The following is a 72,089-nucleotide window of genomic DNA, read 5'->3' as shown; positions in this document are numbered from 1 at the left end:
AGACACAAATATTTCAATGTTATAAAGCAACAAAACAAACAATCATGCAAATTTCTTCTTATTAGATGAATGTAGTGCCAAGGGTTCTCAAATTTTTTGAAAATGCACAAAACAAAAATCCTCACCACATTCCACTATTTTAGATCTTCATTAAAGTGCCCAATGTCACTAAATTAGCACTTTCTTATGGGCCAAAAAACAAGTTAGACCACCTACATTTAATATTTTGGCCACCTCTATCTAAGCTCTCTTAGTTTTTGGACATACTTGTAAACCATGAAACACATCTTCCTTAGACTTCTTAAAAAAGCTACACAATGGAAAAGTTCTTACTCTTGAGCTTTATTTTGGTGGAAAATTTACACCTTAACACCCTCCACAAGAAAAGCTTGAGTTGAGTTGACGGTGTGGCCATCCACATGTTCTTAATGGATAGGTGCTATATAACTAGGGATAGTGAATTTTGTAATCATCTCTACTTGTAGAGCCCAACGTAAATTACTAATCATAAAATCAGCTCGAGACTTGAGTTTGAGCAACAACTTTCCTCTTAATGTGGCCTAGAACATTACAACATATAGACCCAATAGCGACGTTTGAAGTGACGTAATTACTCATGGAAAAATTTACCCTTGTCATCGCTATTTGCGTCGCTAATATCGATTCGTCACTATTAGCGTCTCTATTAGCATCACTATTTCCATCACTATGAGTGTTGCAAACCTAATTTGCAACACTCATAGGGACAATAATAGCAACGGAAATAGCGACGCTAAGTTAGGTTTGTGATGCTAAGGTTTGTGACACTCATAGCGACGCTAATAGTGATGGTTGTAGAGTAAATTTTTGACGTAAATAACGATGGTTACAGATGGGAAAAAAATTTACGTGGCAAGGCATGCATCCCTACCACCCTTCTAGCTATATGCACCAAATATTCTTGCATAATTCATTTGCCAACGTCACCTACACCAAATGTCTAAAAATTGTGTATCAGATTTTAAAAAAAAGAGGAATCCTTTGATTGCAAAAGCTATATATAATCAATTTGAAAAGGTATTGTACAAGGAGCTTTTTCATCACTTGCTTAGGCCCCTGAGAAGAAAAAGAGCTTGTGATTGGAAAATATAGATATAATCAATTCAAAAAATTATTACTCAAGGAGATTTTTTATCACTTGTTAGGCCCAAGAAGAAGAGCTTCACTTCAAGCTTTCATTATAGTCAGGACCCTGAGGTATGAATAAGTCCCATTGATCTTCTGCTCACTCCAACTTATTCCAAACTTGTTCAAGTCTTTTTGGGGGAGGATTTGGACATTTGTAAGAGTTATACCATGGCGTTGGAGCCAGAAACACTTATATGGGGAGTGGTAGTGTCTCTAAGCTCTACTTCTTCCTTCTTGTTTTTACCTATGTCTAAGTCATCTTGTATCTCTTCTTTCTTGTCTTCACCCTCAATCTCAATGGATGGAGGTGTTTCAAGATCAAAAGAATCAAGCTCATCCTCCCCCTTCTCAAACTCCATTTCTTGAGCTTAGACTAGTTGATGTACTCCAAGTAGCTCCCTGAAACGAACGAATTTCTCTTTACTAAGTGATTTGGTAAATATATCTACTACCTGGTCTTCTGTCTTGTGTCCCTGTCTGTGGGTTCTCTCCTATTCGTGGGTTCCTTGAGTGGCTTATCTGAGTGAGTTCCTTGACTTATTAAATATAGTCCTCAATTTATCTCCACTCCGTGCGTGTGCTCTTCCTAGTGCACTTGTGCTCAATCAGGCTTTCATTTTTCCTTAAGTGCACTTCAAGTGTGGAACTCCAAGGTGAGTGTGGCAAACAACCTCTAAGCATCTTACGTACCCTCACTTCATTTTTGGCCTCATAGGCTTTGTTGATCAATTCTCTAGCAGTCTAGACGGGATTTAGGGCTTGTCAGTTACGTTGCCTTGCCATTTTTTGAGTCCAATCTGGGTTTTATGGCTCAGCGGGTTGCCTATAGGTCTCTAGGTTTCTAGGTATCACGACAGCCCACTCAAATTGCTAAGCGACTGCGCCTTATGATTTTGTCTATTCCATGCGCTAGAATTATATTTTGAGCGTTGGGAGGGCTTACGACAGTTTGCGCTACTGAGCTCTAGCTGGGTCAGGTCAAATTTCTCAAAAATTGAGGCAAATACACACTCGGCCCAAATGGTCTGAGTTGCAGAGTGGGTGACTTGGACGGGACGAATTGCATTGGTCTGAGTACAAAAAGTTTTTCGCAGGGCGAGGTCCGAATTGCACTGGTTTGACTTGGACGGGCTGAATTGCACTGGTCTGAGTACAAAAAGTTTTTCGCAGGGCGAGGTCCAAGTGAGTGACTCGGACGGGCCGAGTCAAATGTTGGGCCGAGGACCAAACTGGTGAATGGGGCCGAGTGGACTTCGGGCCAAGTGTCGAGTTGGTCAAAAGGTCGAGTGCCGCCACTCGGACAGGCCGAGTGGACAAAGGGTCGAGGGCTGATTAGGGTTTTCCTCCGGGTCGAGGTCTGAATGGTCGGGTCCAAGGGCCAAGTCTGGGACTTGGCCTAACAAAGGCCGCTCGGACGGGCCGAACGTGGCGCGACGAATGCCCCGTGATGACAATTTTGATCAAATCTCATGAGTCGAGAAATCATTCCAAGCACAAGTTTCTAGATCTTGGCTAAGGCACCAAGGGAAGTGATTGGTATACCTGGGGTGAGTTGTAGACTCTCCAATGACGAGATCGAATTGAATCTTTGAGGGCTCTCTCTCTCTCTCTCTCATTGCAATGGTTGCAAATGAGCTCTCCCTTGGTCTCTTGGCTCTTAAACCCCCTCCCGGGTAAGGCTCTGATGCTCCCAATCACTCACTTGCCGACATTAAGCATCCTAAGCAAGATTTTTGCCATTTTTGCATGATTTATGCCCTATTTTATCCTGTTTTGCAATAGTAAACCCTACCCTTCCCTGGTTCGATTTCCTAATCCTATCCTACACTAAATGCAACGAGAATCAAAAGCAACAAACTGAAATGATTTCTACTTGTTTTCCAATCATCAAACAAACAAACTAACCCAAAATACTTACTTGTTTCGAAGATCAAAACACCCAACCTTCCTACCTATCTCAAGCTCTGTTTCGGGGATGTATCCCTTACTTCGATGCTCGATATGGGGCACGCAAGCGCTCAAGCTTGAATCCGTTGGTCCCCACAACGGAACCAAAATGTGGGAGCTTTTGCTCAACTGCCAAGACCCGCGGACCACTTATTGTTTCAAGCGTTCCAAGCGAGCTCTAATGGCTATCTCTCAGATAGCCAACACGTCGTCGATCCTATGAGTGTAGTGAGCCTACCTTGGTGCCGATATGAGTTGCCTTCTCTCTTGCACACACCGGTAGCTCCATGATCCTAGATGCTAGCTCAAGCATTCTCAAGCCTCCTCCATCTCCAAGCTCCATCCAGCATAGCCGCACGTGCAAGAGAAGGGAAGAGAAGAGAAGAAGAGAAGAGGGGATGGTGAAGAGCTTCACCCTCTTGATCCCTCACTCTCACACACTCACTCTCTCACACTCTCACACTCCCTCTCTCAAGAGCACACACAAGTAAGAAGAGGAGAAGAAGAGAATAGGAGAAGAGCTCTTGTTAGCCACAGACCAAAGAATGAGCTTCCATTCACTTTTTGAACTTTATATATACAAACGCTAAAACCTCGTGGGAGCCCATCCCTTTTTACATGATCGGCCATTGTGGCAAGGTCCCTTTTTCTAATTCATTCTTCTTGCTTCATGCCCAAGCCTATACCCATCTATTCTTTTACAAGTGGCACAGGAGGGAGCCTGGCGCTCTTTTACAAGAGTTTTTGGAGTTTTTGAGGTGCCTTTTATTTAAAATTGTGCTTTTGGCCCCGGCTTATCTTTAGAGGCCGACTGCGTGTCTTTGCTCCTCTTCCATCTTCTTTTTGCTTTTTCATTCATTCTTTCGCCTTCTTGACTTGGGGTTAACAATGATCTCTCTATGTCTCTTTGGGGCCATAAAATTAGGATGCCCTTCATATGCATACAAGGAAACAACCTCCTTCATATGTATGCATGCAAACAAACAATCTCCACACCTTGATTTACTATTGCAAATGATAGAGTAGGGATTTAATAGTATACTTGAAATTTTGTGGCTTTCTTTGATACCATTTAGTCATCTCATTGGGCTTCGGATGCTTTACAACAAAAATAAGGCTTATACATAAGTAAATTGGGGGAATTTGAGTGTGAATAGAATTTAAAGATGAGGTAGCATAAGATGTTTGGGAGAGAGGAGAAGAATCATTAGAAAAATAGGTGCAATATTCTACAGGCTTGCAAATTTTGGATTCAAAATTGATTGTGAGGCTTTGATCAAAGCACACCAATGGACTCCTTTCAAGCTTAAGATTGCACAGTCTATCTACCCGAGTTATGGGATGCCTATCAAGTCATCTTGCTAGTTAACATGTTCACACTATAGATTGTTTGTATATTATATGTGTCATATTTTGTGTTTATTCTTGGTAGACTATTAGAGTGGAGAAGATGAAGAAGAATAAAGATTAGGGTTTTCAATTGACTATATTGTATGCATTCTCTGTGTGTTGTGTGTATTTTAAGAGCTCAACTTCCTCTCTTTCCCCCTATCTTTTCATGGTATTAGAGCCTTGTCCATGTGAGGAGCTATGGGCCACAAGCATAACACTCTAAAAGGAAGCCTTACTATGGAGCACAATTATGGAGATCTCTCTCATATGATCTTTGATTGATTAATTGTCTTCACAAATTATTTGTTTTGCAGTTAGAGGCTACTAGTGTGCCTAGCTAATGATGGTCAGAAAACTATAAACCTTGTCATTTGGCAAACAAGTTGCAAGTGCTCTATGTGGCAAACAATATTTCTAGACTATTAGACATTATAGGTATTACTCAACTTATGCTTATGTATTGAGACTTGTACATGGTGTTAGTTTACTTAAATGAGAAAATTATTGATAATAATAGTTTTTTGGATTTTACAATATGATTTTTGAGGGGTTTAGTCACCTTAACAATGACAAGCTTGGCAAGCATAACTTCCATGCTTGGAAGTTCAAATTGATCGATTGCCTAATGGTGATAAATGTTATTGAAACTACATTAAAGGAGATAATGCTTAGACTCTAGTTACCGAAGAAAAAGCTCAAAAAATTATGTATCGGCTTTCCATCAATGTTTCAAACAACATGATTAATATTATAGAAGCATGGAATAATCTAGTAAAGCTATTTGGTACAAATATCAAATTAAAAAGTTATAGTTAAATTCTAAGTTAAACAATGTTAAGTGCAACACTCTCTTTATTAATTATTATACATTGAAGATTAAGAGCATTGCTGAAGTTCTTATATCTATTAAAATATAGGTTGATGATGATGATATAGTGGTTGCATGTTTGGATGGTTTGGGCGAGGAATACAAGTAGTTTTGAACCTCTATCAACTGTAAGAGACACCAACCTTGATTTTGTAGATCTAATATCTAAATTGTTATTGGAAGAGAAAAACTTGTGTCTTTCTACATCCTCGTCATAGAGCAAGAACAATTCAGAATATATACTCTACTCTAAGACACATAGAAGGAGAGATCATAGTGGTAGAGGCCATGGTGGTCATAAAGGCCAACATAGTGACTCCTATGGGTAAAACCAAGGCTAATCTCATGACTCATAGAAGTAGTTACATATAGGTAGTAGAAGTCAATGGGGGGAGCCGTTGTCGTGCCGCTACGTTGTGTAAAAAAATCTAGAGTGTGGCTTCCTTTTAGATTTAGAGAGCCAATGCCATTTTAGACATTACTGTTAGTATGCATGGTTCAAAAATATTAGATTTTAGTAAACTTTTAATATTCTAGATATTATCTCTTGTAAAAAAATCTAAAAAACTATAGACAACTTCCAGATTAGGATGACATGTAAAAGAAAGCATGTAGCTTTCAGCTAATTTGAGAGTATTTTATGTAAAAAGAGAGATTAGTGAAATCGTGTGACATGCAATTGTTGTTTTCAAGTAGTGAACAACACTCCAAAAGTGGGAGATGAAGAAGGAGTGATCTAGCAGGATTCTAGCCAGGTGTCCTAGTATTTAAACCCCCTTTTGGAGCCATTGGAAGGATCAGATTGGCAATCTGAGCAGCATAGAGGAAGGTATTATTTTGTACACGTTTTTGTCTATTTGAGTTATATTTTCTCATAATGCTGAAAGAAACTGACATGCTTCATCTCTGTTAGTATTCTTCTATATTTTCTAATTCTTTTTGGAAGTATTCTTTTACATCTTCAATCTTTTTGAACCCCTTCTTTTCCGTCTACTCCTCTCCTTGAATCTACCTTCACCCTGTTGTCACTTATCTTTAAGAACTTGGCCTGAAACCTTCAATCCTTCTCTTATCTCTTCCATCTCTGGAGTCTAAGCTCTTGAACCCCCATACATTCTTCTCTTGCCAAACCCTTGTGGTGACCTTCAACCCTATGCGCTGTGACACCATAGAGACATGGTAGACAAAACCCAAGTTATGATAACAAAGGATATGATAATTGTGAAAAAAAAGATCATATTGCATATTATAACACAAATGAAAGAAGACAATATAACAAGTATGCATCTACACATAATCAGATTGATAATGAGAAGTTACTTGTTATGCAGCACATGGTGATTATAGTGAATGCAAATACATCAGTAGTAGTAGTGAGTGATGTTGTATGATATATGGAATCAAGTGTCTCTAGCCATATGACATTTACGGGGAATGATTTGTAGAAATAAAAACTCTTGAAATTTTTGGATTTGTGAAAACAAGTGAAATACAATGCATCTTATTGCTCATGTTGGGAGTATCCCATTATCTCTACAAAGGATGAAAAAGTTAAGTGTTTGATTAATATGCTATATGTACCTATCATTACATAGAATTTAGTTTCTATTGGGAAAATGAGTGAGTAGGGATTGCAAGTAAAGTTCAATCAGGATGGCTACTTTGTAGAAGATTTCAAGAATGGATGTATGTTGATTGCAATAGGCAAGCATATGGGAAGAACACTTATGTTAGATGTAAATGTACCCAAACTAAAGATTTCTTATATGTTTGCACGAGGTACAAGATTTGTGGTTGATATAGAAATTTGTCATAAATGTATTACCCATGTGAATGTACAATGATTGCAGAATATGAAGTAACATGAAATTTGATAGGTTTGCCTAAGTTCAAAGTAGCTAATATATTGAAAGTCTTAAAGCATGCCAAATTGAACAATAGACAAGGGATGTATTTTCTAACTATAAACATCTAAGTAGACATTTACTTGTTATATATTTTGATAAATACCCTATCAATGGGTGGATATAAGGATTATATGACCAAACAAGGAAAGTATGGGTGTATTTCATGAAAGAGAAAAGTGAGGTATTCATTCACTTTCAAGATTTTAAACATTTGATTGAGAAAAAAACAAATGTACACATTAACTACTTGAGATTAAATAGAGGGGGAGAGTAGCTTTCTAATGGATTTAGTAATTGTTTAAAATAGTATGGAATTCAGAGGTAATTTACATGTAGTTATACTATGCAATAAAATGGTATTGTTGAAAGAAAGAACATGCACATTGAAGAATTTGCAAGAGTCCTGATGGCTAAAGAGGACATGTCTAATTATTATTGGGTTAAACTTGCCACTATGGATATGTATAGTATGAATGATGAGACTCCCACTACTACAGTGCATGATGTGACACCAAATAAAAAGTTTGCTCGTGGTAAGAAACCAAAGTTGTTGCATGGTAAAGGATTTGGATTGCATATGTACAGGTTCTTGAGGAGCTAATTAAAAAGTTGGATCCAAATGCTAAAAAGTATATATTTGTTGACTATTCCCTTGTGCAAAAGAGTTAATGTATTTTAATCACATTAGATACAAGGTAGGGTGATAGAGTTGTAGTACTTAATGAGAAGCAATTGGTATAGTTTTGAAGCATAGATTGTTGAAGATGAAAGAAAAACTGGTAACTAACCACATATTAGGGAATTTGGGAATTTCATTGAGTTTAGGAATTTCCAATATGATTAATATTTAGCCACATGGTCAAATATTATCCCCTTGTATGAAGGTGAATTTTTTTCTAGATACTATATATGTAATCCTCTCAAGTTCCAGTCTCAAATATGGGGTTCAAGATTTAGCCACATGGTCAAATATTTACTCCTTATTTGAAAGTGAAACTTGGGAGATTCCCAAATTCTCTAATATGGTATTGAGCCTTGCAAAAAATGTGAATCCATAGTCACAAACATTGAGTGGGCTTGAGGAGTTTTCTTTTAGTAGGTCCAAGGATGATGTAAAGGGACCATAGAGTGCTCCGCAAGTGTGCATGTCAATGTAAGATATCCTATGCATAGGCTAACATATGTTGCTTACCATTATGTATATATGGCATATGTTATAAAATCATTTTGGACCCACTTGTTTTGATGAAGCTATAGGTCATATACATTTAGAGAAAGCTATTGATGAAGAAATGGATTTGTTGGATGTAAAGTAGAATTGGAATTTGGTGCTATTTTCTAAGGGAAAAAAACCATCTACTACAAGTGGATTTGCAAAATAAAACATAGTACAAATGGAAGATAAGTAGGTATAAAGCTTGGGTAACTTACTTATGAATATATGTGTGCATCACGTGGGTTCAAAAAAAGATATTTTATACCTTTTTAACTTACAAAGGGTGTAATATAAAGGGGTTATTTACAAATTGAATAAAAAAATGTTACGCTTTATTTAGGAAAAATTCATAGATAAGGATATTTATAAATAGGCCTTGAACACACATGATGTAGAGAATATACATATAGTAACTTTCCTAAGATATAAAGCAAGATTGATTGCCATAGATTATGTATAGACTTATGAAATTGATTATGACGAGACATTTACTCTAGTGAAAAATATTGTAGATTGTCACAGTTGGTCATTGTATTGGCTACAACAAAAGGTTGGATCTTGTATCAAACGGATATAAATAGTACATTCTTATATAGTGAGTTACAAGAAGAAGTCTATATGGAGAAGCCACATGGTTATGAGAGATGGTTCATCCTAATGAGGTGAACAATCCAGGTAAAAGTCTTGTATGGGCTAAAAGAGAGCTAAATCATGCATTGAGAGCATGGCATGATAATATAACATAGTATATTGTCTTTACTAGTTTTAAATTTTAAAATACAAATCACTCACTTAATGGGCATCATAGTGATAGGGATATTATTATGATTACCTTGTATGTGGATGATTGGATTAATGTGCAAGACATGGACCATATGAAGAGCCTTCTCAAGTAGAAATTTGATAATGAAAAGTTTGAGAGAGTTGATGTACTTTCTTGGCACTAAGGTGATTAGGATATCTAAGGGGACATGGCTTTCACAAGGGCTGGGTATGTTGATAAAGTATGACATGCTTGCTCGGGAAAGTTACTATGAGTATATCTTCTACATCACGTGCGTTTAAGGCCTATTTATAAATATCCTTATTTGTGAATTTTTCTTAAATAAAACATAACCCTTTTCTATTCAATCTATAAATAATCTATTTATATTACACCCTTATGTAAAAAATGTATTCAAATGGTATTTTAAAAATACCTTATTTTGAACCCATGTGATGCACACTTATATTCATGAGTAACTTACCCGAGCATGCTTGAATATAAGCTAATGCCAGTACCATTTGATCAAAATGTGAAGCTAAGTATTGATGTGGATGAGATATTAGAGGATCCTATAATTCATTACTATCACTAGGCTAGATTGTGACTAGATAGGTGATTTGGAGAGTTAGTTTATGTAGGTGTCTTGTAAGTCTCATTTATATAGTATGAGACATACCTTACAATATCTTAAGGCTACATTGGATTATGTTATCTTTTATAAGGTTGATTTGATGGTACAATTATTCAATTACATTGATGCGAAACGGAAAGATAGTGTGCTTGATAAGAAGTCCATTAGTGGCTATATGTTATTCTTTTGGACTGGAGCTATGACTTGGAGTACTAAGAAACAACCCAGTGTTGCTCTATCAAGTACATAAGCAAATACTATAGAGGTGTTGCTATAGCAACATGCGAGGTAGCTTGGTTGCAAAAGATAATCTATGATTTGGGTGTACAAATAGACATGAGATTTGTCATCTGCTCTCACACATGAGGAATATACAATTAGCAAGAAACCTAAGTTTTCATGCATATATAAAACACATTGAGGCTCATAATCATTTGATCAAAGATCAGGTCTTGGAAGATGACATTCACCTCATATAAAGGAGCACAATTGAGAAGACTTTGCCTTTACCCTAAGAACCTGTGACTTAAACAAGAATGTGCCTTTATAGGAGTATAAGAAAGTGACGAAACTATCCAATGCCCATTAATACTCTATAGGTGCAAAGTTCTCAAAAGGTAAACTCTTCATAATAAGATTTGCAAGGTTATTATCTATATGGATCTTGACAAGCTTGATGTGCTTGTCCTCAAGCACCTCCCTGATGAAGTGATACTCCATCTCAAAGTGCTTTGTCTTTACATGAAAGATAGGGTTTCTTACTAGCTATATGATACTCTGACTATAACGATTCAATGTAGGTACCCATTTTATAATATCCAAGTCTCCCACTAAACGAGTAAGCCATATAGCTTTCTTGTTGCAAGCCTTCAATAGTAAAACATACTCTACCTTAGCAATAGATAGTGTCATTCATGGTTGTAATCAAGGTACCTAAGAGGCTACACCACCTATGAAAGGGAAGACAAAACTTGTAGACCTCCTAGAGTTCACACTCACAAAATCAGCATCTACATATCCAAGAACAAATGCATCCTTTCTTCCAAAGCATACACACATAGATCCAGTGCCATTCAAGTATCTCATGATACTCTCTATTGCTTCCTAATACTTTTTGCTAGGGTTTGCCATTTATCTACTAATAACTCTCATTGCATAGGCAATGACTAGATGTGTAACAACCATGATGTACATGATCAAGCTACCAATTCCAAATGTATAAGAAGAATACTCACAACCTTCTCGCTCTCCATATTGAAATGCTCCAATACCTTCCCAATGTATTCCTTCTAAGCCAAATAGATATTTTATTTGTCTTGATCTTGCATAATATGCATACTAAGAATATGACTAGCATTCCCCATATCCTTCATGCCAAAGATTTTATGCAATCTTTTTCTTTAAAGCATCCATATCTAGGATTGATTTTCTAGAAATTGGCATATCATCCACATAAAGAATTAAGATCATAAAGCTATCATCCCCAACCTTAATCATATATAGGTAATGATCAATCTCACTTCTAATGTATTGTTGAGGCTGCATAAAGGCACCAAACTTAGGAGCCTATTTCAAACCATTTAAACTCTTATGTAAGAGAGTTGAGAGAGAAAAAAACACAAGAGAGTTATGTGGGTACAAAATGAATGGTGCCCTTATTCTTCATTATCTTCACTTATATATGATTGTATAGTGTGTACATATACAAGGAGTGCCTATAGGCTATATGCCATTGGTTTTTATATATCACAACACATACATACATACATACATACATATACACACACACACATTTTATATATATATATATATATATATATATATATATAAAATTGAAAGATCTACAAAACCTATTACTTATCTTACATTATAGCACATATACAATACACCTAGATAGAAAAAGTATAAAATATTATAAAAAGATAGATTTTTCTAAAATTCATGCCAAGTGAAGTGCATATAGTTTTTAAGCTAGCTCCAAGCAAAGAAGAAGACAAAGGGATATATATATATATATATATATATCTCTCTCTCTCTCTCTCTCTCTCTCTCTCTCATGTAGTGCATTGAAAGTAGAGGGGAACTTCACATTGTGTTATGATGCAAGTGAGTGTGATGGTATCACATGGTCCATACTTACCCATCTAGTCCTTCCATTTAAGGCTGGTAGAATCTCAAGCATTATTCTCTCTTTCCCAACATTTGACTAGCCTTAAGAGTCAGTGCATCACCTAGCCACTATCCTGGTTGGTCTATGGACTAAAGGTGAATTGCTATGGTTGCAACATGGTTGTGCTTCTAGAGATAAAGAAGGCCCTCATAGCCACAAGGGTTACTAGTAGTAGGCCTAATCTTGTTGAGTAGCTTCAACATATTCTATATGTGCATGGTTGTGAGTAATATCTTCAGGGCCAATAGTGCATCATGTTGCATGTGCTCTAGAGGAGGTCATCGATATAAAGGCCTACTCATTTCTTGGGCTTACACAATATTGATAATCCCATCATTGAGTACACTACCAAGGGGTGGTGGTGATTTGAGGGTGCTTAGGCCAAAGGTGACAAGCTTGGGAGCATTATAGCCATCTACGAGTGGGTTCTATAGCTTGAGGTCTTGGTGGTATACCTCTCTACCATTTCAAAAGTCTAGTGCATGCACCAACTTCTTGAAGTAGAGCTTGGCGTTGGCATCTTTTAGCCTCCCTTGCAGCCTTGCCACCATCTTTTGCTTTAGATTGCCTCTCCCTAAGTACTTCATCACTAGAAAAACTAAATAGTTGCTCACCAAGACCTCTACAATTATAGCACATTTGCATGGCCTTGCGCTTGCCTCATGGAGCATGTCTCATCCTCCAACATGCTTCTCGTCTCTTGCACTCTTAGTATTACACTCTCATCCACTACATTACTAGCTTTGGATGAATTTTTGTTATACAAACAATATTATGGATGCCAATCGGAGCTGGATGATGGCCACCGTCTTCCCGCTTTGCAGATTCTTGGCTAGCTTCAGCACTTCCACGTCCCATCGCACCGCGAGCAGCACACGGCCGCCGAATAGCAGATACTTGCCCCATATCACCATGTCCTTTTCCTACATTTGCTTTGCATTGTGGTCATGCACTATTATTAAATTGTCGCTGTCGTCATCTTCGAAGCTGTCAGCACCACCATCATCTTCAATGCTTCCATGTTGTGCCAGTTGTTCAATGAGGTGAATTACCGGTAGCTACAGGGAAAACCTCGGCAAGCTGTGGCCGGGGCGCTTGTCTCAGAGAGGGCGTGGAATCATCGGCCCTTGATAGCGAGGTCGTGGGCACCCGAGTGTAGCAATACAACAAGCGCGGCGTGGTGAGACCGTGAGACTAGTCCATCATTACCCCACCTTCGTAGAACCTATTTGGGAGTCAGAACGGCTACCAGTACCTGGGAACGGATGTGGACCATTCATGATGGGTGCATGCGCTCGGTGGAGGGCGACCAGGAGGAACAGTTGGCAGATGTATCTGGCATCTCTCTCTCTCTCTCTCTCTCTCTTTGAGGTGATTGAGCACTCAACTTTCAACTTCGGTCCCAATGCCCTCTTGTTGCAGCCAAAAGATCACATTGCATGGCTCCCTCTCTCTCAAACCACATTGATGCCAATATAATCTAGAAATTGAAAATGTACCATTGGGTGGGGCACTACAATGAATGAAGGGTATATGACAAAAGATTCACGCGGATCATGAATTTTTTTTTTTGTTGTTATCACATTACATGTTGGTAAAACCAAAGAAAAATACCAACACTTGTATCAGTTTAATTCGGATTTTTTTTTTTGTGTCGGTATAAGTTGAATCCAAAACTTGCTCTTCTATGCTCAATGCTCATTCCTTGACACCATTTCAACAAGCTAAGTGCACTAACTCATTCCTTGGCACCATTTCAACAAGCTAAGTGCACTAACTTCTTCACCCCCCCCCCGCCCCCCCCATTTCTTACTTCATTTGTTGGAATGTAAGTAGTGTCTTTCTTGCTTGCTTTGGTGAAATATTTGGGTGATTTTCTTTTAAATTTATGGTGGAGAGAGAGAGAGAGGTGAAGATGGAGAGAGAAGAGAGAAAGGATAGAGAGAGAAGAGAAAGAAGAGAGGAGAGGGAAACAATAGAGAGATGGGAGAAGAGAGGGGAGAAGAAAGAGATAGGGTAGAGAGAGAGGGGGTAGAGATAGAAGAGAGAAGAAATAGAAAGAGGAGAGAGATCGTAGAGATGAGAGAAGAGGCTAGAGAGAGAAGAGGAGAGAGAAAGAGGAGAGAAGAGAGGGAGGCTAGAGAGATAAAAGCAGAGAAAAAGAGGAGAGAAGAGAGAGGAGAGGGGGAGAAGAGAGAGAGGGGAGAAAGAGGAGACAAGAGAAAAAGAGGAGAGAGAAGACAAAAAAGAGGGTAGAGAGAAAAGAGAGGAGGGAGAAGAGAGAGAGGAGAGAGAAGGAAGAAAGAGACAGTAGAGAGAAGAGAAAGAGAGGATAGAAAGAGAAGAGAAGAGAGAGAAAGATTAGAGAGAAGGGAGAAGAAAAAGAAGAGAGAAGAAAGAGAATGATAGACAAGGGAGAAGAGAGAGAGAGAAAAGAGAGAAGAGAGTAAAAGAGAACAATAAGAAAGAAGAGAGAGAAAATGAGGAGAGAGTAAAAGAGAACAACAAGAGAGAAGAGAGAAAATGAGAAGAGAGAGGCTAGAGAGAGAAGAAAGAGAAAATGAGAAGAGAGAAGAAGAGAGAGGGTAGAGAGAGAAGAGAAAGGGAGAAGAGATGAGAGAGAGAGGGTAGATAGAAGAGAAAGACTAGAGAGAAGGAAGAAGAAGAGAGAGAGGAGAGGGAGAGAGAATAGGAAGAGATGAAGAGAAGAGAGAGAGGATATGAAATACAAGAGAGGGTATAGAGAGAAGAGAGAGGGTAGAGATAGAGAGAGAGACAAGGGAGAGAGAGCAGGGAGAGAGGAGAGAGAAGAGAGAAAGAAAGACTTGAGAGAAGAGACAAGATAGGAGAAAGAAAGAGGGTAGAGATAGAAAAAAGAAAAGAGAAGTGAGAGGAGAGAAAGAGTAGAGAGAGGACATAAAAAAGAGAGAAGAGAGGAGAGAGGAGAGAGAGGAAGGAAGAGAGAGAAAGGGTAAAGAGAAGGGAGAAGAGAGACAACAAAATAGAGAGAGAGGTCTTAATATGTATAGTGTTTAATATTCTCCATGTGCAGATGCAAGTCTAGCTCTTAACTTATTTCTAGATTGGAGTATTCATCCTTTGTGGAGGTATATCTTATCTTATATGATCTCAATTATAACTTGCTAGTTATGGACTCTCCTCTACACAATGTTTTCCATTTGGATTTACAAACATCTTTCACCTTATCCACAAGTAAAATAGAGTATTGAGGGACTTTTTTCTTCATACATTCATGAATTAAAGAACACTTGTCTCAAAAAAAGAGTGTGCACAAGCAAGTGCTTGAATCTATTGAAGTTTTCTATAACTTTGACAATTGGTAAAGTATTACACACATGATGATTGAGGTCCTTAAGAGAGTTGTAGAAATACTAAAATATTTTTGCATAAGAAATTAAATGTAACAAACCAAAGACTCATGCAAAATAAAAATAGTTATGTAGGATCTTCCTTTTTTATTGATCCAATCCATCTATATGATTAAATGATACTTGGGATCCAAAAGATGAGTGCATACAAATACATGACATTGTAGACAAAAATGAAAGGTTCTAGTATGAACCTCAAATATTTGAAACCTACCATGTTTGCACTGTGCACCCAAGAAGCGATATATATAGTATGATGTTTACTCAATTTAAGAGTAGTTAATATTAAAAGGAGAATAGTATTTAGAGTAGCTAATAGATGCTAACATATAGATGCTTTAGAGAATCATAGCCTTGATACTTAGTTAGGAACACATTTGTACAACCTCTCTTGAATGGAGGCTACTTTACTTCTCCATCTTCCATGCATGTGCTGCTGGAAACACATCTATTCATCATTTATGTTATTATATGAATCATGGAAAATACTCCTAGGGATTGTATTTCCGTCATCATATGATTCCTCATGTGAGTTAATGAAGCTTAAGTTGCAAAAACTTTGTCCCTTCATGGTTTGCAACAAGTTTTGGCCACATAGGCTATAAATTTGATTCCAACCATATGTTCTATTCCAACCACACCTAGTCTCCACCTTCCTTGACATGTCCACATGCATAGTGGTTGCAATGTAACACTATTGTACCATCATGGATCTACTGTTGCCTAGTCATGACGGCATCTTCAATTAGTTGTCATGTAGCCTAGGTCATTGTTATGTTTATTAGAGGAGCAATACAAGTGCTAGAACCATTAATATATCTCAAGTAGAGCAATAACTCGATCATGTACAACTATGAGCAAGGGCTTGGAGCTAGGCACCAAAGCCTAAGGATTGTATTTCCATCATCAAATGATTCAACAAAAGCCTTGAGTGGGTTAATGAAGCTTAAGCTGTATAAAATTTGTCTCTCCATGGTTTGAAACAAGTTGTGGGCATAGTGGATGTATATTTGATTCCAACCATATATATGATTCTAACCACACGTGGTTTCCACTTTCCTTGACATGTCCACATGCATAGTGGTTGCCATGTAACATTATTATACTATCATGGATCTTTTGTTGCCCAATCATGATGGCATCTTCTACTAATTGTCATGTAGCCTAGGTCAATGTTACGTTTATTGCTAGAACCATTGATATCTTAGTTAGAATAATAGGTCATTCAAATACAACTATAAGGAAGGGCTTTGAGCCAAGTACCATATATATGAAACTTTGTAGTTCCAAAAAGTGGTTCTAGATATAGAAACATAATGTGGCGTTTGGCTAATAAGCATATTAGAAAATGCAATTGCAAACCTTTTAGGTAAGTCGCATGCTTCTCTTAATAAGAACTTAAAAATCAAAGAACACCTGATTTTTAAAAAAGGATCAACATTCAACATACATGTTTTCCAAAAAAGTCAAAATTAACAGAACTTATTCTATAACAATATTTCTAGATAGTGCATTTTTGAAAAACACCCCAATTTTTGCTAGCATAAGCATATGGTTTAATAACTCCAAAGGCTTCAATCATAAAATAAATTTCATTTATAGAATTCATATATATGAGTCATAGTCAATTTCTATGTTATTTAAACCTCCTCCATAACTATTAGATTCTCTCTTCTCCCTTAAAGCTTTCTCATCAATGGTTCAAAACTCTTATAAAAAAGGGTATGTACTAGCAAATCTCTATCTCAATAATTCACAATTCTAATATCATTCTGTCAATGTAAGTAAGATATGATAAAGTATCTTAATAAAGACTTAATTAGTAATATGTTGGTGTATAAATATGAAAGTTTTGCTAAAGTTTAGAAACTCATGGCCATGGTTGTTTATAATAGAGTTAAACAACTTGACATTACTAGTCGAACTATAGTGTAAACAATAGAAATTAATTTTGATCAAGACCATAGATAGCTAACGTAGATATAAACTCTAATTAATGAAAGCTATAATCAAAATGGACAATAGTGCACAAAAAAATATATAACTTTTCACTATGGCAAGGTTCAATAAAGCAGTGTAGTTATAAGAAGGATTAACAACTACATGATACATTGTACTTTCTAGGTTTGCAAGGCTAGATTAAACAATAAGGACATTCTAATATGATATATAATGTTTCATTTACTACATTTACCTTTTACCTCTTAGATCCACGGCAATAAAGTTACTTTTTAGGGCCAATAATAGGAATTATTATGAGATAAGTGTGACAAAGTCTCATTTCCTCAAGTTTTCCTATATTTCAAGAAAAGAAGTAGAGTAACTTTTCATAGTGGTCAAACTAGGTAAGGCCTATATATACCTTGCTAACCTGGGGCCTTCTCAAACCTAATCCAAAGTGGTTTTATAGTAGCTCACCCCTAATTCCCATAACTTATACCTACAAGTGTGTCTAAGCACATTTTACTTTTAACTATGGATGAAATGCATTAAGCTTTGAATGTCATTATAATCCTGAGTACAATATACATTCCAAAAATAAAAAACAAGTGAAAAAATGAAAAGTTTTTTGGAGAAGTCGATGCAATGCATTAAACTAAATAGAAAAATAACAAGTGTTTTTTGAGATCCAATGCACTATGTCAAATTTAAAGATAGATAGTATGTGTACGTCAAATATTCCTCCGTTTAGGAGCATCATAATGGTAGACATAATTGGTGTGTGGCACACACGTTTTCTTTCTAACTACACACAATAGTAAACTCACTATAGCTACAAGAACTGGCTAGATGGATGTACAAAGCTCGTCATGAGTGTGGTTATAGCATGCTTTTCTTCGACTACCTCCATTTGCCACTACTTGTGGATTAAGAGGCTGCACCAAAGGAAATATCCAAGGATAGGTCTTGAAGTTTGATGTTGTTGATTATATCATTATTGGTGCCATCAAATCTCGTCATCTAACTTGCCATTGATCAATACATCAACCATAAGATCATCGACCACATGGTTATGATTATGATGATCATAATCAGAATGATATCTATCCATGGTTTTACTAATGGTGCAACTTATACTATCATGGTTATGATGATCATGATCACTATTATCTCTATTCATTGTATGATGATGATCTCTATCCATTGTTTTAATAATGGTGTGACTATACTAGCATGGTTATGCTGATCATGATTAGAATTATCTCTAGCCATTGTTTTAATAATGGCACAACTACCATCATGGTCATAGTTTGCATGTTGATTCACTAGCTACATCTGGTGACATCATAACCAAGCTTCCATCAATAACTTTTATCTCATTGAGCTCACCATCCATCACTTGATTAATATCCATGCTAATAGGATCATGATGCCAACAAGTTTTATTAATCAATCTCGTTATGTTATCACATTTTCATTGCATTTGTTGTAATGCTGCACCCTAGCCATTTGTAGAATTAACCATATTTAGATTAATGCTTGAGAATTGTGAGAGCTTCATCAAGGCCTATGAATTGAGGGGAGGGGGTTGATGAGAAGGATTAGAATTAGAAAGATTTAGAGAATAGTATCACAACTTCTAATCCAATTGAGCACGAGATGCTTCACACTACATATTGGCTATGTGTGAAATCCCTTTAGTGGAGCCACTAGCTACTAGTCGAGCGGCCATAGAAGGACCCCCTAAAACCTACAAATAGGCACCACGATGATGTCTTGCAATGATTATGCCCGACTATGGTATGATAATCCACAAAATCATGCATTTGAAAAAATCGCTATTTCAAGGAGCCAATATCTCATTCTTTATAAGATGTGTGTGTGTGTGTGTGTGTGTATGTTCCAACTTTATATGAGAAATAAAATCTATTTTACTTGAGAAACCAAAACTCTTTTACACAACTCTTTTGTACTTTGAGAAATGAGTACTACACATATGCACATATGCATATACAAGCAAGGGTATTGGGGTGTGTGTGTGTCTGGAGAGAGAGAGAGAGAGAGAGAGAGAGAGAGAGAGAGAGAGAGAGAGAGAGAGAGAGAGAGAGAGAGAGAGAGAGAGAGAGAGAGAGAGAGAGAGAGAGAGTATGGATGCATGGTGTATAGGCCATGCACACACACATGCATGCATACATGTGCACGCCACGCACTACACATGCATGGGAGAGAGAAAGAGAGAGAGAGAGAGAGAGAGTGTGTGTGTGCACACATATATGCAAGTGTTTTTGTGCACATATATGCATGCTTATACATGTAGCTTTGCATCAATTATCCAATAGTTAGTGATATTCATGTTTTTAATAAATATTTCACATTGTCTCAAGAAATAGAATTGATAGATGGATAAAAATTACTAGATGAAATATTTAAGAAGAGTAGCTTAATTCTTGTTTTTGTATATGTACTCTAAATAACCTAACATGGAGTAGGTTCAATATTCAAGAAGGGAAACTTCATGTTTTAATTTGTAAATGGCCCTAAGATGAGAACCATAGTGTACAACTTGAAGTTATCTTTGAGCAATAAAGCATAAAAGGAGCTTGAATCTAGCTCCATTTTAATATTTTCAAATAATAAGAGTATTTAAAATCGATGCATTTTTTACCATTTTCAAAAATATGTGCCTCAAAAACATGTACATATTAGTGATAGTATTGATTTTGGTCATTTTTAAAAGGATTCTTTATAAAAAGATTGCAAATGTTTCTCCCAAGACATAATATTACCCAAAAGGTTTGCAACTATGTTAGAAGGGGCCTTATCAATCAATCCAGTAACTTTGCTTGAGCTTCATTTGAACCATATCATAGTAGAGGTATTGGGGGTACACCCCTTTCTCTTGGATCTCCTTTCATTAGAAGATTAAAATGCATAAGTTGAAAAATAAACACGTTGAATGAAGAATGCATATGAAAAGAGTAGAGAGATGTAATGAATGAAGTTGATAGGAAAGAGGAGAATGAGCTGAAGAGAGAGAAAGAGAGGAGGAAGAAGAAGAAAGACTAAAAGAGGAGAGAGGAAGATAGAAAAGAGGGGAGAGGGGAGGAGGAAGCCATGGAAGCTAGAGATGAAGGTGAAGAGTATGTTCTTGATAATAATTGTATGCCCTAAACTGGGTCTCTTACACCTTATATACCCCAGCTAGTGTGACTGGGTGTCTAACCCCTAGTTCTTGTGTATCCCTCTCATTACAATCCATCCCCACCCTAAAAGTTTTTATCCTAAAAAACAAAAGACAATTGGGGGACTTGATAGAGGGACTAAGGAGTGGGGTGAAGAGTACTGCTCTGATCCACGTTATAATGAAAGTGGGTGGGTGAAGTCTATGGATAGCATGCTATCCACAATAGGCATGCTAAGGTAAATCTACCATAACTTTTGATAAGTTGCTTCAAATGGGGCATGCTGCATGTCAAAACAGAACTTGTGATGTGTACTTTTAGCACATGTAGGAAACACATGGCTATGATTTGGGTAGGTACAAAACTGTTTTAAAGTAGTGTGCAGTTCTTCAGGCAGGTTGTGGTCCAGCCCATTGGGCATCTTGAAGGTGAGAAAATTTATTGATAATAGTGGTTGGGTGCTAGGAGGCTTCTTATGAGGGTAGGCCTTACCATTTGATGAGTTATTCTTTAATGGATTGAGATCTTCAATGTTTATCTCGTTGCCCAATGATTGCCTTAGGAGTGCATTGAATGATACCTTCTACATCTATGGGGGTAAGCTCTTTCACATAGTCCACTAAGGTGCCAATGAAGGGCTTTAGCTGGTTGACATGAAACACATTATGAATCTTGGTGGTAGGGGAAGCTCTGATAAACAGTCCAAGTCACCAACTCTCTTGAGGATCCGGTAGGGGCCATAGAAACAATGGGCCAGCTTGTTGCTATTGCCTTCTTTGAGAGTGCATCAATAGGATTTAGGCCCTTTCAAGAGGACCAATTATCTCTCTTGGAATTCCAAATGCCTTCTCTTCTCATTAGCATAGAGCTTCATGTGGGTTTGTGCCTTTTGAAGATTCACTTTGCATTTCTGAAGTAAGGCTTACATGTAATCCAACTCGGCTTTACTCTGAGGGTTGATCTTATCATTGAGTAAGACTGTAGGAAGGGGGACTTTACACCTGTATAATGCCTCAAAAGGGGAAATCCCAATACTAGAGAAGGAGGAGTGGCTATATGCAAATTCAATCAAGTGGAGCCATGTATCCCAATTGTGTTGTACATCATGGAAAAAGTGCCGTAGGTACGTCTCAAGCCATTTATTTACCCTTTCAGTCTAGCTATCTGTCTATGGGTGGTATGCATGGATGGAGCAAGCTTAGTACCCATAGATGTGAAAAATTCCCACCAAAAGTTTCTCATAAATTGGCATACCGATCATGCACTATGACTTGTAGTAATCCATGCAACTTGAAGACATACTCCATAAAATGAGTAGCCACCTGAGAGGCAATGTATTGGGTCCAAGTGGAGATAAAGTGTGTGAGGGTAGCCTTGGTGAGGCGACCAATTGTCACATATATATTGTTCCATCTGTTCTTTGTAACGAGAAGGCCTGTGATGAATTCCATGATGATATGTGTCCATTTCCCTTTAAGAATAGGCAAGGGCTATAAGAGGCCAGTGGGTCTAAGCGTGCTCTCCTTGTTCTATTGGCATGGAACACATTTGATCACAAAATCCTTGACAACCCTCCATAACCCTTTCTAGTTAGAGCTTTTGACAATCCTATCATATGTTTTGAACACACCCAAGTGACTAGTAGTGAGGCAAGAATGAATCTCTTCCATGATCTTTTGTGTGAAGGGAGAAGTGCAGGGGATGACAATCTTGTCATGGGACCAAATAAGGCCATGTTTGAGCTGATATTGAGAGTTTTAGCCATTACACCATGCTCTAATTTCTAGAATATGTGGCTAAAGTCCTCATCCAACAAATAAGCTTCTTTAAGGTTCTCAATCCACTCACTATGCACTCTAAAATGGAAAATACTATGTATACCCACATCCAAGAGAGTGAGTGAGCCACGATGTTATCTTTTCCCCAAGTGTGAGAGATGTCAAAATCATAGTCTTGCAAGTTTTCCACCCATCTCCTTTGCTTAGAAGTCCAAATAGACTAAGTTAGGAAGTACTAGAGGACTCTATGGTCGATCTTTACTTTAAAATGGCTGTCATATAAGCATTGGTGCCATTTCTTAATGAGACAGAGGATGGTCAATATCTTCTGGTCATACACATTCATTCACATCTCCTTGTCATCAAGCTTACAACTCTCAAAAGAAATCACACCATACTCTTGCACAATACCTTTTCCACTAGCATCACATTGAATGGTAAACTCCTTGGAGAAATCATGGCATATAAGGATGGGGGACTAAAGTAAGAAAATTTCCTTCAATTACTTAAAGCTATGATAACGTGTAGTAGCATCCCAAAAGAATGATTTCTTTTTAACCGATCAGTCAAAGGTGCTGCAATGGTAGCATAATGCTTAATGAAGCATCTATAAAATGAAGAATGCCTAAGGAAACCTTGTAATAAAGTAGTGGAGGATAGAGTGGGCTAGTCCTTAACACTTTGCACCTTCTTGGGGTCAGCCTATATGCCCATTTTGCTAACAATGTGTCCCAAGTACTCCATTGATGTCAACATGAAGATATACTTACGTTCCTTAGCAAAGAGTTGATGCCTACTCAAGATATCAAACACCCTTCATACGTGTGTCAAGTGATCCTCTTGTGACTTGCTATAAATGAGAATATCATCAAAGAAAATGAGCACAAACTTGAACAAGAAGGGGTGGAGAATTTTACTCATTAGGCTCTAAAATGTGGTGAGGGAATTATTCAACCCAAAAGGCATCACTAGAAAATGATAAAGCCCATGATCAATCCTAAAATCTATTTTGATCTCATCACCCTCTCTCATACAGATTTGATAATAGCTAGACGTAGATCAATCTTAGTGAAGAAGCATACCCATTTCAACTCATCCAACAAGTTATCAATCCATGGGATAGGATACTGATTCTTCATGGTGATTTTGTTCAAGTTTATGTAGTGAATGCACATGCGGAAAGAGCCATCTTTCTTCTTGGCTAATAGGATGTGAGATGCATAAGGGGAAGAACTCAATTCAATGAAACCCATCTCAAGTAACTCCTTGATTTTCTTTGCAACCTCTTCATGTTCATACTTGGAGAGTCTATAAGGTGGCTTGTTCACTAGCTTGGAATGGGGCTCTAAATCAAGTGGGTGGTCTACTTTCCTCTTAGGGAAGGGCTATAGGCATCTCAAATAAATCACTATACTCCTCAAGTAAAGATTGCAAGGCTAAATCGTGAGATACTTTGGAGGGCTGATATAAATTTTCCTATTTAAGTGCAAGACAAAGATCTATGAGCATTTCTTAAACTCCCATTTGAGTTGATTTTCTATAATTAGTTGAACATTAACATTACCATGAATTCTCTCTAAGAAGATGAGTTGTGCATACATCTTAAACTCCATGTAGAGTTGAGAGAAGTCCATAGCACATTTTTCCAATTGTTTTAGACAATCACAAACCAAGAAAACATCAATGGGGCCCATGTCAAATGCAATTAGGTCAACCAATGCCACATAATTCTCAGCCAAGCATAGGGGGACTTTGAAACATACATGTGTGCTGATTTCTTCCTCACCATTTACTACTTAATCTTTTAGGGGGTATTGTAATTGAGTTAAAATTTAAATTGAGCATGAATGAACCAAGCAGAGACAAAAACCGATCATGCAAAGATCGAGCAGAGCAGTAAAAAAGAGCAAACATAGAGAAGTGATAGAATTCAACCACTATAGAACCAAAATCACACCTCTTATCTACTCTAATTGTTTATTGAAAACTCTCAAACCGTATTTAGAACACCACGGCTTGAAGTGAAAAAAAAACACTCCATGCATGCTCAAATTTGATAATTAAACCATACGATAGAGATTAAAAGACCCGAGGTTATCAAAATTTTTAAACCAACCCATACAATACTCATAGTCTTAGCACAATAGTCATTGTCTTAACACAACACAAAAAGCTCAATACACTTCACACCCTCTCTTCTCCTCACTCATCATCTACAAAAAAACATCACACTCTTCTCCCTTTGTTGATTTTTGTCTTGATTGTATCATAGGAGGCATCCTTGCTCATCCCCCTTGCAACTTCCTCCACATAACATGGTAGTACACTACAATAAGAATTTTATAAACTGCATCTCATTGACATTTCAAAGCACATGGCAAAAACTCACACACAAAAGCATATCATCCTAGAGTGCATATATTGTCCTAAATAAGTCAATAGTAGTAACCTTGACAAACCGTGACAAAACACAAGTCAATAGTAGTAACCATTCTAATCAAAAGGGAAGCCATATGCATCATCCATTGGCTCACTCTCTGAAATCTCCTCGTCTGAGCCGAATTGATCTCTAGTACCTGCAAAAGCTCCCTCTACCAAAGGTTGTAGAATGCGACCAACAATGTCAGGGTCACTATCAAAAGAATAACAGGGGCAACCAGATGTGATGCATGCACGCATGAAAGGAGATGTACCACTACCCATCTCCAAAGCTAATTCTCCCGGAGGACAAAGAGCCACTAGAAAGCAATACAAAAATCTGACACTCCGGTGCACACCTGATCTCAAATGTGCCTCCTTGCCAACCTCCAATACCCTCGCAGTATCTGGCAAATAGTGATGGATGACATGTCACGAGAATTGCACACCATGATCATGTCGTAATGTGGCACTCTCCTCAAGATGTAAAGAGGCCATGTAGCCTCAAAGTCGTAGCATGTAAAAGTACAAGGCATCCATCTATCACACAATAATGTCAAAAAATCGAGACATATCACAAACTAATCAAGAACAACAAAGCATCAAGAAAACTAAGTGTAAAATAACCATGTGAAATACCTCTATGGCAATACCCTCAATCATAACCTCATCCATGAGGGCTAAGTCCTCAATTATGAATCTACGCACAATCTGCAACTCACACTACAGGGGGGCATATTTCTCCACCCACAAGGGAGAGTCCCTTGATAGAAAGAAATACATTTTAAACATTAACAATTACCAAAAAATCTTATTCACAAGTACCTAACAATCCTATTTACATATTTCTGACTCAAAGAATCACCCCTGAAATGGAGGTAAGACAAACAACCCATCCTCAGTCCGCCAAACAAGTTGTTGCCACTCCAAGTCTATGCCAAATATGATTCTCTGACACCTTGTTCCACAATGGAACACTGTCTCGTCCATGCATAAGTCCATAGGAATATCCAAGAGCACAAAGTCAGTAGCCCATGCCACCATCTTTTTCTTTTTCTTATACTCCACCCCATTTTATTGATTTCATTAAAAAATGTATGGATCTTTGCATAATCCTCATTTCTAATAGAGGATGAAAAATCCTTACCCATAGAAATATAATCTCCACATCCAAATGAAAAGATAGAGCGATCCAAAGAAGCTTCCCCTTGTATGGACAATAGTGGCACATATTCTTTTTGGGATGGTGGTCTAGGATGTGAGGATGGACCTAAATAATCACGACAAGTATAATGAATGAACAACAAGCATAGCATACAAAACAATCGACTTGCGTATATCCATAAAAAGAAGTATACCACTATGAAAGCTACCATGCATACCAACATCAAGTGGTGGTGAATTTTCATCAATAAAAATTTCATGATCTAAAACAAAACAAACAAAGAAACATAAATCTTTATTTTACAAGGAAGGTATATAAAGTATCCAACATAGAGAACTAGCCTTCTCTAAGTTGCATGAGACATGAATATGCAAAGTGAAATAAGTAAAAGTCACATGTACTCTGTGTCTCACTAATTTGAGCTTGCTTGCCCTTTTGAGCTTGCTTTCCTCATTGAGCATGCTCACCCCTTTGCACTTCACTGCCCCTTATTTGATCACCTTCAAAACCACTTCTTTGTTAGAAAAGTAAATCTTAAGGAAAGAGAGCAGATAGTTGTGGAAGCCACTTTACCTTGACTCAAACTGCCACCACTTGCACCCTTTTCCTTTGATTTTTGCCATTACTCAAACTTAGCTTTCTCACTTGGCATTACATGGGGTGAGGGCATGTGTTAACCCTCAAATGAAAAAAGGTGGAAAATTCTGAAAATCTGAAGTAGAAGACAAGGCTAAGGAAAAAGATAAATGGAAGGGGAACGCACGCCAAGAAGAATCCAGAAATGCAAGAAGTGCAGAAAAGTCCTAAATCAAGGAGAAAGGCGCATAAGAGAAGTGCAAGTTAATACTCGTGTAAAAGAGCGCAAGGCACACCGAGAGTTATTTTAAAGAGCACCAGGCTCTCACCCGTGCAAATTGTAAAGGTAGATGAGCACTAGGGAGGAAGCTAGGAAGATAGGAGGACAATGGAAAAAAGGGCCTAGGCCACGACCGGCCATGTAAAAAAGAGGATAAGGGGATGACCACCCAAAAGGGATTTAGGATTTTGTACATAAAGTTGAAAAGTGAATAAGAAGCTCATTCTTGTGTGTGGCCAAAAGGAGCTCTCTTCTTCTTCTTATTGCTTGCTTGCTTGAGCTTGTGCTTGAGAGAGGGAGTATGAGAGTATGAGGGAGTGAGTGTGTGAGGGTGAGGGACTGGGGAAGAGAAGCTCTTTATCTTCTCCTCTCTTCTTCTCTTCTCTTCTCTTCTCTTCTCTTCTCTTCTCTTGCTCGTGGCACTGGAGCTTGGAGCATGGATCTTGAGGATGGAGCTTGCTTGAAGCTTGCACTTAGATCTCCTGGAGCTATTGGAGTGCTCCGAAGAGAAGATAACTCGACAGGTCATGGAGGTAAGCTCACTATACCCGTACACATGGAAGGCCCATTGGCTATGTGAGATGTACAATTAGTGCTCAACTTGAAACACTTGAAACAATAAGTGGTCCGTGGGTTTCGATGGTTGATTGCCTCCACAACCCTCAAACTAACAAAGGTGGAAAATCTGAAAAATCTAAAGCAGAAGACAAGGCCAAGGCAAAAGTGAAACACAAGGTGAAGGCGTGCCAAGAAGAATCCGAAAACGCAAGAAGTGCAGAAAAGTTCTAAATCAAGGAGAAAGGCGCACAAGAGAAGCGCAAGTTAATACTCGTGTAAAAGAGCACAAGGCGCACCAGGAGTTATTTTAAAGAGCGATAGGCTCTCACCCATGCAAATTGTAAAGGTAGATGAGGGGTAGGGAGGAAGCTAGGAAGATAGGAGGACAATGGGAAAAAGGGCCTAGGACACGATCAACCATGTAAAAAAGGGGATAAGGGGATGACCGCCCAAAAGGGATTTAGGATCTTGTATATAAAGTTGAAAAGTGAATGAGAAGCTCATTCTTGTGTGTGGCCAAAAGGAGCTCTCTTCTTCTTCTTCTTCTTCTTCTTCTTACTTGCTTGCTTGAGCTTTTCTTGAGAGAGTGTGTAAGAGTGTGAGGGAGTGAGTGTGTGAGGGTGAGGGACCGGGGTGGAGAAGCTCTCCATCTTCTCCTCTCTTCTTCTCTTCTCTTCTCTTACTCGTGGCAATGGAGCTTGGAGCATGGAGCTTGCTTGAAGCTTTCACTTGGATTGTGGAGCTACTAGAGTGCTCGGGAGAGGAGGTAACAAGATTGGGCATGGAGGTAAACTCACTACACCTGCAGAGATGGAAGGCATGTCGACTATGTGAGAGGTAGCCATTAGTGCTCGACTTAGAACGCTTGAAACAATAAGTGGTCTATGGGTCTTGGCGGTTGAGTGTGAGGTTCCACTACATTTTGGTTCCATTGTAGGGACCAAGAGATTCAAGCCTTGAGTACTTGCGTGCTTTGAATCGAGTATTGAAATAGGGTTTTCCTCGAATCGGTGCTTGAGGTAGGTAGGTAGGAAGCGAGGGAGTTTGAAGAGGTATTCGATCTCCTTAGCAAGTAGGTTTTTGGTTTTTGGACTTGGAAAAGCATGATGGAGTAGTGTAGCTATTTCCCTTATGATTTTTTCTTGCATTTAAGAAGAATAGGAGCAAAACATTGAAGCACACAGTAGGGTTTTTTATTGCTGTATAACATGTTGAAATAGGAAAAATAAGGGAAAAAAATGAAATTTTGGGTTAAATATTAGTAAGGAAAGCAAGACTAAGGTGAGTATAGGCCTGGGCAGGGTGATAAGTGGCTAGGAGTGGCAAGAAAGACCACATTTTGCATTGCAGGGTTTTAGGAGAGCTCAAGAGAGGGAGAGACCTTCATTGCATGGATTTGCTTCGATATTGTCATCTAGGAGTTATTTGCCCAGTACAGGTAATTCCACACCTTCCCCTACATGAGTAGCTTGGATCTGGAGGTGCTCCACAGGTAGGAAGGCCTCGATCGCTCAACATAACAAATTCTTAGAAGTTCGACAAAAAAACGCGTCGCGCTCAGCCCCTCCCAGTGGCTGCGATTCTGGGCCAAGTCCAAAAATTGGTCCTCGAACCACTCAATCCATTCGGCCCTTTAGTATTCAATCCTTAGCCAACTACACTCAGACGCCTTTCACTCAGCCCGTCCGAGTGAAGTATTTGGACCACTTGATACTCGGCCCACCTGACTCAGCCATTCGGTCCTTGACCCACTCGGCCAACCCCATTCGGACAAGTTATCATTCGGCCCTTGGCCCACTTGGCCACTCGGCCTTTGGACCACTTGGGTACTCGGCCTTGAGACAAATGCACTCGGACGGGCCAAATTTATCATTCCGACCAGTTACATTCGACCCTTGGCCATTCGGACGGGCCGAATCGAGCATTCGGACCCTGCAATTCAAATATGTTGGGTCGAATTTGGATTTGTTCAAAATTCTAACTTGTAGATTCTGAAACCAACCAGAGACCATGCAGAGCCAAAAGCACATCATAGATCTATTACTAAACTAAAATCTAGAGCAAGTAGTTCAAAACTTGGCTACTAACGGTCCTTCAAATCTCACATGGTGGTTACCGTAACGGCCTTGTGGACTAGGGGAGACTGCCCCCCCCCCGGAGACCCCCATAGAAGGGGCTCTGTCCCCTCCGCACCACCCCCAAGTAGGCTCAAGAGAAAAATCGCGTCGTGATAGGTCCTCCAAATTAGATCCTAGAGTAGTAATGGCTCTGCACAAGCATAGATTCTCACTTGCAAAACAACAACCAAAAGCCCATACTCGAACAGAGACAAACGAAGACCCTAGAACCTCAATGGGCCAATCTAGCCAACAAGGGCAAAAAGGCCACACCACTAAAACACGTCTATGTTACATTTAGACTGCATCTATTTAGAGCGGAATGGAACAACATCATGCTACAATTGCAAGGATGACTAGACATGATAGTCCTGACAATAGATGCACCTTGAGTAGCACTGCACTAACGATCCAAGATATCAGTGGAGAATCCACATCTGGTTGTGTAGCTAGGGGCTCAATGGCATTTTTTAGAAGGCTTAAATTTATAAGCCAAGACTCCGGAGATGAAGACATAGTACTGCTTGCTTATCTTAGGGTCAAACTCACTGCAAAAAGAGAGCATAGTGTTGATGCTCTCATCCATGAAGGGGCAGATTTTAATATCCTGACCTATGAAGCATGGACCCTGCTAGGCCAACCAGAGCTTACACTGACTAATGCAACTATTAGTCCATACAAGGGACACCCACAAGCACTCATAGGAAAGTGCAAAATCCTTGTAACTATTGAAACTGAAAGCTTGCCTATCCTATTCCATGTCCCTCCAAATAGTACTAGTTATGGAAAGGAAACCCTCCTTGGACGACCCTTTAAAAGGGCGACCAAGTGTGAGGCTGACTATGTAGAACAGAGGATACACTTGACACTACAAGGAGTGAGGATAATCACAACCTTTAGTAAGGGTGACCTCATCAAACCTCGAGGGAAAGATAAGGAACATTTTGACATACCAGGAAAGTCTAGTAATAAGAGTAAGGACTTGTTGGAGGAGTTGATACAAGCACAGGTTGAACAATGAGAACTAGTGAGTGAGGCCATGCTTGAAACAAGAAGGTCAGGAGACAATGCCAAGGACGGACTTTCGACTTACAAATATCATAGAAGACCCCAAAAGAAGCCCAAGCCTTATAGACGAAGGTATTGATGGAGAGCCAACACAACACCAAGATGGATATCCAAAGCGTTGCTACGTGCTCAAGGGTATTACGCAGGCAAATGATGGATTTGGATACCAAAACCCCATGCTAAATCTCCTCTATCAGCTGAAGGCTAGCAGATTGTATCAAGAGCAAAGAAGCGCAGGAGGAAATCTAAACGAAAAGCCAAGTCTCGAGTCAAAAAGATTGGAGTGATCGAGCCCCTCATGATCAAAATCAAGAAATCAAACGAGACTATGCGAAGGGTAGATCCTCAGCCTAGCATGCTTGACGAGCAAATATTAGATGTAATCACTGAGGGTAAGAAAAAGCCACTAGTGCCTTAGGAGCCTTTGATTTCCTAAGAGGATAACATGCAACATAGGCACAACATTGCTCATAGCAAGGTTAAATGCTCAACAAAGAAAATGGCAAAATCATCTAACAGTCATGAGCAAATCTTCCAGCCAATGTCAAAGCCACGTAGGAGTCCCAAGTCTCCTACACCCTCTTTCATGAAATGGACACAGGAAGCACAATACCAATCTCTATCTCCATCTGACCAATCAACCTAGCAAATGGACATCTGACCAATCAACCTAGCAAGGCTATTTAGTAGATCGCAGCTATGTCCCATGAGAACACACCAGAGAAAGAGAGTGCTAAGGCCCAACCAACCACACCAATGACTGTCCTAGTTTAAGGTCCTGAGTCTTCGAGAAAGACACCTTCATTGCCCACGAATAAGAGGAGAACACAACAAACACAACAACATTTACAAGTGGTTGTGAATGCCAAGAAGATTGAGACCAAGAGCATGGAAGAACTTGGGAATAAAGCATTGAGCCCACCCACTAAGGAACCCATTGCCATCTCCCCTAACAGCGGTGAAACCTCAAAAACATAAGTGTGTTCTGATAAGTCAATTCAACCATCACCATCAACTGTTGCTTGCAACACTCAATCCACCGTCAACACAACTTGCATTGACCAATCAAGACTGGATACAACACTGTCACAATAGGGTGACAAATCTATACCATTCGCATCCAAGGAGAACCATGATGCAATAACAACAAAGCCTCAGGAGACACATGGAAACCCTGAGGACATAAGCAATCCTAGAGTTGACCAATCTTGCTCATCTAGGCATGAGCCCCCAGCTATGCTAAAGCCTAGGAAAACTCCTAGAACCTTGCATGAGATAGCAATCGAGCAAGCGCTCTCATTGAACATAGAAGTGTTGCAAAGTGCTTAACTTGCTATTTCCCCTATCCTCGGAAGAGCAAGAGCATCTTGACAAGCACCGTGATAGCTCTTGCATCAATGCATGTGACTCATCTTTGACAAGGAAACTGACGAAGTACGCTTAACTGTGATATTCAATGATATGCTCTGCCAACCAAATCTCTTAGAGATAGAGAAATTAAAGTGATAATCAGAGGGTTGAAGTCAATTCAAAAAACGTTGGTTTGAAAAATGCATTATAATGGCCGAATTGGGAGCCCAAATTATGACGGTCTCAGAGGAGCAATTGGCCAAATGGTGGTCTCAAAGAGACCCAACCTATGTGGCGTCAACTTCCTTTCGAGGTACTGACTACTATTGGGGGTATGCACTTAGCTAGAACTAACCAAGAGAACTCTTTGACTGATAAGGTTCTCACTGAGGAGGAGTTACATGTTGCCAGTAGACTCGGACAAGGTACCATGCTACTCGATGTTGCCAAATATCTATTGTTATTGAATAAGCTGCCACAAGTACTGGATGCGTGTGCCACACTCCAGTACAATCCTGAATTCTACAATTGGTTTCTATCCTCACGAAGTGACATGGATTCATAAATATGTACATAAATAAATAATGAGTTTTGTGATCCTGTATAGATAATATCAACACACACAAGCAATGATATTCAAGCGCAGGGAGAAGATTTGGGTTTGACAGGCTGAGCTCCTTAGGTCCTCCTCTCACCACACATTTAGAAGTCATGTGACCATTCCGTCCTCTAGGTGGAGGGCATGGAACACTCATTACTGCCATAGGAAGCCCTGACCAACATCTTTGATGGCGTAGACAGGCACCGTCCCCTTCTATACACATTTCCCCTTTTTGGTATATCCTTTCGGGGACGAGCCGCCTTGCTCCATTCCATGAAAACTAGTCCACATAACTTAGCATAATCCAAGATCTGCTAATGGTTGGAATATGCCCTGTAGTTCAGGCAGGACGAACATCATCATGGGGGCCGTCCCTCTACAACAAACAATGCATGCCTCACCTCGCCCCTCCTCCTGATATGCACTTGATAATCCATTGTTTAATCCCTTTCATGCAAATAATTCTATCATGTCTCAAAGCCTAACCTTGATTCACATTTTGTAGATTTCCCCATAGTAGCCATTATGGAGTACATATAGCATGCAAGGAAGCTCTCCTCCGTAGAAGGGAGCCTAAGGCACAAGTGCCTCCACTAGAGCGATGTGTGTCTACCCTCCTTAAGAGATATACACCAAAAAGAGGCCCTAAGAGACACTTCCCCAAACGTAGGCCAAAGACTTCCCAGGCCAGGAGAACAAAGGCTCAAGGGCATGCTCGGGGGGTGGCAACCTCGGCCGTGTAGGCCCTCACCAGATACTCGGGCACCAGGTGCTTGAAAGAGGAGAAGGCAGCTAGAAACAATAGGGAATTTGACAAATTATTTAATAGCATTCTTGAAACAACTGCGGCCAAGGACTACACCATTCGGGTCCCGGTCGATATCTTCCCTGCCTAGCCTAACAAGAGCCCACCATTGGCACAGCCCAGTTTTTTGATCACCCAAATTCACCCCTCCTCATACAAATAGAATAGGCCCTATGTTGTATAAGCTGCTTGCCAAATGCCATCTTGTCATAACTTTTTGTCCTTAAGTGGTTAAAGGAGCAGGCCCCCAACTATACAAACCTCCCTTACTACTAATCCATGGCATGTCTTTAACAAGCGCCAGTGATATGCATCGCAGCCTAGAACCATAGGATTTTGAGAAAGTAATATCTTTTTTTGTTGCATTTGTTCATTATAATTGATGCATGTGACTTGCATATACTCTCACGAAGTGTCAAGTGGATGTAGGATGACACAGGTCTTTGTACGAAAGTGTTCAATGTCCAAGTCACTGCAAGACCACCAACCTCACAAAGAGCCATGACAAAGCCACAATGCCAAAAGTGAAAATCACCCTTTCCGATTGCCCACATCGCATGGCCCAAAGCATGATGAGTGGCCACTTTCTCTTTCTGGGTCAAACTCTACACCTGGAACTCACGGTAGTTGTTTACTCAATTGTACCAACATCGCATGTTACAAAGAGGTTTTGCAAAATCTCCAGTGTATCTCCCCATCTCAACAAATGTTCCTCTAGCAACGAGGCTGGGACACAATCATCGCTATAATATCCAGTTTCGCAGCCTTTGAATCTCGACATTTCCTAATCCAATTGAAAGGCTGATAGCCTCAACATATTGCAATGGTTTTACTCATGTTATTCTTTTAAAAAAAAAGTGGGAAAGAAAAGAAAAGAAGAAAAATAAAAATAAAAAGAAAAGAAAAAAGCACTCATAATCATAGCATGATATCTAGGGGTCATCAAATTAGATACGCCCATTGACCTTGGTCAGTTGGGGCTCCATCCCTAGTCCCCTAGCCCTCTACACATCCCCCATGATTGTTCAGGGCACAATCAAGGGCAGGACATACCTAGGGAGCTTGTCTTGCCTATGGTTAGACCTATCACCTTGACCCATTTTCACGATTCCTTTTTGCACTCAGCCTTAGTATCATTGTAATCGATCGTGGTAAGCACCGCATGAATGGCCATGAAAAGTACACCATACTCATCGAGCAAACCCAACAGCTACCAGCTACTAAAAGTTTGGTGTCAATGTGTTCAATTATGCTACATCGTGTTGTCACAACGCAAAGAATGTCTCATACACCTTCATGTGTACTTCTCCTCAACATGGACAACTTTGCTTCATCCACACATTGTTACGATGAGCTAGACCTGCCGTCTTCTAACTACGTATTATCTAAGTATGCACAAGCACTCACAACATATCTACGCTAAAATATATACACATTTTTGGGTCCTCAGTGTAGGAAAATACTCTCAGCTCGACCTGTCTCCCAAACTAATCAAACTACGTCTTGTGCACGATAAGAAGACTAGCACTATCCCCAGGGAGAGACCACATATAAGAGGTTTTCAGTCGCAGGTACTAAAGACTCTATCAAATGCATCGTTAGCTCTTCATCATCACTCAATTTTGACCTGTTGACCATTCCTATCATGCAAGCCCACCAAACAATCGAACTGTGTAGAATCCCCACAAACCACCACTTGTGCCAGTCCCCAGCGCAATTCCCAACAACGAACAGTCCTACCCCCAACTCCAACCACCCTACCACCAGCCACCCATGCCAACAATGTGGCCCCAACAACCTTCATTTTCCCACCACCAAAAATCCTCCAAGGCAACCATAGACATCCTTACTACCCACGTCTTCAGTGCATGCTAAAGCCTGCTACCTACGAAAGTGAGTTCCATGGGACTGGCACTCGTCTAGGAAGGGGGTGATGTTAACCCTCAAATGAAAAAAAGGTGAAAAATATGGAAAATCTAAAGCAGAAGACAAGGCCAAGGCAAAAGCGAAATGGAAGGTGAAGGCGCGCTAAGAAGAATCCAGAAACATGAGAAGTGTAGAAAAGTTCTAAATCAAGGAGAAAGGTGCACAAGAGAAGCGCAAGTCAATACTCATGTAAAAGAGTGCAAGGCGCACCAGGAGCTATTTTAAAGAGTGCCGGGCTCTCACCCATGCAAATTGCAAAGGTAGATGAGCAGTAGGGAGGAAGATAGAAGGACAATAGGAAAAAGGGCCTAGGCTACGACCGGCCATGTAAAAAAGGGGATAAGGGGATGACCACCCAAAAGGGATTTAGGGTTTTGTAAGCAAAGTTGAAAAGTGAATGAGAAACTCATTCTTCTGTGTGGCCAAAAGGAGCTCTCTTCTTTTTCTTCTTCTTCTTCTTGCTTGCTTGAGCTTGTGCTTGAGAGAAGGATTGTGAGAGTGTGAGGGAGTGAGTGTGTGAGGGTGAGGAACTGGGGAGGAGAAGCTCTTCATCTTCTCCTCTCTTCTTCTCTTCTCTTCTTTTCTCTTTTCTTGCTCATGGCAATGAAGCTTGGAGCATGGAGCTTGAAGATGGAGCTTGCTTGAAGCTTGCACTTGGATCGTGGAGCTACCGCAGTCCTCGGGAGAGGAGGTAACTTGATCGGGCATGGAGGTAAGCACACTACACCCGTAGATATGCAAGGCACGTTGGCTATGTGAGAGGTAGCCATTAGTGCTCAGCTTGGAACGCTTGAAACAATAAGCGGTCCATGGGTCTTAGCGGTTGATCGCCTCCACATTTTGGTTCGCTCATGCTCAATCGCCAAGACCCACAGACCACTTATTATTTCAAGCATTTCAAGTGAGCTCTCATGGCTATCTCTCACCATTAGGGGAGTTTTGAGGTCTCGAAAATGCCTTTTAGGACGTGGAGAGAGAGTGCTCTAGACCAATAAGAGCAAAGCCTCCGTAACGGAACTTCTATTTTAAAAAAATAAAAAATCATTTTACAAAAATATATAAATATAATAATATTACGAATTTGTATTTTTATTATGTATTTTTAGTCTCTTATATTCGTGATTATGACATCTTTTGCATTAATGGCATAGAGTCTCAGCTACTTTTATTTAATGATGTTTCTAGATTAATGATAATGACTGATGTAATCAAAATTCAAATTGGTGAAAAGCATGGCGGTCAGTTTTTTCCCTCCTTTCTTTTATTCCTCTATTGTTTTTCCCTCCGTTATGGTAGCCTAGTCCTCTCTCTCTCTCTCTCTCTCTCTCTCTCTCTCTCTCTCTCTCTCTGTGCATGTATCTCTCTCTTCTACCATGGATACAGAAATTCGACCTTCAACAAGGCGTCCAAGCTCCCAAATCACATCCATATTAGTGTTTAACTCATTCCAAACTGATGGAAGATGGATTCCTACTATCATTAGCAAAGGTAGTTGGATCACCATGCAACAAGCAAAACATGGAAAAAGGCGAAGACATGAGAGCTCGTTTATCTCTGCTTGGAAGGGCAAAATCTGAGATTTTAAGCTTGGAGCAAATAAGAATAGCATCAAAGAGGTACTAGTGCAACATGTGTTCATGCATAGAGAGTTGTGTTTGAAACCTGGATCTTCAAAGCTTCCAATGCATAGACCAAATTGTAAGAATTTGATTCTTAAAGTTTTTCCTTTCTTAAACATGGTTTAGGTTTTTCCATTATAATATTTGTTTGTCTTGTAAATGTCTATCCCTCTAATCTTGAGAAATGGCAACCAGTGGAATCTATTATTGATGTTATACATGGTTCAATTGGAGAAGAAATGTATAGAGGCAGAAAGAAGACAGAGCTAGAAATGGAATATTCTTTTATGACCATTCTTATGCTATTTCTATGCGGGGTTGCCAATGGGGATCAATAAAACTCCTTCCTTTGCCAGATTTTTCAAGCTTTGAGTGGCCTTTGCCAAGTCCAGCTACTAGTGAGGGCTATAGATGCAAGATATTTTCTGAGATCCAAAAAGCACTAAAATCTAATATCTCAAGTAGGCTAAGCAAAGTTACTTTATTTATGCCTATTAATATATTTATTGATTTCTTCTCTAATATGGAGATAAGAATAACAAAAACCATGCTTTCAGTGAAGAGACTAACATATGATCATATCATACAATTTGTTGATGAAGGATGGGATACAAGGACAGAAGGAAAAATTATATGTAAGATAGATCAAGACTCTATAGCTTGTAAATATATGATTGCTACTCAAAATTTTATTCTTAGCTTTTACTATAGTTGATGGCATTTTGTTGGTAGTAGTCTAGTTGCTTTAGACCAGAATCTTAATGATTTCAGTAAAGATCCTATAGTGGATCTTGATATTTGGTTCAACGAGGATATTATTGCAATCTTAAAGATCAGAAAATCATGTACGCTACATCAAGTGAGGATGGATTTACAAAATAAAGACATTGACCTACCATGCTCCTTTGTATTCCAACTTGACAAGAAACGAGTAAGTTTTCACATCATATTATATCTACTTAAATGTATATCAAGATCTCACTTTCTAACTAACAAACATTTGTAATTTATTTTTTGCAGATATCGAAAAGGAGAGAAAATAATATACACTGCAAGGACATTCAAGAAAAGATATCTTTACTATCAATATAAAATACATGTCCAAATTTTGTAGCAGATGTCTATCTGCCATCTCTATGAGATATACAAGGGCTGAAGGGCAAATTTCTATATATGAAGGCTTACAAGGCGATATGGAAAAGCTATTTCTTTTTTGGAGAACTATCCTTTCTAGGAGTCCTTTTGCCTTTCTTTGATGTCTTGGGTATAGAAGGTGTTGAAGTTGTGGCTTCGCCTTCCATGGTTATAGGCACCGCATCTCCTTCATGGTGCAAATCCCCACCAATCTCTGTTGTTGGTTGTATACAATTGACCATTATATACTTCAAGATCTTTGCTCTGACGTACCAAACATGCTCAGATGTATAGCAATCCTTCGAAAACTGTCACACATTTATAGAAAAAAGAGTTTTAGTTCATTATTGTTCTTACAATAGACTATATTTTTATCATCAATGGACTATTTGCAATTAATATCTATCTTAAAGTTTAGCATCTTTCATATTACCTTTACATGTTTATCATCATTAAGATAAACAAAGTTAACCATTCTTCTAGCATTTGCAATCACCCTCCAGCCCACAAGAATGGCTATCATCCTGATGGGGACACTGCAACCACCAACACAAAGTAAAACTATAAAGAGGACGGATGGTAGTTCATAGAATAAACTCATGTTTCAATTATTTAATGAATAACTTACTGCAACTTGTCTATATTGCATTGTTGCAAGCAAATCAGACGGCATAGGGGGTCTTTTCTCTAGCTCTTCAATTAATCTTTTGACACCTCTATATATAAAATATGTTGAAATTTAGAGTACTTACAAAAAAAAGAATTGAAATATCAAGGAGCCCTTGGATAATATAACTTACAATTTAGCATTTCCATGGCTTCTTTTCATAGAGTTGATTAAAAAACATTGCTTATCCACAAGGTCTATTGCAATCAAGCTCCAATGAGAACTAAAAGCAATCATATCTCAACAAATTAGTAGGATAAAATCTCAAAAACTCTAATAGAATATTGAATCACTTACTTTTCATTATATGGAATTATAAGGAGCTCCAAAGTATCGAAGTCAATCAAATTGAGCCAGTGCTCAATAAAACTTGTATCAAGCTCGTTCCTCATAAAGAATGAGATAGATGGATCAAGAACCTCAATTTTTTGTTGTATATCCAAAGGAAACTCATGCATTATACACCTAGAAAAGACATAGAAATAGTGAGTATAAACAAGAAAAATCTTATTGTTAAAAAAATATCAAAAAGTATAAGTAATTATGGATGGATATACATTAGGCCAACAAGAATAATACTACCATTTACTTCTCTTCTTTTATCCTTAAGAATCTGAACACATACAGCATCAAAGGAGATAACCTCAGTTTTTTTTCCTAAGTCACCAGGTAAAAAACAAAGCACACTGAATCCTTTTAGATTAGCTGCTTCAAGAAGGGTGGCTAGCTCATTTTCAAAGGACTCTAGTTGATCTGTTTCCCTTTCTTCAACCCTTTGCCTCCTATACTCTCTCCATTTATCTGCCTGTTTCTCTTTAGCTTTCTCCTCTTTTTCATGTTGCCTTGTATCCTTCTCACGGGTGACATCCTCAACCCTGAGACCAGAATCATCTTTCTTTCTCCTAGCTGGGGGCACATTAAGGATATTAAATGTCTTCACATCAGTGAGGGGAATTGGCTCAAGGACCTTTGAAAAACTATATCTTAGCCTCCTAAGAATTACCATGTCCTTGTCCATGAGTGTGAGCCTATGAGCATGAGCAGCACAAATATAGGCATCTTGAAAAAACTCAACTAAAAAATCCTCTGTGGCTTCTTGTATACAATTAAGAGCTGTTCTTGTCCATCTGAAACTATCCAAACTATATTTGTCACAAATTTCCCTGACAAGCCTCTGAAAAGACAACTTTGGAATTGCATTGTCAAGAGCCTTTACTGCCTTCCTAATCTCCCTTAGGCACTGACATTTTGAGAAAACTTTCTCTTTGGCTTTGACTTTCTAGAGAGCTTCTGAGGCTTTGAAGACTGATGAATCTTTGATGCTAAATCCCTAGGATCAATTTTGACCTTTCTTGCTGTTGCCTTAGTCCTAGCCATCTGCCAAAAAAAGACATGTTACTTCTTCTCCAGCATGTCCAACGAAACGCGAGTCCCAAACAAGAGGTATCCATGCTGCATGTTGTTTTCGCGTTTCAGCTGAATTTTTCTCGAGCGTGTCTAGTGAAACGTGAGTGTCAAGCAAGGCGCCTCATTTAGCTGCTTCTTTTTGCGTTTCACTGGACTTGTTGTCCATTGTGTCCAGTGAAACGCGAATTTAAGATAGGAGGCCTCCTTGAAGCACGTTCTTTTCGCGTTTCACTGGACAACTCATGAATAGCATAGAAATCGACAAAACCAAGAAAAAAGAGCTTTGAACTAAGGAAAGATTTTAAAAGTACATAAAATATCCACAGAATTAGGGAAGAAGTTTGAAGATTTACTTAAATCTCCACAACATGAAGGAATGCTCCCACTATGGAAAAAATTCTTTTGTAGTGCTGATAAGCTCATAATAACATAAAGGATTAAGGAAAAGTATCAAAAGAATGCATTGAATGGAGCCTGTTATTGAAAAGAAAGATGCAGAAACCATACCTTCTTTTTAGCTTGTTCTTCACAATCTCAGCCTAATGACGAGAATATGCTCGAAGGTTTCCTTTGTTGGGGAAGCAGTGAAATGCTTGGAGATTGGAAGGAACACCAAAGGTAAAGGCGGAGTAGCAATATTTTCTACTTGCTGGAAATGCGGTGAAAGGTGAAGGTGGTGAATTTGCATGGACTCAATGTTCTTGGCAAAGTGTTAATAATACACGTGTGACGTATTCTCGCTTATCGGAATTTTTTTTTATACTTGGAAAAGTGTTATGTAACACATGTGTGACGTATTTTCGAAAAAAGAGAGTGCGCACGTCTTCTCATTCAAATTTTTTGTCCCGTTTATTTTTCCATTATTACACAAACTTTTTCGTTGGAACTATCACCACATGCTTAACGGTCAATATAAAAGCATTTCAAAGCCATTTCTCCGACATTGTCTTCTTTTCTACCGAAATTTCGTCTCGACTTCCCTTCAAGGTCCTTGCTTCTTGTGTGGAGAGCAGTTCAACAATCTTTGATAGGTAATAATTTTTTTTATTACAAGTATTTTAACAATTTTTTTTTATTAATATAGAAAGAATTTTTAATAACACTTGAATAATTACAGATGTTATGTGCTTTGTATCTTTTAAAAGCAGCATAGCTTTTCCAGAAAGGATTTTATCATAAATTTCTGTGTTTGGCTATATCAGGGACTTTAATTTCAAATCGCGTTTCCAGAAAGTTTGGCTATATCATGGAAATTTTCAATGTTCCTTTTGATTTGAAGGAGTTATTGGAGGATCTTGAAGATAAACTTAAGGAGTACAGATGTTTTTATGATAGACATGTGCAAGGTTTGGAAGTCAATGGATTTGTTCATTATAGTGATGTCATGGGAGCCACAAGTACATCCAGGTCAACTTTGCTAGGCAGGTTCAACCTCATTGATGAGGAATTCAGAAAGAAAGAAACATGTTGCCCTTTCCACAGGTATCAACACCAATGCCTTCTGATCCACAAGGATGTTGGATTTATTGTGTATCTTCAGTACATGGAAAATTCTTCTCCAGATATAGACCAACAGGGAAAGCTAGAGGATATTGCAAGTATGGATAAGGAGGTCGAAGAGAATGAGGAGATGTTCCAAGAAGATGTTGAGAATCAACTTGTCCAAGGTTTTGATGTAGGTTTGTTCAAGAGTGACAATATCACAATGGTGGAAGAAAAGGAGATCGAGCCAAGTGCACAGGTTGATGAAGAAGGTCCTTTTGCATGTGTTCCAACATTTCCCACTTATCTTATCAACAAGAAGAGATATGTGTTGCTAAATGATATTTAACATCTTTTTGACCTTAGAGAAGATTATTGCTTAGCAATCCTTGCAGGTTGGGGCAAAAATGACATGAATTTTATAGGTTATGAACAAGAACCACTAGCAAGTCTTGATGTTGAGGGAGAGAATCTCCAAGATAGCTCTATAGCCTTATATACATGTATTAATCAGATCATAGAATACGAAAAGGGGGGGCTACCTACAGAAGAAGAGTTCTTGTAGGTCCAGAAGAAACTTCATATTGATGATGTAGGGTTTGAAGAGAGATTGAAGTCTCCATCAGATGAGAAGCCCAAGAGTTTAATAAATCTTTATGATAATAGTCTTCTTGAAGAAGACGAACACCCTAAGGTATGAAATATAATTCGAAGTTACCCATTGAGTTTATATTAGACTTTATCATGCATTATAGATAAATATCTTATATCTTGTACTGTTGTGGTTTGTTCTGTAGATTGAGATTGAAGATATAGACAACTTTCTTGGAAGGGCCAAGGGCTGTAGGCCAATGAAGCTTGGAAAAAATCAAAGCCTTGGCCATTATATTAGAAACTTAAACAATCAAACAATTGTAATATATCATAGTATATTGTCAAGCTCTCCAAGTCTACCAATGATGGCTTTGAGAGCTATCTCAAAGGTAATTGGATCTCAAGTTTTTAGCAAAGGTTTGGACAAGATCATTTTAGTGGAGAAGGAAGAAGCCATAAGAGTTTTTGGCTTTATGCCTGGATACTGTGGATCTAGAGCTGGATATTTTGGAGTTCTTAGCTCCTATTTGCTCTCTTATGTAGGAGATAGTAAGAATTTGAAGCTTCTTCCAGGCTATCGGAAACAAGAGTTTTTGAAATACAGAGGTCTTATTGAGTGGGATGAAATAAAAGATTCCTCTAGAGGCCCTGTTGAGCTACCTGAAACCAAGGACTCCTCTGAAGGCCCTGTTGAGGTGCCTGAAACTAAGGACTCTTCTACAACACAATCAGACTAGAAGATGCCAAAGATTAAGGGTTTCTTGAAACCCATCTTTTCCCAACTCTTTGTTTGGTTTGTAACCATTCTGTAATTCTTTGCTTTGCGCAAGAATTTAAATATCTATCTTTTCTTCTTTGGGTAACAATTTGTATAGTCCTTGCTAAAGATGATGTATTGCTTGATGTGGTTGTATCTTTAAGCTTGAATTTATGCCAAATTTTTCAATAGAACCATTGAAAGACCTCTAATAAACTGTTGGCTTTGTGTCTTCCACCTCCATGTCTTGTGTGTCTGAAATATTTTATTCTTGCTTGATAGTGTGATTTTTCCATACATTGCGTTGACCAGATAGATAGAGATCCATATTGTTTAATAAAGTATGGAGCATGGTTGTATAGAATATGCTGCATAGTCAACAAATAAAGAAAGTTATTAAAAAACATTATATGAGTTCGATAATGAAGAAACAAACATATACAAACTTCTTACCATATAGTGAGTAAAGTGTTGATCACCCCAAGCTTCTGTCATCGCCTTTTTGAAAAGGTTCAATTGGTTTTTAAAGTTTTTGAGATCATCATCATTCCATTCAGTCTTATCACAATAAAAAAACACTTTGTCTAGTGTTTCCCAAACTTCAGCTTTTCTATTTCGAGCTTGTCCATTATCAGTGTGATCCTTAACTGCATTATGTAGGGATTTCCACTGATTAAATTTAATAGTTGAGCCACCATTTCTCGAGTTTATCTTGCCAAGTCTCCCATGAAAGCCTAGAAACCTTCTAGCCTTCACTCCACCAATAGATGGTTTTTTTGGGACACAATTACCATCCTTAGACTTTTGAACATTTGGTTCAATAACAACATTGCCACCATGCAAACCAATTGCAGAGAGAACTTTTTCAACCTTTGTTATAGCATATGTTCTAGTTGATAATGGCTTCAGCTTCCATGCAAATCCTATATAGAGATGAACAAGCTTTTCAATTATCCTACAAAGTGCATGAAGTGTACAAATATGGGCATTCACTAAAGGAATGTCCAAGACTAGTTTAAACTGTGGATCCTTATTGTGCCTAGAGGGAGCTCTATTCCAATTGCTTGAGTTTAACTCTGCAGCTGGTGACATGCAGTATAAGCAAGGAGATCTCAAGTTAGCTCCCTTTGATACACTATACATACATTTGAGTGTCTTTAGGTCACCAGCTATGTGCCACTCAATCCTGTAGTTCCCAAATCCTTCAACAAATAGCTCTTCTCCTGGTTGTTGCCTTTGAATAACATTAGGTATTGATGTTTGATGAAAAACCCAATATAGTATATAAAAAATCTCAGTATCTACCTCAAATGCTTCTAGCCACCAGATGTTATATTCAGATTGAACACTAAATGATGTTGAGTGATTGCAATGACCTGATGAAAGTGCTCTATTCATCAAGGTGATAGAGATTCTCTCCAATTTTTTACATTTCAGAATCTCACTTTCATCAAGTTTAATCACAAATCTAGCCACTCCCTGTGCCTCTGCTCTACTGACAAGTCATAAAATTTGATCATTAAGCATTGTAGGGTGGGCAAGTCAAGGAAAATATTGTTAAATTCATTGAATGTAACCTCCTTTTTCTTGTCCTTGAAGCTAGCCTTGATATGAAAAGGCTCACCTAGAATCTCCATCACTTTGTTATTAACTCTCTGTCTGATAGTCCTAACCACAAATGGCTTCGGAAGTATGCAATTGCGTACCTGTCCTTGCTTCATATTTGATTGTAAAAGTTGGAAAAGTTGCATATAAGCATCTCGACTGATACCAATACTATCCAGTGTCTTCTGTACTAACTCAGAATCCAAAGAATGATCCTTTACAAATGACTCCAAGCATTGTTTCTTTGCCTTTTTAAATTTCTTCTCCAAAATATCCTTTGAAACTACTGAAGGAAGAAGATGATAATAAAACTGGGCTGCTTTTAAAAAATCTCTTTCACTTGCATTTGGTTGTAGAAGAGATCTAAGCAAAATTAACATCACAAATCAATGCAAGTAGTTTAAATAAAGCCTTATTTAAGATTTTTCAAGTGAAAAAAAATATACTTTGCTGCTTGGATTCTTTTACCACAGTCTCCTCCTCCTCGTTTGAGATTCTCAATATTTTTAAGAGCTCTTTGTCGATTTTGAAGGCCTAATAAAGTTTTCTTTTGTTGATAAGCTTTGATACGCTTTTCCAATGAATGAATTTTTTGTTGACAATCCTCTAGCTTCTGCAAAAACTCTATATTGTGTTTCATCAAAAGATGATTCTTTAGTCCAAGGATATCCTTTTCTGCAACAAGATTAAGTGTATAACCTAAAAACCCATTGTAGCCATCACCAATAAACCTCATTAATGACGAGCTATTATAGAAAGGAGGAGTGCTATTTCTGCTAGGATCTTTGGGATATAGCTTTCCATCTAACCAAAGATCAATATTCTTCTTTCCTTCAAACCTCAGTATATGTTTCATAGACTCTGTAACCGTGATAGATTTTGTTCTCTTTCTTATTGGTTCATACTCACTGTCCAACTCAATATGAAGATGATAGAGAGGTCTTTTATGAGAGCTACAAAGATCATTAGATGATTGATCCATAGCTGAGTTACAGAGATCATTGGGTGATTGATCCATAGCTAAGGATATGATTAGAAGCAAGAACGAAAACAAAGAAGAGACTACTAAGGAGGAGAAAAAAAGAAGAGAGAAACGATGGAGAAACGATGGAGGGAGGCAATCGAGTATCCACCAAAATTCAAATTGAATATTACTTTTCACTTTAATGAGGAGAGGTAAGATCTTCATTATGACAATCTTGCTAACTTTATGGCGACCTAGATTTCTAGGTTTGATGTGACCACGAGAATATCACGACAATGACTTATTAACAAGTTTTGATATTTTAACTTACCAAAATATAAACCTTTTAAAAATTCTATAAAATTATTTTATTTCTTAAATTGTTTTCTCTTTCTAGGATCTCTTACAGGGCATTTTCGAGACCTCAAAACTCCCCTAATGCTAGTCGACATGCCATCGATCCTCTCAGGGTGTAGTGAGCTTACCTTGATGAGGAAATGAGTTTCCTCCTCTCTTGCACACACCGGTAGCTCCACGATCCTAGATGCTAGCTCAAGAATCCTCAAGCCTCCTCCATCTCCGAGCTCCATCCACCATAGCTGCGCACGTGAGAAAAGAGAAGAGAAGAGAAGAGAGAAGAGGAGATGGTGAAGAGCTTCACCCTCTTGATCCCTCACTCCCACACACTCACTTAGTCCCTCACACTTCCTCTCTCATGAGCACACACACAAGCAGAGAAGAAGAGAGGACTCTTATCAGCCACACACCAAAGAATGAGCTTCTCATTCACTTTTCAACTTTATATAAAAAACCCTAAATCCCTTTTGGGTGGTCATCCCCATATCCTCTTTTTACATGGCTGGTCGTAGCCTAGGTCCTTTTTCCCATTGTCCTCCTATCTTCCTAGCTTCCTCCCTACCGCTCATCTACCTTTATAATTTACACGGGTGAGAGCCTGGCGCTATTTAAAATAACTCCTGGTGTACCTTGCGCTCTTTTACACGAGTATTAACTTGCACTTCTCTTGTGCGTCTTTCTCCTTGATTTAGGAATTTTCTGCACTTGCATTTTCAGATTCTTGTTGGTGCGCCTTCACCTTCTGTTTCGCTTTTGCCTTGGCCTTGTCTTCTGCTTCAGATTTTCTAAATATTCCACCTTTGTTTGTTTGAGGGTTAAAAACATGTCAATCCACCAAGGGCATGTCTCAATCTCAAATGGTGAGAGAGAAATCATATTCTCCCCATATATAGTGGACTCTTTGTTAGTGATATCCACCCATGTTTTACACCCGGGGCGTGCACTAGGGTTTATCATATGGTACCATGTGAGTGTAAGGGAGGGGGGTTATCTAAGGAAAGGAAGGTACATTTTATAAGGTAAGGTCCCATAAATAGGGGTAGATAAGGGGTATTTTCATATATTTATTGCATGCAGGTGACGTCTCCTTATTACTACTAGGGAGTCCCGCGTGGTTTTAGAAGCCTTGGGAAAATCAACAAGCAGCTTGAGGTCTCTCCAGTGCATAAAATACTTGGAATATTCAAAGACCAATTATCCAAGCCAACACAAACTACACATTGCAATGTCAAACAAAAGGCATTAAAATAGAAAACCAACCAATAGAGCAACCGACAAGCGGCTGCATCAAGATGGGACTGAATAGGTTGATCCTCCTTTTTTTAAGACTTTTCTTTAGCACCAATTTTCTTAATGTTGCCAAAAATATATTTTCTTCCCTCATATCTTATGGATGCGAAGTAAACATGAAGAGATGGCTCATCGAGCAAATTAATTGGATGCTCTATGGTAGCTGCTATTCTTATCTCTTACTCCAAAGGACAAAGTGCATTCTTTTCTATCATGTCTAGAAATAGTTCCCTGGACAAACACCTACAATGATAGAAATAATGAAAGGCACGAAAACATGCAAAGCGAATACAATTTTTTTCTATGGGGCATAGAGATAAAGCAAGAAAAGGGAAAAACTCTTATGCTATGAACTCTATATTTGTTGATGGCATAGCATGGGTATTGTGAAGAGATCTTGAACTCTCAAGAAATCTCAACCAAGTTATATATTTATTTGCACTGACGGAAGAGATTGCTATCAAATTCAACTTTTCAATATCCACAATGGTGTCCGCTCCATCAAATTGAAGAGAAAACAAAGTTTCTCTTCATTCCTTGCTAAGGGATGGATTAATAATATTCAAAACCTAATCAATGTACCAGAACCATTTCATATTACTAGGAGACAAACAAAACAATAATAATTTTAAACAAATCAAATATTGCAATACTTTTTGCATACGACCAGTGTACTTTTGTCCCAACTCAGTGGAGATCTTCTTTTCTTTTAAAGCACTCTCCTCTGCACTTAGACCTTTTGTCACTTCAGCTACTTTGGTCCTAACTTCCTTTTGAAACTCAACCTACAAAACTTTGGGGAAATCATTGCATACCATACTTTCTAATCCTCTCATAACAAGAAAGAGCCCAAATATATATCTACATGGTAAACAAGCTAGACCAAATCCTCTCTAGCCCAAGCAGATACCATGGGGGTGAAGCCTTTGATTCAAGCTTCTTTTTGGCTTCCAAGGTTTTAGCCACATTAGCAAGTTTCTCTTGCAAATAGGATTTAATGTCACACTCACAAATATTTGTAGCATTGGCCAATGTATCCTTTAGATTTGTGACTATGATTGCATGCTCATTCAAGCTTTCAATAATAATAATAATAATAATACAGATGCATTTAATGAGAAGGATCACATGCGCATTGTGTTTTGAGAGGAACTTACCCATTCATGCGAAGAAAGCTAGCAAGCAAGGAGACTTCACTAAGTCTAGTTGGATTAACAACAATGCTAAAGACCCTCAAATGCCATTCTTTATCATCTTTATATATCTCTGTAATGAGCTCCATCCAAGCCATTGTGCGATGGTTCCCCTCCCACACATAGAACATTTTATTGGAAAGAAAAGACAACCCCTTCTTCGTTCTCAACTTATTCTCAAACTCTTTATCTATAGCTTGCTAGTGGGCATCCCATGAAGCCCTCATCTCACTTGTCATTGAAATTGCAACACCCAAAGGGGAGACAACATAGAGAATATAAATACCCTTCTCTAGATTGTAAGTTTCACTCTCTAAAGCTATTTGAGTAGCGAAGTGTCACTTCTCAAACCTTGAACCCTAGGGTATGGAAACATCCTACAAAGGGGAATGGGTGGGCACCTTGAAACATCTAAAACCATGCATTTAGCCAATACATCTCCACCTTTCATAATTTCCACCACCTCATTTTACCCTTGCTCTTCTTTCTCACTACATATGGACTGCGTAATGTTGCTAGTGGGTTGAGACAATACTTGTTCTTTTTGTCTTGTTTTAGAAACCTAGAAAGACATTAATCAAACACAACACAAACAACATTTGAAACATAGAACTTAGAAATTGGCAAACTCAATATAATCAACTTAAAATATTCCCTAGAAAAAGCATACAAACAAGAACTTGGATAGGAGAGAAATCATCGCCACCACTCTCATCTGCTGTAGGACTAGATGCACACACTCCTTTCTCCTTGCTCATTGGATGAATTATAAATCATTAGTTCACATAGAAACATTAAGAAATCAAAGCTGCAACAATTGAATGTAAAATATTACTGTAAGAGACCCAAACTCCCTATGTTTTTTTGCTTGTTGTCTCTTTCATGGAGGCATGATTATTCCCTAACATTTCACATAAGATTATATTGGTGTCAGAAAATTAAGTTCATGGCCCTCTACACTCACGTGACTTACACACCCTGCACTCCCCACAGATGCTGCACTCACTCTAACTCACACACTCACACTCTCTTACACACACCTTGAGCCTCACACCACTCTTCTCTTACTGCACTCTTCTCTCTCTCTCTCTCTCTCTCTCTCTCTTCACCATACACACACACATGCTTGGCCTCTTACACACACACACACACACACACACACACACACACACACACACACACACACACACACACACACACACACACACACACACACACACACACACAACTCCTACACACATGTTGCCTCTGGGCTTAGTAGCTCATACACGCACATGCCTTTCTTGCTCATGCTACTCCTCGTCACACCACACACTTTTGTCCCACGCTTTGCCCATGCCCACCCGCTCGCACTGCTGACCAACACACACACACACACACACACACACAACTCCTACACACATGTTGCCTCTTGGCTTAGTAGCTCATACACGCACATGCCTTTCTTGCTCATGCTACTCCTCGTCACACCACACACTTTTGTCCCACACTTTGCCCATGCCCACCCGCTCGCTCTATTGACACACACACACACACACACACACACACACACACACACACACACACACACACACACACACACACACACACACACACACACACACACACACACACACACACACACACACACACACACACACACACACACACACACACACACACACACACACACACACACACACACACACACACACACACACACACACACACACACACACACACACACACACACACACACACACACACACACACACACACACACACACACACACACACACACACACACACACACACACACACACACACACACACACACACACACACACACACACACACACACACACACACACACACACACACACACACACACAAGGCAATGAGACCTTAGCACCTTGCCACCAAGGGCAAGAAAGCCCATACACCAGCATATGGGCATTCTTGCCCTTGGTGGGAAGGAGCTAAGGGGAGTGCATAACACAAAGAAGAAGGGGCCGTAGTTCACCTAGGATGTGGCACATTGCAGAAGGGGTTCCCAGAAGAGGAAGGCGGGGCGTACTAGGGTCTTGACCAGGGCACGGGGAGCACAAGGTGCTTGTAGCAACAATTGGGGTGTGAAGACAAAGGAAGAGGGAAACAATTAGACCCTGCAGCTAAGAAAAGAGCAAGCATAGGCTTGGTAGAGGTGAAGGAAGAAGAGCAGAGTGAAGAGGTGTTGGCGGGAGACAACCCCATAATTTTGAGAATATGCTATGCGATTAGGTATGCATGTAAGTCGTATTTTGAGCTAAGTAAGATTTGTACAGCTAAGGTGTGTTTGTGAGGAGGCCTGCCTCATTTAAGAGGGAACTTGTAATCCATGTGGAATGTTCCAGTGATGCGGGTGTTCTGAAGCTTGCATGGTAATGAATTTTTTTGGGGGACTGGGGTGTTGGGAATTGAGTGAGGATGTGTGAAGTGTACTGAGAGAGAGAGAGAGAGAGAGAGAGAGAGAGAGAGAGAGAGAGAGAGAGAGAGAGAGAGAGAGAGAGAGAGAGAGAGAGAGAGAGAGAGAGAGAGAGAGAGAGAGAGAGAGAGAGAGAGAGAGAGAGAGAGAGAGAGAGAGAGAGAGAGAGAGAGAGAGAGAGAGAGAGAGAGAGAGAGAGAGAGAGAGAGAGAGAGAGAGAGCAAAGGTGCTTGCTAAAGAAGTGTGTGTGTTCGAGTTAAAAAAGGGGGAAAGAGGGAGCGAGTGATTAAGGACCAAGGTCAATAAAGCTCATATGCTGGCATATGGGCTTTCTTGCCCTTGGTGGCAAGAAGCCCTTGGCGGACATTGCACACATTATCCTATGCAGACTGACCCATTTAAAAACATCACAACATCCCTTTCCTTTCTTGCCCTTAGCGGACATTGCACACATTATCCTCTACAAACTGATGGACCCTCTGAAAACATCACAAAATTCCTTTCCTTATCGCCACCAAAGGCAAGAAAGCCTGTACACTAGCATATGGGCTTTCTTGCCCTTGGTGGCAAGAAGCTCTTGCGTTTTTGCTCCTTCCTTATGCACATTATTAATGTACCAAGACAAGTTGATGAAGAACATAAACTAGTACTCACCTATTTGCTTCCTTAACTCTGGGTTTGTTGCTTTGACAAAGACTTACATTTTTGGTTCCTCCTTGTTCCTAGTATCAACCTTTCTTGCTTATTTCTCCCATTCACCGATGGTCAAATGAAAAGTATTCAAACGAAAATTGGTGGATTAAGGGCAGCTTGGTGATAAGTGCTTAAAGGCAACTTCACACATGATGCTTAGGCTTAGGCTTGCTTACTCTTGGTGAGTATAGGGCCTAAGGGCAACTGTGTACAACAAACATCTCATTGCCCTTCACACACATGAGATGGGAGAACCTCCTCGAAGATGACTACGATGACCTTAGCCTCTTGCCACCATCTGAAAGAATGCTTTTAGTTAGTGGTGAATATATTCAATAGATGCATCATACTCATTAATAAGCTATTTGAAAAGGATATATGTAGAGTTAGAGTGAAAGCTATGGATAGAGATTGGCATATTTATGTATCTATTTTTATTTATACATTATGCATTGAAATGTTATGAATTGATTGTACAAGTGTACATTAGTGGTGAATATAGTCATTAAATGCATATACTAGTGGTGCAAATATTTGGTTTTAAATGCAATCATATTTGGAAAATATCAATACTCATATCTTGAAAAGGGAAAATGATTTTGGCTTGCTTGAAATATTTTCAGACATTTGTCAATAGCTGCATCTCGCAAGAAAAATGGTGCACATAATTGATATTCATAGCTTTGGCTCTTTGAAAATTTATCCATCCATTTTGATTATGAAGATGTTATTTTGACATAGAGATAGCTTCAAGAGTACTTCTCCTTAGGTAATAATAACTTATCAATGGAGAATCAAAGCAGTGTAGTGCCTAGGATAAAGCTAGTTGATGGTGTTTATGCATTTAAACTTACTACAACAATGCCAAGGTAATGCACTGTTTTTACTTTATCTCTACATTCCAAGGATGTTGTACATGGTAGAGATGATGGTGGGCATATATTTTCATTAGTAAAAAATCCCTCTTTTTCCTATTTGGGAACTCCATCAATCCTTGAACCCTGTCTATCTAGTTTAGGGACACCCATAGAAAATAAAGTTCTCAGTATCTTGTCTCTGATTAGATGATTGCCTATTAATGACACTCTTCTCAATGCTTTAATGAATGCATATGAAGTTAGGAAAATTGATGAGCTTCCATCATAGTATGATGGGGGATATTTTTTTTCAACTCCCTATTGCGCTATAAGGTAAGTCAATGGCTAGGATGGAGCAAAGATATGATGGTCATGTTGGGTGGAGTATAACACATGTACAAAGGAATGTTTTGATGGTGTTGTTAGGCATAGTTATTGTGGGGAGCATCTAAGATGTTGTAATGTGGAGTGGTTATATTACGAGGGGATGAAGGGAAGCAATCAATCTCAATGGAAAGGAAAACTTAAACAGGTGCCCAAAATTGGGTTTGTAAGTTTTGAAACCGGCGCTTTAGTTTGTCAATATTTCTCTACTTTACCGAAATGCTTGGTTGCGTGTGAGTCTTCTATTGACTATTGCTACCCACAGATAGAACTACTACAACAATATGTGTCATACATCAAGGTAGTCACAGGCATCTAGTGGCACTTGGGGTGTCAAAAACAAATGAGACTTTTGTGCATACTTTGGTGCAAGATAGAGCTTTGCTTGACCTTTATGAAAAGTGTAAAAAGGTTGAGATAGGTGTATCTCAATATATAATTATGGGCATGCTCTTTGATGACACTGACATCACTCCTGATATGGGAGATTTGGGGGTTGAGCAGCTTCTGGAAAGAGTTACACCTCTTGTATAAAGAAAAAGGCTAGGTCTAAACTTTGTTTACATTTTTTTGAAACTCACATGTTGCAATGGTTGAATTTCGGTTTTTGATTAGGATTCAGAGATCCATGGATATTGCCCATCAAAATGTGAAGGGATTGGTTCTTGGACTTGAAGCATTATTGGATCTTAAGGAGAAAACAAATAGGTGATACCCTTTCTTTCATAGCCTCTTATTTTCGAACTAGCTAGCAAGTAATGTGGAGCCTCATGTATTTAAGATGTCCTCTGTGGGTCCTACAAGTGGGATTGACTTGGTTAATCAAATGAGGCTGGGTGGACCATTAGAGAAACAATTTGTCCACTTTGATCATGTACACAAGACAAGTGGCTAGACCACAATGAGTGCACATGTTTATCACCCTTTTTTCAGAGAATTGCTTACAATGGAGTAGGTGAGTTCAAGGTGGAGAATACAAATGCATAGGTTTTATTTTGGACTTTGATGAATGAAAGGTTGCAGCAATGTGGATTTGAGAGTATAGAGTTTGCAAGTTTCGTGGCTAATGAGGCACAAGAAAATTGGCTTGCAGTGCATATTGTTTTCAATAAAGGTAAAATGAATGTCATGATGTTCAAGGAACGCTCATGTTCTTTTCACTGGAAAAAGAGTATGCTGGAACATACACGAGTTTGTATCAAGCCACAATTTCAAGAAGAGCATAAGGATTTGTGTCGATGGTGGAGTGATGCACCAATGAAGTGTGAGCCACATCAGCAAAGGACAAACTTGTTACATTTTGGAGTTTGGGACTTGTTCATGAGATAGAGCTACATTCATTAGAGACATGGTTATCTTGGTGGGAGGTGCAGGGATTTCACTGGGAAAAATGGGTATTGACACAAGGGGGTGGAGATGCATTTGTGCCTATGGTTAATCTCTCTGAGTCTAAGCATGCATCCATGCAAGAAGCTTTGGGATATGCTCAACAAGTAAGCTTGTTCTCTGCTTCAGCTGTGCAGACCTTGCCATGTCAATCTTGCAAAGTGCCCATTATAAGGCCTACTTGACAAGAAGACATGAGGGGTTTGGGCCAAGTTTAAATCAAATTAATAAAAGATTTATGTTCGAAGATGAAGGGGTTTGAGAAAAAAAAAATTGTGGACCTTGCATCAACAGTGTTGGAGGAACAAGATATTGTTGCTCCAGATGTTTGGAGGATAGTCCTGAAAAGTGTGATGCACAAGAGAAGAAATATGGATGCAAAAATTATACTTGATATGGATAGTCATCGGCCAAAATATGAGAACGTTACTATTCATGTTCCAAGACCAAAATGGGGTGCTTCATGCATTCATGGGACCCCAAAAGAGAGCAAGGTTGATGTGAAAGAATGGGATGTTCGGAGAGCACCACTCAAATGCCAATCTACATGCTGGGGTATTTTGGAAGGGAGAGCCAAACACTATGGAGCTTTCGTTCTTGACAAGAAGGAAGGGCCACTAAAGGGTATTCCTGCACCTTGCTTCAAAGGATGTTGAGAGTATAAGGATAAGGAGAGTTGGTAGATGTTCTACTTTTTTCCATCAAGTGTAATTCGTTCTGCTAGAGTGGATGAGCAGATTCATAAGTCTTGTGGGCTAGCTCCTTTTCTTTGGAAGGTTTCTAGAGGCACATGTTTTTCCGTAGAAGAGACAACCAAACTCATCAACACGGGTTTTATTTTGGAGGGTGTAAAACATAGTGTTTCCACTATTCAGACAAGACCATGCAATGTTCACCCAACGAGTAGAGGTGATGGCTGCATTGTAAGATGGAAGGAGAAGATAAGCAAGACAATCCAAGATTGCATTAACAGAGCACTTATAATGTAAGGAGAGGTAGTGTGTGAGATAGTTGTCAGTCAAGCGGAGTCACACATTTTTTGGATTTCAACAACTAATTCAAAGAAATTTGGAATCTCCTTTGTGGTTAATATATGCACATTTCGAAGGTGCTCTTGTCCTGAGTTTTGAGGGATTTGAAAAAAGAGTCATATGTGCCATGTGAGAATATATATTTTGTGTTCATTAGGGTGTTTGGTTTGCAACCTGCAATACACAAATTTATGCACCAAGATGCAATTATAAAGTTAAAGCTTAGTCAAGCACTCTCAAGACACCATAATATTCCTTCTACTAGTGTTATATAGAAGGAATGTGTAAGGGATGTTTGGCATTTGGTTGGATTTTTATCCATTGTGGAAATTCAGAAATTGTAGGGAAGAAAGAAATTATGTAAAGCAAGAAATTAGGTTTGCATCATAGATAAGTCAATAAATTTTGGGACATCTGTAATTTCTTCTTCTAGTGTCTTATAGATGGTTATGTGTTGTCATTCCTTTTTTGGTTCATTAAAATAGAGTCACATTTTGAATTATGTTTGTGCTTTCTTGATTGAGACAATATAAGTTTCTTTTGCTAATGTCAATAAGTTGTTGGTGTGTTGTTCTTGTGAGGAAGACATCCATTACTAGGCTTGTATATGCACTTTCTTTGAGAATCTAAAACTTTAAGATATGATTACGAGTTCTAAATGACACTGTCAAAACAAATTGCTTGATCTCTTGCCGCTCGGTTTGGGTCCTCGCTTGGTTTTTCCGTGCTCAGTTTTTGGTAATCTCCTTGTAATTCCACAGGGCTGCATTTCAACTAATCAATGGCTGATTTATTGACAAAACTATGAGTACTACCACTATCCACAAGGATAAATACATTGTTCCCAATAATACTACCTTGAATGTGTAGGGTGTTGGGGCTCCTAGATTTGGTCTAAGCATCTAGGGGAATGGAGCAAAGGGAGATTGTAATCTGGTGGGATGTGAAATTAAGAGCATGGGGTGGGCATCCGCCTAGGTCAAAGGGAAAACCATTCTTTGGGTCATCGAAGTGCTCGTGGTCCACATCCTTAGCATGCTCTTCATTCTCAATATGTAATTCTTCCTAATCATTGTGCCGATCTTTCATTACATACATGATATGGACTTTGACCTTGGCTATCTTGTAAGGAAACTTGGAGGAATGGTTGGCAATATACTTATCACCATGCTTAAAACATAAACCTTTTTCTTTCCATTCATTTACAACATCTGGGAAAATGAACCTCTGACCACTTGAACCATTTGAGGGTGATGTAATGTAGTGCCTATTTTCAACATATTTACTCTCACCATTAGAGCCAAGTGCTATCCCAAAAGTTCCATGCTTTCTTTTAGCATGGAAGGGGGGGTAAGTGGGTATTTTGGGGCTACTATTAGGTGTGGAGTTTCCTCTAAAACAACCCCATATAGTGCTGACCTCAATGGGGTGCATGGCTATCCATAACCTTGCTAAAAACTCTCATTCTTACGGTACTTTCTTGCATATCTTTCAACTAATTCGATTTTATCTAGCAGTGTAGTGGGCTTTTGAGCCATGACATCTACCAATAGACTTGATTCAAATCCATATACGTACTTGACGTGCAATGGTGTACTCTTGCATAGTGGGATTACGTTGGTCAAGAGTGTACCATCATCTTGCCAATCACTAATTTTTCACGAGGGATACAAATATTTAAACCATATGCATTTTAAAGTCTTCCCAATCAATGAACTAATGATTCTCTTGATTGATATAGTGCCACCATGTGTGGAAAAATCCTTCCAAGTGGAGAGAAGCAAAGATAATTCTTTGTTAATCTGTGCACGGGTAAATATTGAAGTAGGACTCTAATTTGGAGCTCCATTCTTCCAAGTATAATGGTGATGGGGACTTCCAGTTATACTTAGTGAGAAGGAACTTGTCATAGAGATCATTAGGGCCTTGTTGCCCACGGAAACCTTGTTGTCCATCCATACCATGATGGCCATACATACCTTGTTATCCATACATACCATGTTGTGCATTCATCCCATGTTGCCCATTATAGCCATGTTGTCCATTATAGCCATGATGTCCATTAATACCATGTTGCCCATTATTTCCATGCTAGCTATTAATACCATACTATTCATGATGGGGTTGAGCCATATAAGTTCCATTGGGGTTTCGAGGAAGAGTAGGGGAGCTTCTTCCAATGGTGGGTGAGAGTCTCACCGAGGGGTTGACTACATGGATGATGGGAGAGCTCAACAGAGGCTCATCAATTTACATGAGAGGGTTCATCAACTTCATAGGTAGAAGGGCGAATACCCATGGATCTAAGAATGCTGTGTGGACCATGTAGTGGCTCTAGTGGTGGAGGCCGTTGAGACTCGCACTTGCATTCATTAGTCTTTTCGTAGGCTGGAGAGGTAGCTAATTGAGCTATGATAATGGTGAGGTGCTCTAGGGTTTGTTGATTCCTAGAGTTTGAGAGGGCCATTTCCTCAATTTCTACATCAAATTTTGATATCATCTAGTGATGATTGGCAACTATTTCATTATACCACTCCATGTGACGAAGCTCATGCTAACATAGAGTATGACTGAGCAGGTTGTATGGATCCATGTGGGGCACTTTCTCATGTATATCAATATCACCATGATAATCTTGTGCAAGGCTAGGTTTGTCATTCATTGATGTCTTGGACTCCCTAATCTCACTCTAGATCTCTTCATGGACCTTATTTTTGCATTTCTCTCCAGCTGTTTAGATGCAACCCACAAGATCCACTATTAGTAAATGGGGTATAACTTTTGGTGGAAAATTTTGATTGGTGATATTTTTTATTCAAATAGAAGGGAAAGAAGCCCTCTTTGACATGATATATTAAGCTTCCAGAGTGACGTCAATGCACAAAATGGCCATAATTTCTAGACTATAGCTTTGATTTGGGAGATTTTTGATTCAAAATAGAGGGGAAAAACTCTCTTCAAGAAGATATATAGGGTTCACTCCCAGTTTTTGTAATTGGATCTCTATGACTATCCTTGAGTGACTATGACTAAAACACTATTTGTCCCTTTTTCCAATTGAGTTATATGGATGGCTCATGGGCTGAGGGACTTGAGCATCATCATAAACAACATCTTGGCATACTAAGCATAATCCCAAGTACATTTACATGTCCATTTGCTCCATCATCACTACATAAGTAGAATTTAAAACCATACATCTCCTTTGACCACATACATATCAAGTGCCATACATGGGTGCCATGAGCATTGAAAGGGTGTCCAAATGGAGCTATTTCATGAGAAGTGGGGTGAAATGGAGTGTATCAACACTTGCGTAGTAGGTTGTGTACCCCTTCAGGGTCTTAAGTGGTAAGGGAGGGTCACCTCTCTTTTGTCTTACCCACCTTACCTAGCATCGGCCTTTTTCATCAGCCTAAGCATACATGATAGACATTTTTTCTTAAGAAAATGGCATGAGTTGCATTGCAAAATAATCATAGGGACTTTTCATGAGATTCAAGGATGAAACAAGAGCTTGGGTAGGGCTTACCTTGGCAGTCCAGTGACTCGCTAGCTACTACTTACCCTTTTTACAATGGCTTACTATCCACTTGAGATTAATCCAAAGCGTACAAGATCAAGGAAGGGAAGAGTTGATGTCAGCAAAAGAAGTTGATTTAAATCTAATCACAATGCATTGGAAGACAAATGGATCATTGATTTCACATGGGTAACATGAGAATGATTTAACTAGTAGAGAATATGCAAATGTAATCTCTCCAACAAAAGGAATTAAGCTCAACAAGTGGATTAAAATGAGAGATCAAGATTGGATTGATATATCTCTTCAATGTTTGGGGAAGATAGATGAAGCATGATCCACCATCCGATGCCGATTTCTCCATCAAGCAAGTTTGGTATCTTAGAGCACTACAATGGATAAATCCTTCAAGCATTTGATGCTTCCACTAATGGTGGGGGCTCCTATGCTTGTACCTGAGCTTAATCTTTAGTAACAAAAAGCTTCAAAGGGAGATTTCATGGCTGCCTACTAAAAGTCCCTGCATGCAGAGCTCCATGTCTTCAATCCACGTAAGAGAGGTCAAGAATGGTTGAAGGAGCTCCTAAGGGCTGAGATTTCAAAGATGGAAAGGCTTGACTTGAGCTTTAATGGCTAAGATAACTCCAAATAAATAATCCATGGTTGCCCATACTATCTAGCAGCTGTTGTCCTTCTTCAAGGTTTGCTCGTAGACTAAGAATGTTAGAAGGGGACGAAGAAGAGTGCCAAAGGAGCACACAAGGCTCTAGTGAGCAACAAGAGGGCTAGAGGCACCAAGAGTAGCCAGTGCAAAATGTGTTGAAACAGATTGCCTTGCTGGCCTCAAGAGACAACAACCAACCACTCCACTGCTTGATCTCAAGCCCAAGATACAAGGGATGGAGTTTGAGTGTTGGTTGGTGGTTTAGGGTAGGTTGGAGCAAGTTCTTGGATCTTCTTGGGGCTGACCACCATGGCAACTTATAGGATAAGAGAGAAAAGGGGACCGGGACAAAAAGTAACTGAGATTTTTTCCCTCTTCTAACTTTTGAGTCTCCAACTTTGGCCCTAGAACCCTTGAAAATTGCATGAAAACGGTTGAGGGCCTACTCAGTTAGTTAGTTTACCTCCAAATATGTTTGAGTCTCCAGCCATAGCTCTTGCTTGTTGCTCCAAAAAGTTGTAACTAACTATGGTTCTTCCTATTGTACATATGCCTCTATGACCTGATTTTCTAAGGTTTCAAATTTGAAAAGGAAACTAGATGGAGAAAGAGGAAAAAAGAAAAGGACCAAAGGCTAATGATCTAATACTACTTGTAATGAAAGAAGTTGAGAGGAAAGAGGAGAATGAGTTAAACAAAGAGAAAGAGAGGAGGAAGCAAAAGAAGAATGACTAGAAGAGGAGAGAGAAATATATGAAAGAGGGGAGAGGGGAGGAGGAATCCATAGAAGCTAAAGATGAAGGTGAAGAGTATGTTCTTAATAATAACTAGATGCCCTAAACTAGGTCTCTTATACCTTATATACCTCGGTCAATGAAACTAGGTTTCTAACCCCTAGTTCTCGTGTATCCCACTTGTCACAAGAGACATATAGCTCTGCATAGATAATGAGAAAAAAGATCTATATATTCCAATGCATATAGTAGGAAGCTAGGGCAATGGAAGGGTGGTTGATAATGACCTTCAAGGAGGAGGAAGAGGGGGGTATCACAGGAGGAGAAGATAAGCACCAATAGCATCAGCTCCCCCTAAACGTGCTAGAATAAGAGCTTAATATTGATTATGCAAATGGAGAAGGCCATCTCCCATGTTGCCACTTACAATACATCTTACTGTTTTCCCTTTGAGGCTTTACTAGATGCCTTCATCGCTACTTGCCTATTGATATTGTTGCAACTATGCTTGATAAAGACACTATACCTCTTAGGCTCTACTAGATGCCTTTGCTTCTCTTGGTCATAATGATAACCTTAAATGATGCAAGATGTGATTTTTATCATACATATTGATGAATCTATAGGTTCAATACATGTAGGTATGAATATCACATTAAACAAATCAATGAACTTGTTGTATCTTAGGACTGGATAGAGTAATGAACATATATCCTTAGGGAATTGACAGACTTGGCAAACCTATTGTGTTTTGAGAATAATTGACAAACATGAAAATAGAGATTTGATTATAAGGATTGTTGAAGCTATGAGATTATAAACACACTAGATAACAGATCTACTATGCTTTAGCACCCCACCATGATTGACATGTCATCTAACATACCATAATGACAAATAGAAAACCTTGATGTGTTCTCAAGAGCCTAGCAATGATCGTTAAGAAACCATATGTACCATATAATATCAACAACACCATGCTATTCTTCTCGGCCTATTTTTACCACTCAACAAGCTGAGAGAGAGAGAGGGGGAGGAGGAGGAGTTGAAGAAGAAGAAGCACAAGAATTAGAAGAAGAAGAAGAAGAAGAAGAAGAAGAAGAAGAAGAAGAAGAAGAAGAAGAAGAAGAAGAAGAAGAAGAAGAAGAACAAGAACAAGAAGAAGAAGGAGAGAGAACAAGAAGAAGAAGAATAAGAGGAGAAAGATAGAGTTTTAGAAAAAAGATAGCACTCTCTTCATTAAATTTTAAACATGGTCAAACATTTATATAAATACTTTTACATGTATATAGCACATCTATATCTACCACATCTATATGTCTACTATCCTTTATGATTCTTATTGAAAGGTGGGGGAAGGGGGGAGCCACGTGGCGTCTACTCATTCCTCCCACCTTTCAATAAGTGGGTACACGTGGCCTTGCTAAAGCTCCTTGGCTATGCTCAACCTGAGAGTCCTCGTAGCCCCACCCAAATCAATGTGCACCTGCCCGCCCTCCCCTTTATCCTTATCTCCCTACGATACAAAACCTACCTAGATTACCATGTTATCAACTTGCACATCATTGCCATTTGATTCCATGTGGCTCCTCAAACTAGGCTCCTCAAACTATGGGAGGGTTTGATTGCTAATCGATGGAGTGATTGATGGCCTTTACTTGCTCTATATAAATGAGCGCCTTCAACTAAGCGAGTCTTTCCTAGTTTATGCAAGCTAAGGGGCCATGGCTCCTTCCAGTAGGTTCTCTCTCTCTCTCTCTCTCTCTCTCTCCTAGTACAATCACACACACACACACACATACACCCACTACATCCTCTCTCTTTCTCTCTCACTACTCTCTCTTTCTCACCCACTACATTCTCTCTCTCTCTCTCTCTCTATATATATATATATATATATATAACAAATCTAAATCTTATTATGCGTGAATAGGGCTTTGGGAAAAATTCTTTTTTTTAGAATTAAAGCAAAAAAAAATTTTACTCCCTCCTTCCCCCAGCTGACTGTCGAGCTGGGGGAGAGGGAGGGAAGCATGGGACACCAAGCTCCTTGCAGGACCTTTGATCAAGGAAGGATCCATGCGAATGGACACGTTGAGGGGAAGGATTCCCTCCCCTCCCCTATTTAACCAGAAGGGGGGGTCTGTGGGGCGGCTGGAGGTACGAGGAGGAAGGAGAGTCGCCACATTACTTCACTGCAGTCGACGAGAGGGAATCTGAAGGACCTGAGAGTGAGCGTTGAAGAGCTGCCGATGAAGAGCTGCCGCCCTACGATCTGTGGAAGAAGGGAGGGATAGCAACTCGTCACCGCCTGTAGACTTCCACCCTCCCCCGCTCGTGGTCGCCGTCGGGATTTCCCCCCCCACGTGGTTCCTGACCCCCCCATAGAAGCTTCAAGAAGCTTCTTGAAGCTTCTAAGGGGGGCTCCTCTAAGCCCCCCTTCCTATACTCATATTCCTTTTACCCTTTCACCCCCCTCATAACCCTTTTTCCCTTTCACCCCCCATACTCCTTTTGAACACACCCCCTAAAGCCCCTTTTTATTTCCCTTGTGTCCCCATTATTTCTTTCTTTTCCCCCCCTCACCCCCTGGGTTTTTTTGAACCCTTAACCCCTTCTCGTAGAGCCACTAAACCCCAACTCGTGTTTAAGCCCCCTCTCCCCTTGGCCTCAAAACCCATTAAGCCCCTCTGTGGTTTTAATAAGCCTTCCTCTTGAAGGGTTTTATAACCAATTTTTCCACCCTCCTCGGGATTTAAAAATCCTCCCCGTGGTCTTTCCCCATGAAATGCCTTAGGGTCTTATAAGCCCTTTCATATTGCAAGCCTCTTAATCCTTCCTTGTGGGCTTCCACAAGCCTTCTCCAAGTGGGTTTATACCCCACCCGAGATTTAAGCACCCATTCCCTCACAAGTTCCATGGCCTTTTCTTTTAGGCTTTATAAACCTTTCCCTCTCCGAAGAAGTTAAGACCTTAAAGGTCTTGTTACCCCTTCCTCGTGGTTAATCTCGTAATGACTCCTTGCTTCGAAAGAAAGAAGAAGAGTATTGAAGCAGCGGTGGAATTCTGAAAAGGAGTGTAAAGCTGCCTTCACGTTCGAGGGATTACAACTGCGATGCCACCTAAGAAAGTCCAAGGAGTAGCTATGGGAGGGTCATCTCCCGGTATCCATATGGATATCTCACCCCAAAACCAGGTTTTTCCTTATTGGTTTTATATCGGTTTTAATTTAATCATGCAAGATGAATTGTTAGGGATAAGATATATTTTGTCCTAGTTATTTACGACGAAGGAATTTAGTTTAATTGAACATGCAAAATGGATAATGTATAAAACATAGTTTTCCTTCAAATAGCATTACGCATTGAAACAAATTACGAGCAAGACTATCTACCCACTATAGTAGTATATTTTGGTTAAATCTTGAAGGTATAAAAACTGCATCTTGCACCATTAACCCCTATTCTTTTTTGCAACGAATCATCATAGAAGATGAAATTCATGAAAGGTTTCTTACGTTGCTTGAACTCTAGGAAGTTATCATTGCTAAGTGCATATCTTAGCAAGGAAAAGATTGTTATTTGGCATGAGTTTCATTCGCAAGGAAAAAGGAAGATTAATTGAATTTACCTAACCTCAAAGCAATAAAGTTTAGGACTGAAAAATCAATTGTCACAAAGATAACAAATCGTGCCGAGATGATCTCATATTATCTTCTAAAAGTTAACCAAATTAATGTAAACTTAGAAATACCTATGCTGTGAAATATGCATTGGGAATGATTTAAAATCCAAGAAACGTTTATACCTTAAATACTTGCCCACCTTCCTTGATTGTAGGGTCAATAAATCGTTTACGTAAAAGAACTAGGGTTTGTCCCTGAGGTTCTTAAAGAAAATAATAAAAGGAGACCCTAGGTCTGACAAACGTTAGCTTAAAGAAACTGAAACGGATTGTTTGGTCGCATATTACAGGACTTGCATAGCAAGTACGAGGTCATATGGTCTTGTGATTGATTTACAAGAAGAAAAGTGAAATACCCTCAACAAGGATGGCGGATCCTTGCGCAAGTTATCTTGCAAAAAGGATGTATTCTTTGATATCCTTCTAAGTAAGGAAGGTTAAAACTGGAAACTAAAGTATCCAATGAACTTTAGGGTTGACCAAGTTGGGTTAATAGGGTACGCCCTAACCTAGAATATAAAGGATCTTGCCAAGTTGCAAGACACCCTGGAACGAGTGCTGATGCATTCGAAAGGAAAGAATCATTCCTTGGCAGTTTGCCAACAACAAGATTAGTTAATGGAAATGTTTGTGCTTGCTAGATATTTTAGAGCACTGTTTGATTTATGAATTACAAATTAAATGAATATCTATACTTTAGGTTGAAGACCCGAAGGGAGAGGCAGTTTCAGTTTCTCCCGACTGCCTGCCTGACCCTAACCAAGGGGGTTGTTGACCGCGCCGAGAACGTGGACCGAACCCACCGGGAGAACTCTCTCCGTTGAGCTCTACTTGGAGCAGGAGGATGCTTGGGTGCCAGGGGGTCTCTGGCCGTAAATCCTGTCAAGAATCGCGTGGTGGAGGGGGTTGCTCAAGATGCTGCGCCGAACACACACAGAATGCACAAGGAGAAGCTCACTCAAGAGACAAGAAGAGAGATGGAGGCCAAAACGTTTTCTTGCTGATTTCTTCTTCTTCTTCCACACACTTTTCAATGTACACAAAGTATAGATAAGATACAACATAAAAGGAAAGTGGCCTACTAAGTCAAACAATGCATAACCGACTACACTAGTCGACTGGCGCTATAACTATGCCAGCTATAAATAGGTGTAACAACCTGAATATAATAAGTAATGAGTCAGTGGCCATGTGAGAGTCATAATGACCACCAACGTGCTAAGTGTAGACGTGTGGACCCATCTAACCAGGCGGTCCATCATCCATGTCCACATGTGTTGAGCTTGCCATCTCAACACTCCCCCTCAAGCTCAACTGCATCTCTGCAACTCCAAGTAAGCTTCGAAACTTTTGAAGCTTCTCTGTACCCAATGCCTTCGTGAAGATATCAGCTATCTGATCCTGTGTGCTGACATACACCAAGTCAATCTCACCTGCTAGTACCTTCTCTCTCACAAAGTGGTAGTGTACCTCAATATGTTTTGTCCTGGCATGGAACACAGGGTTCCTAGCCAACTGTATACTACTCATGTTGTCACAATAAATGACAACTGGACCTTCCACCTGCACATCCAAATCAGCCAGTAACTTTTGCAGCCATACTACCTCACATGCTGCAACAGCAGCACCTCTATACTCAGCCTCTGTACTTGACAAAGCAACTGTAGATTGCTTTTTGCTGCTCCAAGCAACTGCTGCACTACCAAGAGAGAACATGTATCCGCTGGTAGATCGTCTATCAGACATACTACCAGCCCAATCTGCATCTGTGTATCCAAACACCTGTACGTCTGTACCTGCCTCATAGAAAAGTCCATAATGTAATGTGGACTTCACATATCTCAATATGCGTCTCACTACATCCAAATGTGGCTTTCTAGGTACTTGCATAAACTGACTCACAAGACCAACTGCATAGCTCAAGTCTGGCCTTGTAATGGTCATGTAGATCAAACTCCCCACTATCCTCCTGAATATAGTAGGGTCTTCTATCTCATCCCCAACATCAGCACTCAGCTTTACATTCTGCTCCAACGGGACTGAAAGTGGTTTGCATGCAGTCATACCATACTTGGACAACATATCCAAGCCATACTGTCTTTGGAACAGCCATATACCATCATCATATCTGATCACCTCAATGCCAAGGAAGTACCTTAGCTCACCTAAATCCTTCATCTCAAACTTCATCTTCAAATAGCCCTTGACTTCAGCAATCCCATTATCACTATCACCTGTAATAATCAAGTCATCCACATAGATGACTATGATGACCAAACCTGCATCTCCCTTTCTCACATAAAGTGAGTGATCAGCATCAGAAACATAAAAGCCAATATTGACAAGATACTCTCTGATCTTGTCAGACCATGCTCTTGGTGCTTGCTTGAGCCCATAGAGTGCCTTCTTCAACCTGCACACATACGTGGGATGCTCTAAATCTTCATAACCTGCTAGCTGATCCATATACACTTCTTCCTGCAAATCACCATGCAAGAAGGCATTCTTTACATCCATTTGCTGCAACCTCCAACCTTTGGCTGCTGCCAAAGCAATCACACATCTGATAGTTGCCATCCTAGCAACTGGACTGAAGGTTTCATCATAATCTATGCCATATGTTTGGGCATAGCCTTTTGCAACCAGCCTAGCTTTGTACCTGCTAATAGAACCATCTGCATTGTGCTTAATCTTATAAACCCACTTACATCCAATAGCTTTCTTTCCCTTTGGCAATGATACTAGATCCCAAGTCTTATTGGCCTCTAATGCAGCCATCTCCTCATCCATTGCTGCATCCCAATGAGCATGACCAATAGCCTCCTCAAAACATGTGGGCTCAACATCCTCAACTAGTTTCACCATATAAGCATAATGGTGAGCTGCATAACCCTCAAAACCAAATCTTTTAACAGGGTATCTCACCCTGCTAGACTTGCGTACCACTGGATCACTCAATGGAGTCTTTGCATTAACCCGTGCTCTCTGCACACCTGGAGTCCTCACTGAAGGAATGCCAAGCTCATCATCCAAGCTCTCTGAGCCACTGGAGTCTCCATCAAGAACTGCATCAATGCCTTCTGACACTTTATTCTTTTCTTTGTCTTTACCTGTAGTGCTACTAGATGCACTCAAAGATGTAGAGATACTCCTTAGTCTCCCAGACCAAGGACTACCAGATGATGTCTCTGGTCCACTAAGAGTCCGTGATTCTTGCCTTTCAGCATGCACATGAGTGTCATGATCATCATCAACATCCAATGCATCACCACTAGATGCATACCAACTGCTCATTTCATCAAAGATGACATCCCTGCTCACTCTGAACTTACATGTGACAGGGTTGTAACAACGATACCCTTTTTGCTCTAAAGAGTATCCAATAAAGATACACTTTTCAGCCTTTGGATCCAGTTTCTTCCGCAACTCATCTGGCACATGAACATACGCAATGCAGCCAAATACTTTCAAGTGTGAAACATCAGGCTTCTTACCTGTAAAACATTCTTCGGGGGTCATACCATGAACTGCAGCTGTGGGAGTTCTGTTCATAATATAAACAGCAGTATGAACAGCCTCAGACCAAAAATGCTTAGGCATATTCTTTTCAGCCATCAAGGCGCGTGCAACTTCTGCAATATGCCTGTTTTTCCTTTCTGCAACCCCATTTTGCTGTGGGGTATACCTGCATGTGAACTGTCTCTTTATCCCATGAGACCTCAGAAAATCACTAAACTCATTTGAGAGGTACTCTCCCCCTCCATCTGACCTCAGGCACTTTACTTTCAAGCCTGTTTCTCTTTCAACTGCAGCCTTGAAAGTTCTAAAGTGCTCAAAAGCTTCACTCTTTTCCTTCATAAAATATACCCACAGCTTTCTAGAACAATCATCAATGAATGTGACAAAGTATGAACTGCCTCCAAGAGATACATTTTGTGTAGGCCCCCAAATGTCTGTATGCACAACATCAAGGATATTTCTGCTTACATCTCTGTCATGTGAAAAGGGTTGTCTTGCCTGCTTACCAAACTGACATGCTTCACATACCTTCTGAAATTCTGCAACTTTAAATGTAGGCAAACCTGTAACCAACCCTTTGGACTGCATTAATTTCAGCCTTTGTACATTTGCATGTCCAATGCGTTTGTGCCAAATTTCAATGTTTGCAACAACACCTTTTCCTTTGGCATACATAGCCGCATTCATAGTAGGAATTCCAGCATTTAGAGTGAACATACGTCCAACTCTACTTCCCTTTGCTACCAACCTGCACTTGTTATTGAAGTCTTCTACAAAGCAGCCCTTTGCATTAAATCTGACTTGCAGCCCTTGCTCTACCATTTGACCGACTGACACCAAGTTCTTTGTAATAGATGGTACATGTAATACATCTGAAAGACTCTTTGTCTTACCATCATGCAAGGACAAGGGAACTTTTCCAATGTGTGAAATTGGGTGGCATGAGTCATCACCCGTCTGCACATAACCTGCATTCTGCAAATCCTGCATCTCTCCAAACCATTCTGCATGGCTGGTCATATGATTGGATGCACCTGAATCAACATACCAAACATCTTCATATGTTCCCTTTCCTGTAACAGCATTCAGCATATACTGCATAACGAACAAACGTTCATTTTTGTCTTCATTCTGTCGTGAAGACGATGCATAGTTTCCTTGCTGCAACTTACCACTGCGGATATCATCTCTCTTAGCATAACATTGGGCTGCAATATGACCTGTTTTGCCACAGTAGTGGCACACAATACCAGAGTTGTTAGAACCTCTGTTCTGCCATCCACCTCTTCCTCTAAAGCTCCCCCTGCCTCTAAAGTTACCACGACCTCCTGAAACCTGCATATCGCCAAATTGCTGATTCAATCTGTTTTGCTGGTTGTCACTACCACGTCCTGTACCACGGCCTCTTGAAGAGAACCTACCACGTCCCCTTCCTGAACTGGAGTAGAAAGCTTGGACCTGTTCACCGCTTCTTTCAGATGTCTCACTCTGCATGTTGATCTCTTCAGTGATCATAAGGGAGACCAACTCATCGAAATCTGGAAATGGCTTTCTGACATATACGGAAGTTACAAAAGACTTCCAAGCCTTTTCATTGTTAAGTCCACCCAAGGTAGACGACACCAAATCATCATCATCGGGCATTGCATCAATCGCTGCCAATGCATCTGCAATGCTCCTTACCTTCAATGCATACTCATTGATAGACATCTTCCCTTTCTTTAATGTATTCAACTCTTGCTTGAGTTGAATCTTCCGTGCCTTTGTATTTACAGAAAACATACTTTCAAGTATGGTCCAAGCTGCATATGCATTCTCTGCATTTCTAATGTGTCCCAGCATATTATTGTCAATTACTGCAGACAACCAATACATGACCTTTTTATCCTTTGCATTCCATTCCTTTCGTGCCTTTATCTCTTCTATAGTTGGAGGATCACTCACCTCCGGCTCCTTTTCTTCACCTGAAACGAACTCGTAGAGGCCTTTTCCAATAAGGAAGTTCGTGACACGAAACTTCCATGATGGGTAGTTGTTTTTGTCGAGCTTCTCAATGATGGGGCTTCCACTGTTCTCTGCCATTATCACAAAACTAATACCAAACAGCAAGCAAATCTTCTGCAACCCTTGACCTGTAGTGCACAGCAATACACCAGACAGCCTTTTTTACTGTCTGCTCAACAATACATGCAATCTGCAACCAGTTTGCAGATAAACCTTGTGTTTACTCACTGATAAACACCTTTGAACTTACAGATCTGAAATCTGTAACCTGCGCACCCACGTTCGGTCAATACAGTCGAAGTCACAGTGTACCCCGAAACTGCTGTCCGCAACCTTGCGGCTCTAAAACGGGCCCTGAAACGGCCTCAAATGCCCAAAATCTCTGCGGGAAAGCCCTAAAGGGCTAATCTGCAGAATATACAGCGCTCTTCGCGCACACCAAATCTCACTGCAATCTGAGATTTTTGCTCTGCCCTGCTTCCGGTGCCTCCACAGGCACTATCCAAGAGAAGGAGTGGAAGAATGGGAGAGATTCTTACCCGTAGCTTGCTTGCTCGAACCTTGCTTCTTCTCCTTCACTTCAACCTTCGAAATCAGCCTCTCTCAATGGCGCGGCTCTGATACCATGTCAAGAATCGCGTGGTGGAGGGGGTTGCTCAAGATGCTGCGCCGAACACACACAGAATGCACAAGGAGAAGCTCACTCAAGAGACAAGAAGAGAGATGGAGGCCAAAACGTTTTCTTGCTGATTTCTTCTTCTTCTTCCACACACTTTTCAATGTACACAAAGTATAGATAAGATACAACATAAAAGGAAAGTGGCCTACTAAGTCAAACAATGCATAACCGACTACACTAGTCGACTGGCGCTATAACTATGCCAGCTATAAATAGGTGTAACAACCTGAATATAATAAGTAATGAGTCAGTGGCCATGTGAGAGTCATAATGACCACCAACGTGCTAAGTGTAGACGTGTGGACCCATCTAACCAGGCGGTCCATCATCCATGTCCACATGTGTTGAGCTTGCCATCTCAACAAATCCCTCGCCTTCCGGGTCCTGCACAAGAGGCTAACGTGACTCGGGATTGGATCTTGAGGCCCGCATACTAGTCTATGGGTAGAAACTTGGAATAGTGATCCGTGTGGATTACTAGATAGCCTTCGGGCGGATTATGGACAAGCCTACAGGCTGAACTCCTTATATTTCAAAGAGAAATATGATGATATGTTAATAAAGAACTTGTTTGATATTGTTTTTCTATGTCACGTGATAAGATTACATGAAGGAACCAGTGCTTAATGGTTTAATTAAAGAAGCTGATTGTTACATGTCCAATTAATGTGTTAGATAATTATATAACTAAAACAAACTGAGGAAAGTGCGGAGGATGGGCCATGGGTCCGTCCTACGGTTGGGTGGTCTCGGTTGGCCGGGAACTTTTCTCAAATCTCGAAGAACAGCGGGATGATCGTCAAAGGACACGAACAACGAAAGCGATGACCTAGAGTTATGTCTTACCCGATTTACGCTGTTTTAGGGGAACGGAATGGGACTATGCCTTATGGTAGAGAGGTTGAGCTTTGCATTCCTCTCGTTTTCCATTCTCCTTGAACCAAGTGCAACGTGAATCCGCTTCGGACCTGGTGTTTCTGCGTAAAGTAGTTCGCTTGGGTCCGACGCTAGTTGCTGTTAGGTAATGACCAATCATGAAAACCCTAATTCCGGTCGATCCTAAGTGGGAATGGTCAGAATACTTCCGCTACGTAGCAGATGCGGGAAGCCCTAGATTGCAAAACCCGCAACATTCCATGGGAGTGCCGGGCAGAACTTTCTAGACATCCTTCCCGATGGACTGCTAAGACGTGTCCTGTATAATGCTAGTGGACACGTTACAATTAGTATCAAAGCCGACCAACAACAGAATTGTTTTTATGAAATCCCAATAAAATGAAGTAAAGAAATTGTTGCTGTCCAAACATTTTCTTACCTTCAATACTGTCTTGTAGAATTTCGAAGCGTAGAACAAGTTCTTGGTATTTTGAGTCATGTTTATGACTGCAATGCATTCTCCGCTTTATAGACAAAGAATTGGGATGATGAACATCCTGGAGCAGATTTATAATATATCACCTTTGTACATGGAACGAAGATGGACGGGTGCTTTAGGAATCTACTATATAGCCGCCCACCGGTTTGCTTATCTACAAACCAACCTAAAGTGGTTGGAAGACTTGAAAGTCGTGAAGCTGTTCGTTTTTGTGGAAGCTCACGTAAATTCGACTTTACATATTCGAGGTCGGAGGGTTGAAATGAACTCATATGTATATGAGGAAGTAACCCGTGTAATCCCCACTGACAGGATTAAAGTGTTGGGCCGCCATGAGAAGTATGGATTTTAACGGGAAGGATATCGTGAACTTCCAATGACTTACCGATTCCTGAAGATCCATGACCCAAAACCTTACTATTACACAGTTCCTGTAGATAAATGCAATACAACGTTGTTCTCCCCAAACTAAATGTAACAATTGGTTTATCATCACATGAAACATTGTATTCGAAAGGGCTATGCCCATGTAAATACAAATAAAGACTTCTTTTTTATCAATGTCTAGCTGTGCATAAGAGTTGATAAAATGTTAAGTAGCTACATTGTTTACGAGATAGCTGAATTAAAGATAAGCTAACATCGATTATCGTATAATAACGTTAAGAAAATCTTTATTTAGGCACAACCCCAGGTACAGGTTCCTAATTTGCCTCCTACATTAAGTACTGCTGTGATCCAGGAGAAGAAGTTCCTTCTCAAGCAGATTAAGCCACCCGAGTTTGACGGGAGAGGCAGATTCGTCTAGACTGATGCTGAAATTTGG

The 72,089-nt window shown here is 39.6% G+C and overlaps 1 pseudogene; it reads right to left on the bottom strand.

The window, feature by feature from the left end:
• Positions 1-24,847: 24,847 nt before the first annotated feature.
• On the bottom strand, positions 24,848-46,689 carry LOC148023087 (uncharacterized; annotated as a pseudogene).
• Between the last annotated feature and the right edge of the window lie 25,400 nt (positions 46,690-72,089).

The sequence above is a fragment of the Lygodium microphyllum genome, chromosome 16 (assembly GCF_053477565.2).
Source record: "Lygodium microphyllum isolate KBCC chromosome 16, Lygodium_microphyllum_v1.1.10, whole genome shotgun sequence".
In the NCBI taxonomy this organism is placed as follows: Eukaryota; Viridiplantae; Streptophyta; class Polypodiopsida; order Schizaeales; family Lygodiaceae; genus Lygodium; species Lygodium microphyllum.
This window is presented reverse-complemented; position numbering and strand designations above follow the sequence as displayed.